The 72,089-nt window shown below is 44.0% G+C and overlaps 1 long non-coding RNA gene across 6 annotated transcripts; it reads right to left on the bottom strand.

Moving 5' to 3' along the window:
* Positions 1-39,863: 39,863 nt before the first annotated feature.
* On the bottom strand, positions 39,864-44,627 carry LOC126992097 (uncharacterized). Of its 6 annotated transcripts, none has more exons than XR_007746173.1 (5): positions 44,411-44,627; positions 44,118-44,241; positions 40,658-40,719; positions 40,410-40,595; positions 39,864-40,223 (listed from the first exon to the last, which is right to left on the bottom strand). It is a non-coding gene; the product is annotated as an uncharacterized LOC126992097 (long non-coding RNA). The 6 variants fall into 6 exon arrangements; XR_007746177.1 differs by lacking the exon at positions 44,411-44,627 and having other exon boundaries at positions 40,410-40,471; positions 40,534-40,595; positions 44,118-44,404; XR_007746175.1 differs by lacking the exon at positions 44,411-44,627 and having other exon boundaries at positions 40,410-40,471; positions 40,596-40,719; positions 44,118-44,404.
* Between the last annotated feature and the right edge of the window lie 27,462 nt (positions 44,628-72,089).

The raw sequence follows: 72,089 nt of genomic DNA, 5'->3' as shown, positions 1-72,089 counted from the left end.
GCTGGAGTTTAAGGAAGGAGGAAGAGGAGGAGGAGGAGGGATACCGAAGAAGGACTTAGCAGCAACTCCTTAAGGGCAAGAAGCGGCGTGCTGGGGGAATGCATAAACACTGTGGCCTTTCCCGGCGTCTCTTCTTCACTACCTCATTGACAGCGGGGCCTTGGCGGGGGTGGGAAGCGGGGATGGAGAGGAGAGAGGTAGAGGCAGGAGCGAGGAGAAAAAGATTACCATACACCTTTTTATATTGGCCTGAGCTCACCTTACCTTACCTGCCCTGTACTAATGACTTCCTTAAGCTCACCTTTCATAGCGCGTTACGTGAGGAGGGTGATTATGTACGAGTGTCTTATTTTGGGTCTGGTCCATAGTGTTCATAAGCTTGGCGCCTCACTGGAGACCGAGAGAAAAAAAACTAAAGCCTGTATTTTTAAACGTATCGGCCCCTCAGATCGCCTGTTTGAAAAGCTTCTCGTAGAAGTTGCTGAGCTTTTCATAGACTGTTTTGTGATCCTGGTGATAGTTTTACACGACTTCTGCATCTTGAAAGGGAAAAGCACCCATAAAAGCCCGGGTAGTCTTCTCTGTGGCCTGTGGAAATAGTCGTAGTGGGAGCCCGAGGCGTATAAAAATATGGACTTAAGACGTAATGCAAAGGGAAGAAAGAGAAGAAAAGGCTGGTTTGTAACATGAAGAGCCGAGATGATGAATGTGTTATTGGTCGTTATTTCTATAGCGTTCAGAAGCTTGGAGACTTATAAAAGAATGAGAGAAAAAAATTAAGACAGATGAATAGAGGGTAGGGTGAAGAAGGGCTGAGACATAGATAGATTGATAGATAGATAGATGGATGGATAGATAGATAGATAGATAGATAGAGATAGATAGATAGAGATAGAAAGATAGATAGATAGATAGATAGAGAGAGAGAGAGAGAGAGAGAGAGAGCAGTAGCATAGCGTCTCGACCACCTGCATCTCTCCCTCCTCTGTGTGATGTGCATGTCCAAAGTATGAGATACCTAACGTGGCTCCTCCTCCTCCTCCTCCTCCTCCTCCTCCTCTCTCTTCAGTCTCACTCTCTTCTTCCTCTCTCATAGTTAGCTTTTTCTTTTCTTTTTCCTTTTTTCTTTTTTGTTACATTTCATTCTTCGTTGTTCCTTAATTTCAGTTATGAGAGAGAGAGAGAGAGAGAGAGAGAGAGAGAGAGAGAGAGAGAGAGAGAGAGAGAGAGAGAGAGAGAGAGAGAGAGAGAGAGAGAGAGAGAGAGAGAGAGAGAGAGAATAATTATGAGGTATGCTTGCTGGTCTATTGTTCATTTGATTTATAGCTGATTATGTCTGATTTTTATTATTATTATTTTCATTATTATTATTATTATTATTATTATTATTATTATTATTATTATTATTATTATTATTATTATTATTATTATTATTATTATTATTTTCATTATTATTATTATTATTATTATTATTATTATTATTATTATTATTATTATTATTATTATTATTATTATTATTATTATTATTATTATTATTATTATTATTATTATTATTATTATTATTATTATTATTATTATTATTATTATTGTTATTATTATTATTATTGTTATTATTATTATTATTATTATTATTATTATTATTATTATTATTATTATTATTATTATTATTATTATTATTATTACTACTACTACCACTACTACTACTACTATTACGGGCCTCCATCTATTAGAGTTGCGTTGTGAGCGGTATATTTTCTCATATCCTTTCACAAAGCAATTCATTGGCCCCACCCCGCCAATGACTGTGGCCGACAACCATCTTTATTCAATATTACAAACTTTACTTAACATTTTATTTTTAAGCTAACAGAGCTTGTGGTTGATACGACTATCAACCACCGTCGCCTCAAAGTCCAGGTCAGCAATGCGGGTGGTTTTGGGTGCAGGTGACCTGGTTCCTCTCAGGCAGACCAAGGCTGACCTCAGGAGGGAGAAGGACAGCCTGCATCTCATCCAGGCGACCACACTGCTTCTTGGCTGTTGTTTCTTATCCGCCAGTGTTTCGGCGAGTCTTGCGTAGAAGCTCTGCGCCCTTGGTCCCATCCCTCCTGCCGTCGTGAATACTACCGGGGTGAAGGAGCCCTGGTCCACATTCTGTATTCTTTCTTCATATGCTCTGTTCTTCTCTTGTTCGTTTCTTCTGTGGGCTGCATCAAGGGTCAGGTCTCTGTGGCAATGGGCCATGGGATCAAAGATCCTTGTGTCAAAATATGCCCTTGTCCACGAGTCCAAAACCCTCTGGCGCTAACATCCACTCGTGCTTCGTTCGAAACATTAGCGGTGTGTCTGGCGAGGTGTTCGCCTTGCAGAGGGAGCAGCATGGGTTCCACAGTCACGTCGTGGCAGACTTCTTTCAGCATCTGAGCTGTTACGTCTCTTACTTCATCATGTCTCATGCAGACGAAACCTCCTCTCTTGCATGTCATGGCATGATTTTGGTTGAAGGGTGAGCCACAGTTACACATGTTTGGGAGCCCATCCACTGGCCAGCCATACCTGAGGGCAAGGGCATCAGTAAATTCTTTTTTGTTTAAGTTGAAGCCTTTTGCCCTGATAGGTAGTGTGGTTAGCCAGTTAGAAGCGCCCACTTCCTGTGCAATATCTGTCCTCCTCCTTGTGTCTTCTGGGAGTTCTCTCATTAGGTCACTCAGAGTGTTAAGGATGAAATTACACCAATGAATATTGAGCGGTTTGCCTCAGGCTGCTTCTTGGTTCAGTCCCCCTTGCTACTGCCAAGTTTTCTTTGATTTCTTTAAGAAATGCAAGTATTATTTTTTCTAGTCTTTTTATAAGAAAAATTAGTAAAAAGCATTTGTATGATTTATTGCATTGTTTTATGCATTTGCTAAGACTTGAAAAGGATGGTAGATATCTACCACTTGTATTTTTGTACGTTTGTTTTTGTAAGAAATACAGCTGGCAAGATGGCTCCTCACGGGTTTCCATGACCGAATCCTCTCCATGTCTTATGATCAGACGTCGCCTCACTTTCTACATTTTGGTGCCCAGACCCGGGAACGAACCGGGGACCTTTAGATGAAGTGGACAAGAAGGTATTTGGACCCGGATAAGCAGTGAGTACGATGTCTGAAGACGTGAAGGCAGCCAAGAAGAGGAGGGCCGCAGCGAGAGGCTGGGTCACTCGTAGTGTCAAGGAACTGCAGGAATTATTTGAGGATGACACTACCAGCTTTGAGTTGTTGGATGCTGCTGTTAGTGTTTTTGACCAGAGGCTTGCAGTCTTTGACGACCGTCAGGCGGAAGTTGAGTTATTGTTGGATGAGTCTGACGAGTTGGAGGCAGACATGGATGAAACTGACAAGTTTCACAAGCTTGCCAGGAAGACTAGAGTCGAGGCAGCTAAACGCTTGAAAGGTACGAGAGTTGAGAATGACAGTGCATCTGTTTCTAGTAAGGAAAGGTCAGAGGTGAAATTACCTAGACTAGAGCTCCCTAAGTATTCTGGTGAGTTAACTGAATGGCAGTCTTTCTGGGACAGATTTGAGGCTCTAGTTGACCAAAGTGAGCTGCCAGATATAAGTAAATTTAGTTACTTGCAGTCAGTGCTTCAAGGAGAGGCACGATCTGTCATCCAGGGCTTGGCTCTTTCTTCTGCTAACTAAAAGGTGGCCTGTGACCTTCTGAAAAAAAGATTCGGTCGTCCTGAGAGAATAATTTTTGCCCATGTGCAAGGTTTACTGAATGTTTCCCTGACACCCAGAGCCAAGGGAGCTAATCCATGTGATTCCCTGTGGAAGTTACAAGACCAGCTGTTATGTCATGTAAGAAGCTTGGAAGGCCTTGGGATCAAGGGTGACCAGTATGGCGTGGTGTTAACTCCAGTCATCCTATCTCGACTTCCACAAGATATACGCTTGGAATGGTCTAGGGAAAGTTCCGGACATGAAGCTGACTTGGAGTGGCTACTGAAGTTCCTACAAACCGAGATCCAGCGTCGTGAGAGGTCAGAAACCTTTAAGGATTTGTCCATGGAAAGGAACACCGTACGGCAAGACGTCGAAAGAAAAAAGGGTGACGTTGAAAGAAAAAAGGTTAGTTCAGCTTCAGCCCTGCAGACTTCAGCTGAAGAATTCCCACTACAGTGTGCGTTTTGTCAGAAGCGACACAAGTCTGAGAAGTGTTGGCAGATACTTAAGTTGGGTATACATGACCGAGAGGAGAAAGTTAAGCAAGAAGGACTGTGTTTTAAGTGTCTTCTCAAAGGACATGTTTCCAAAGTCTGTAGGGGTAAGGTGAAGTGTACTGTTTGTAATGGGCATCACAACGTGTTGTTTTGTAGGGCTGGCCAACCTTGTGTGGAAACTAATAACTCTTCAGGTAAACAGATTGTCACCAAAAAATCTAATGACCAAGTAAGTGTTCAGTCAAGTGAGACAATAAATACTGGTACTGTTGAGCATGTTGGCATCTCTCATGAGCAGAAAGTTAAAAGGGCTACTGTATTGCAGACAGCTAAAATTAAAGTTCTAACAAATGGTGGAGATTCTGTTGAGGCTACTGTAATGTTTGATTTAGGAGCAGATACCACCTATGTAAGTCATGACTTTGTGAGAAGGATCAAGCCTAAGTGGGTCACATCTAAGTATACTTCTTACTCAGCCTTTGGTAACAAGAAATCACAAGGCAGCAAGGAACGGAATGTCTATGATGTGAATTTGATTGACACTCAGGGTTATTACCATTCTGTATTAGCAGTTGAAGTTATGTCCATTTGTCCACCCTTGAGTCGTCAACGGGTACCTGATGATTTCTTAGAACCCCTTTCACATCTACAGTTAGCTGATGACTATGGACATGATCGTGACCTCACTTTAGATATACTGGTTGGTGTGGATAATTACTGGAGATTTGTTTCAGCAGACAGTGTTGTGAAATCTGAGGATTTAGTAGCCCACAAAACCAAGTTTGGTTGGATTTTGTCTGGTTCTTGTTTGAAGGCCCATGAGGTGAGTGTATCTCATCAGATGTTATGCATAAATACTGCTAAACATTTCAATGAATCTGATTTGCATAAATTCTGGAATTTAGAAAGCATAGGTATTTATCCAGAGAAAGATAGACCTCCCAAAGACCCAGTGTTGGACAGTTTTGAGGAAACAGTTCAGTATGTTAATGGCAGGTATGAGGTTGCTCTACCGTGGAAAAATCAAGATGCAAGGTTAAGTTTGCTTGATAATGAGAAATGTGCAAGGAAGAGATTGTCAGTACTCAACCTTAAATTTGAGAAAAACCCTGATCTGAAAGATGAATATGATAAAGTACTCAAGAATTATGAGGAGAGTAATATTATTGTTGAGGTTCCCCTGTCTGAAATTGAAAGTCCTTATCCCATTTACTATATGCCACATAGACCTGTTATTAAAGACTGTGTTTCCACAAAGATTAGGCTTGTGTTTGATGCTTCTGCAGCTGGACCTAATGGTATATCCCTGAATGACTGTTTGGAGTCAGGTCCATCACTAATTCCTGATCTTGTTGGAATATTACTAAGGTTTAGACGATGGAATGTTGCCTTAACGGCAGATATTTCAAAGGCATTTTTGCAGATTGGTGTTCAACGCTCTGATCAGGAAGTTCATCGGTTTTTGTGGCAATGTGGTGATATAGTACGTGTGATGAGGTTTGTGAGAGTGCCTTTTGGTAATACCAGCAGTCCATTTTTACTGAATGCCACTCTTAAACACCATTTGAATTTTTACCCTGATTCAGTTACAGTAAGAGAGCTTCAGGAAAACTTGTATGTTGATGATTGGCTCTCTGGAGCAGATACTGTTGAAGAAGCCAGTAAAATGCTTAGTAAAGCTCAGGGCATATTATCAGATGCTGGTATGACTTTATCCAAGTGGCACACTAACAGTGATATATTGATTGATCAGCATTATCAATATTTTGAACCTGAGGTGGATGAGGTAACAAAGTTGTTGGGAATGTATTGGAACTCCTCTGAAGATGTGTTTTCATTTAAAGGATTCAGTCTGGGTGATAAATTTAATTTAAGATTCACCAAGAGAAATGTATTGAGTTTAATTGCTAGACTGTTTGACCCACTTGGTTTGATAAGCCCCCTCACTATGTATGCTAAAATACTATTTCAGGAAATTTGGCGTCTTGGACTTAGTTGGGATGAAATCCTACCACATGATTTGCAGTTAAAGTTTCAGCAGTGGATTGATAGTATTGAGACTATTAAGATCTTTGAAATACATAGGTGTTACTTTCCAGGTTTGTCTTTAAGTTCAGTTGAACTTGAAGGCTTGGAGGTTCATGCATTCAGTGATGCTTCTGAAAAAGGTTATGGTAGCATAGTGTACCTACGTGTACCTAAATCACTTGAGGAGTTCCATGTATCTTTTGTTATGTCCAGAACAAAAGTAGCTCCTATCAAGCGGGTTACTTTACCTCGGCTGGAACTACTAGGAGCTTTGTTGAGTGCTCGTCTCATTAATTTTGTAAAATCAGCCTTACATTTCCCTGATAGTGTAAGATTAGCTTTCTGGACAGATTCTAAAGTTGCCTTGTCTTGGATAAAGGGTAATCCCACAAAATGGAAAATGTTTGTGGCTAACAGAGTAACTGAAATACAGTCATTAATATCCCCTAGTAATTGGTACCACTGCCCTGGTAAAGATAACCCTGCAGATCTGATGACACGAGGTGTTCTGGCTGATCAACTGATCTCAAATGACATATGGCTGAGAGGTCCCAAGTGGCTTTCTAATTCCTCGTGCGTTAGTGCTGAAAGTAAATTTGAAGATGAGGCACACCAGTTTGATCTTCCCAGTGAAGAATATAATGGAGAAGGAGTAGCTATGACTGTTAATGAAAAAGCCACATCTGTATTTGATTTCAGTAGATACAGTGATTTCACGAAGATTCTGAATATTGTCGCCTGGGTTAGGAGATTCATTCACAATTGTAAACCCAATGGTATTAAACATTCAGGCTCTCTTACATATGAGGAGTTGAGTAAGGCTAAGGACTACATCTTTATCTGTGTTCAGAAAGAAAGCTATGAGAAAGAAATAATTGCTCTGTCACAAGGCAAATCTCTTCCGAGAAATTCTTCCTTAAAAGAACTTAACCCCTTTCTAGACTCTATTGGATTATTGAGAATCAAAGGTAGATTACAACATTCTGAATTGAATTATGACAGCAAGCACCCCATTATTATTCCTAATTGTCATGTGGCCAAACTCATAGTGCGGTTTCAGCATAAACTTTTGAAGCATGCTGGTGTTCATACCCTCATGTCAACCGTCAGACACTCTTATTGGATTATTGGATTAAGACGAATGGCTAAAAGAATTTGTAAAGAATGTGTTGCTTGCAAGAGATTTGATTCTAGACCATGCAGCCAACCAGCTCCTCCTTTGCCAGAATTGAGGGTTAAGCCTACCTTCCCCTTTGCCATAACTGGACTAGATTATGCAGGCCCCTTGTTTGCAGTTGATCAACCATCTAAAAAACTGTATATTTTGTTATTTACATGTGCAGTCACAAGATCTGTTCATTTGGAGTTAACAGATTCACTTTCAGTACCTGATTGTATTTTGGCCATCCGCAGATTTTCTGCAAGGCGGACTCCCATCTGTGATATATTCAGATAATGCCAAGACCTTTATAAGTGTTGCCAATATGCTTCAGCAATATTTTAGTATGTTCAGCCCTGAGTGGAAGTTCATTGCTCCCAGATCCCCATGGTGGGGAGGTTGGTGGGAGCGGCTTGTGAGGTCTGTGAAATCTGCTCTTAAGAAATCTCTTGGCACTAGATGTTTGACTAAGTGTGAACTTGCAACAACTTTGTTTGAAGTCGAGGCTTGCATCAATTCTAGACCTCTTACTTATGTAAATGAAGACCCTGATATAAGTGACCCTTTGACACCCTCACATTTTCTGATTGGTCGAGTTGCAGGATTTCAGCCTCATATTTCTGATAAGCAAGTAAATGTCAGTAATAAAGACCTAAGTGAAAGAGAAATTGTTCGGAAAAGGCTACTCGACAAATTCTGGAAAATGTGGAGTGATGACTATTTAAAGAATTTGCCACCTACAGTGAAGGATTTAAACCTAATTGCAATGTGAAGAAGGGTTTTGTTGTGTTGTTAAGAGAAGATAATGTGCCTAGGATGAATTGGCCTTTGGGCATTATTATTGATTTATTTCCTGGCAGTGATGGTATAGTAAGGTGTGTAAATGTGAAAACTGCCAAGGGAGTTTTGTGTAGACCTGCTCAGAAATTACATGACTTAGAGATTTTCTATGATGCAAACAGTGCCAAAGAAAATTCAGAGGTTCCCATGGAGCACCATATACAAGACAATGAAGAAGTAGGGGAGAATGACGGAACTGAATCTCTTGAACATGTAAAGATAACAAAGAGGGGGCGTGTGGTCAAGCCACGTGCTGTTCTTGATTTGTGAAGTTTTCCTGTTGATAGTGGGGTTACTTATGTATGGGTATTGTTACTGGTTCAGTGACAGGAACTTGTTGTTTGTGATACAAGATGAGATTATACATGTTTTCTTTGATAGGAGCTTGAGTGCTCCTATGGTGGGGAGTATGTTAAGGATGAAATTACACCAATGAATATTGAGCGGTTTGCCTCAGGCTGCTTCTTGGTTCAGTCCCCCTTGCTACTGCCAAGTTTTCTTTGATTTCTTTAAGAAATGCAAGTATTATTTTTTCTAGTCTTTTTATAAGAAAAATTAGTAAAAAGCATTTGTATGATTTATTGCATTGTTTTATGCATTTGCTAAGACTTGAAAAGGATGGTAGATATCTACCACTTGTATTTTTGTACGTTTGTTTTTGTAAGAAATATAGCTGGCAAGATGGCTCCTCACGGGTTTCCATGACCGAATCCTCTCCATGTCTTATGATCAGACGTCGCCTCACTTTCTACACAGAGTGTCTCTCTGTTTTCCTTCTCTGTTTTTGGAGATTTCATTCCTTAGTGACCTAATATCTTGAGGGTTGTCTTCTCCCGTTTCCTGTTGATGGGTAATATATCCGGTCACGGAGGGTGTGATTCGATTGAGTTCCCAATTCAGACTCAGCCAGATTTTGGGTTGGTGATGCCGAGCCCACCCATTCTTGGCGGCAACTCCAGCAATCTTCTCTCCTGGTCACTGGGACATCTCCCATTTGCTATCGCCGGTATGAAGGTGTTTCTGATAGCATCTTCCAGAGGTTCTAGTAACGGAGCAACATCAGGAACTGTCCTCATGAGGTAGTTCCATTTATGCTTGACACCGTACGTAAATGCTGCGTAGGCTGCCTGCGGTTCTGTTTTGGCGATCTCGCTCAGTCTCTGCAGTTCGGACTCCCAGCGCTTTACAGCCGTTTTCACATATTCGGTTATGTATTCAGCTGTTCCAATGGCTGCCCCGGTGTCTTTCTCCAGTCCCTGACAGTGTCACGTTACTGCCCTGGAATGCTGTTTTGGCCCGATCGTATGCCTCTGGTTTTACAATCACCACAGACTTCGTGGCGTTGGGATGGTACCCTTACTATCCATGACTACAACAAGTACTACATCATCAGGCGACCAGATGACCGTGGTGTTTGTGTGTGTGTGTGTGTGTGTGTGTGTGTGTGTGTGTGTGTGTGTGTGTGTGTGTGTGTGTGTGTGTGTGTGTGTGTGTGTGTGTGTGTGTGTGTGTTCCTGTAAAGTATGTAGCAAAAAAAAAAAAAAAGGAAGATTAAGCTTCTTTGAAGAATAAGGATGTTAAGTCTCCCACCCATTTACTGACAGGCGGGGGACGGATCGGGGCGTGGCGGGGTGAAGGGTGACGGGCGAGGAGGAGGAGAAGGAAGAAGAGGAGGAAGGGAAGATGAAGGAGGAGGTGGAGAAGGAAGCAGAAGAATATTATTACAAAACGAGGGGGAGGAGTAGAGAGAGAGAGAGAGAGAGAGAGAGTAATGTGGGTGATGGAGGAGGAGGAGGAGGAAGGATAAGAAGGAAAGATAAGGAAGATGGGAGAGATAAATGGAGAAGGAAGAAAATATGTGCATGTATAAATAAACGGAAGAGGAGGAGGAGGAGGGTCAAGAAAAAGGAGAAGGAGAGAAATAAGAGAAGGGAAAGGTTGTTAAAGAAGAAAAAGGAGAAAAACAAAAGACAGACGAGGAAACGTTAAGAAAATAGAGGAAAGGAAGAAAGAGAAAAATGAGATAAAGCAAAAAAAAAACACGAAGGGAGGAAGAGGAAGAGGAATGGCATACATAAAGTGAAATAAAGGAAAGATAGACGTAATAGATAGATAGATATAAAGATAAAAAGAGAGAGATAAAGGAGAAAAGAGAACGAGAGAGATGAAGTAGGGACAGGAGAAGGGAAGGAGGAAGGAAGGCAGGAAGGAAGAAGTGTGGGAGTGACCGAGGGAAGGGAGGGAAAGGAGGGACAGAAGTGGAAGGGGAGGAGAGCTCAGTCAGTCGGTTGGTCGGTCAGGTGTTTGCTAGGTCGAAGTCTAATAATGATGGAAGTGAATAATAGCAACAAAAAACACGGGATAAAACAAGGCAAGAGGAACACATCACATAAATCAACGAGCGAGTGTGCAATCTGAGCTTATAAGGGCGAGCGATCGGCGGCCTTATTTGACTTCTTGATGTAAATTTGACCCGGTTTAGGACACCGATTGCAAGCTGAGTGTTTCTTTGCGAGATTAAAAAATGTTGGGGAGAGAGAGAGAGAGAGAGAGAGAGAGAGAGAGAGAGAGAGAGAGAGAGAGAGAGAGAGAGAGAGAGAGAGAGAGAGAGAGAGAGAGAGAGAGAGAGAGAGAGAGAGAGACACACACACACACACACACACACACACACACACACACACACCTATATACATCCTCTCCTCCTGTAAGCCATCTCCGTGTCTTCCTCCTCCTCCTCCTCCTCCTCCTCCTCCTCCTCCATCTCCTCCTTAGTCATCGCCCCGTCCTCGTCTTCCATCCCAGGTGAGGGCACACACACCTGGATTAATTACCCTCCCGGTGACCACCTGAGCGCTACTACATTTCAAGGGAAGGCAGCGGCGTGAACAATGGTCGGCGGCCTTTTACGGGGCGCGGGATGAAATTTATATAGGGAGACAAATACGGTGTGCGCGGAGCCGACGCTTTAGGAGGAGAAGGAGGGGGAGGAGGAGACAGAAGAAGTGGTGGTGGTGGTGGTGGAGGAGGGGGAAAAGAAGAAAAAGTTTGAAGAACGGATGAGCAGGACAAGGAAGGGAAGGAAGAAGAGGGGGCGGGGGTTGTGAGAAGGTGGGGAGTAGTGGTGGTGGAGGGGGAGAAGATGGGGGTGGCGGTGGTGGACGGAATGGAAAGGAAAATAAAAAGAAAATGTGAAGAACGGATGAGCAGGAGAAGGAAGGGAAGGAAGAAGAGAGGGTGGGTATTGTGAGGAGGTGAGGAGAAGTGGTGAAGGAAGGAGAGAAGAAAAAAAAGTTTGTGGTGGTGGTGGAGGACGGAATGGAAAGAAAAATAAGAAGAAAAGCGTGAAGATTAGATGGGAAGGAGAAGGAGAAGAAGAAAGAGTAGGAAAAGGAGACTCAAAACAAGGCTTCTTTTTTTATACTTCGCTTCTCTTTGTTTCCTCCATTATTTTTTTGCGGTAAACGAAAGCACATCAAACTAGAGTGAAGATTAAATGACAGACAGAAGAAGAGGCAAGAAGAGTAGGGAAGGGAAACGGTAGGCCCTGTTTTTAAATCGCGTATATTTTTGTGTTGTGATTTATATATCTATTAGCTTTTACTCTTTTTAGGGGGTAATAAGGAAGCTGCGGTACAACAAAGCTCCTGTACATATGACGCAAGTGGTTTACAAATATGAATTACCAAATGGAGCCCCGAAAATGTCTTGATTGTTCTCCCTTCTAAAAAGATTCTAAGTGGCACAAGGGAGGAGGAATTACTGTAAAAGGAAGGACAGCTGTTTTTAGAGGTACTACTAAGCTGATGGATGGACAATTTAAAGTAGCTGTCTTGGCGTCCTTGTTTGCACGAAAAGAAGAATGATGTTTTTGTTTTCATCATATCATTCATCGTATATTCATTTTATTTTTTTGTGCGTTGCGTCACTGGAGTTGCAATGATGCCAGTTTGAAAATGACAACGGGGAGACGAACGTGTTAGTTCAGCTATCATAAGTAAGTGTCTTTGTTTGATAAGAGAATATTTTTAGTTAAGTTTTCATTATTTTCGATTTTTTTATACATCAACCTTTAACTGTATATAAATCGCATATGTAGGTTGCTATTAAATATATTCAGCGCCATATGACCACTGTAGTTCCTGCGCCATGACTTGATACCCAAATTAATCAATTATTTTTTATTATATTACTCCTGCAAGATTGTTTTCCTTTTTATAGTGTATGCTTCGTCACGGCAGCTGTTGGGACGCCTCCACGAAAGCCCCAAGACAAGCATAAACATCAGAGAAGTAGCCGTCAGAAGCGTCCTTGTTTTCTAAGAGGGAGAGGGCGAGAGAGATTTAACACTTTGTTCTGTATCATTAATCAACCGTGGCTAGAGTGGCCCTGGCAGGAAGGTTTATCTCGCGCGTGTGTGGGCAGCGAGATGGTGCGGCGCGGACATGTGTGTGTCGTGAATCATGTGTGTGTGTGCGAGTGTGTGTGTGTGTGTGTGTGTGTGTGTGTGTCGTGATATAATGTGTAATGGGTGTGTTAGGGAAGAGATCGAGTACTATCTCTTTTTTTTCTCTCCTCCTCCTCCTCATCATCATCACCATCATCATCATCATCATCACCACCACCATCACCATCATCGTCATCCTGCCTCATCTCCTCCTCCTCCTCCTCCTCCTCCTCATCATCATCATCACCACCACCATCACCATCATCGTCATCCTGCCTCATCTCCTCCTCCGCCTCCTCCTCGTCCTCCTTCCTCCTCCTCCACCTCTTTGTCCTCGTCCTCCTTCCTTCTCTCCTCTCCTTCTCCTCCTTCTTCTTCCTCCTCTTCCATAAAGCACTGAGAAACACGGAAAGGCCCATGCACCTGCCCGCCACACAGCCCCTGGAAGGCCCCCCTCATCCCCCGTCCCCCAATAATTAGCGTTAGTCCCTCTCCTAAACCTAAACGGTGGCCTGACCCTGAGACGCGTGCTGCCACCTGGCCCGTGTATCCTTAGGCGTGAACTTGCTCTGAGGCTTTTCTTGGGTCTTGCCTTTTGTGAGTTTCAGAGGCCGTGTTGTATCGTTTTTCGGGAATAACATTTTCCCAAAGGGTCGGGTAAGGATGATAATCGGGCACAGCATGGTGCAGACCTTGCCCTAGTTTATTCATTATTTTTCAGTCACAAGACGTGGATAATCAGAATATTATAAGAGTGACAGAAAAAGTGTTTCGTGCTGCGAAGATAGCGTGACGAGAGAGAGAGAGAGAGAGAGAGAGAGAGAGAGAGAGAGAGAGAGAGAGAATTTTCTATCATATGTATTTAATAATATGATTGGCAATGTAATGAAGGCAACTAATAATTCGTTTCGTCGGCAGTCATTAGTGTTGAAGATAACACTCATACATACCGGTCGTCAGCCTCCCTCGGACGGTCTTTCCTCCTCCCTATAACCTTAGCTCTTGTAATAGGGAGGATTAAAATTACTCTCTGGTATTTGTTAGTAGGGCAGTTTGATGCGGGAATTTTCCCCTCTCTTACCTATAATGTCTTTCTTAATACCACAAAACACGTATATTTGGTAATTAGGAAAATCTTGATCAGCATTCTAACTCCGTCTTTTACTCATAATGTCCTCGGTCTATTTTTATACCACAAAACACGTAATTTTAGTTATGAGAATTTGGATCGTTATATGTTATCAGGAGGTCGAGGGCGAGCAGTCATCGTAGCTCATAGTCTGGGTCACGACTTTCTATCGGCCCCTCAGATCCTTAGTACTGATTCTTTAACTTGGTAACGATCCAACGTTTGATATCGGAGAGCAGGAATGTGATAATTATGTAGCCCCGTGGTATATGTATGTTTAGGTTTTCTCCTGGCCACTGATATATAATGGAGTGCAACTAAAACACATCAATAAATAGGTATGTTATGATATGTTCCTTTGCTAGTCGTATGTTCCTTTGCGAATATCCTCCTTTACCAATCACACATTCCTCCACGAAGCCCAAGTAGCAACAGTTAAAGAAATAAATGATGAAAAAAATACAGCCCACGATTCCATTCGATATATACGTACTAACAACGCGGCCACCATGACATCCTGGGTACAGCTTCTCCTCGCTTCTGTCTATTGTTGTGATTCTCAAAGTGATTCCGATTCGCCCGTGTATAAATAAATGCCTCCGCGTCTGGTATTTATTTGATATTGAAAGACAAAAGTAATCGTCATTGTAAGTTTTTTTTCCTCCGGTGCTTTTGAGAACAGTAATGGCCTCTTTGAAGTTATAAATGACCCGTGTGTTAATTTGATATGGACGAGGAGGAGAAGGAGGAGGAGGAGAGGAGAGGGGAGAGGAAGGAGGAGAGGAAGGAGATAACTAGCAGGAACGACGAGGGCGACAAGGACGATTTGGAAGAAGAAGAAGAAGAAGAAGAAGAAGAAGAAGAAGAAGTAGGAGAAGAAGACGTAGGAGAAGAAGAAGAAGAAGAAGAAGAGTAGGAGAAGAAGAAGAAGAAAAAGAAGAAGAAGAAGAAGAAGAAGAAAAAGAAATAGAAGACGAAAATAAGTAGGAGAAACTAGAGGAGAAGTAACAGGAGAACAGAAAGAAAGCAACGAGGATTAGGAGAAACAGCAGGACCAGAAATAGGGAGAGGAGACTAGGAGGAAGAGTAGAAGAGCATAAAAGGAAGAGTAGAAGGGGAACAGGATAAAAAATAGGGAGAAGAGAAGTAGAAGGAAGGACAGGAGAACAGAGAGGGGGAAGAAGAGGAGCAGAAAGAGCAGAGGAGCAGAAGTAGGTAGAAGGGAAAAAAATGAGGACGAGGAGGAGGACAAAAAGAAGGCTCACGAGGATGAAAACGAGAACGCATTCGAAGACGAGGACGAGGGTAAAATAGTCTAACGAGGAAAAGATGTAGCCAAAGATTGAAAACGATGACTAGAGTAAGAGAACGCTGACGAGGCAGAGGACTAGGACGAACAGAAAGACAAGTATCAGGATAAGAAAGGAAGTCTGACGAGGGTGAAAACAAAGACCAGTAAAAAGACACCGACGAGGACAAAGACGATTAATAAGGGAGGCAAGAGGATAGATATAAGGAGGATGTTTGAGGCGGGCGCGGCAGAGATGGGGTCTGTGGTGGGGCCGCTCATTTCAATACAATAGCCGCGGGAAGGAAGGAAGAAAGGAAGGTCGGCAGCGTACACCTGGTGATGAGAGGCGTGCATACCTGCCTCTAAATTAGTCCAGGTGTGTGTGTGTGTGTGTGTGTGTGTGTGTGTGTGTGTGTGTGTGTGTGTGTGTGTGTGTGTGTGTGTGTGTGTGTGTGTGTGTGTGTGAGACAGCCTTTGTGTAGATGGGCGGAGTAAAGAAAGAGAAAAATAAAGAAAGGAAGGAAGAAAGAAAGAAGGAGATGAAGGAAGGAAGAAAGAAAGGGAGGAATGACTGAGAGAAGGAAGGAAGGAAGGAAGAAAGAAAGACCATGAAGTAAGTAAACAGAAAAGAAAGTGACCAAAGAAAATGAAACATTTAAAAGAAATAAAAAAAGAATGAGTAAAGAAATGAACAAGAATTAAGAAAAAGAACAAGAGATAACATTTATGGAAGGAAGAGAAAGACAGTGAAAGAAAAAAAATGAGAGAGAGAGAGCGAGACATCAACGCTAATCCACCTCTGCCCCCAGTTACCGGGCGTCGGGATATCAAAAGCTTTTCCCGGACGCAGCCAACGAGGAATCATTTTTGCGTATTTAACAAGAGAGTATTAACGTCCGACGATATTCTTTTGCTGTACTGTGAAATTTTACTAGAAAGGAGGGCTTGAGGAGGAGAGGAGAGAAAATTGGAGGGAGAAAAGGAGGATGGAGATGAAAGGAGGAACGAAGGAAGAGATGGAGAAAGGAGGAGGGAGAGATGGAGAGATGAGAAGATAAATGGAAGAACAGAAGATTGGAGGAAGAAAACGAAGGACAGACAGGTAAGCGTTGGACAGGTGTGCCGGCCCGACCAGGTCGTGTGTTGGTGTGTCTGAAGTAAGTTAGATGTGTCTCTCTCCCCATCTCCTATTTCTTCTATACACTGCCTCCTCTCCCATATCCTTCACTTATCTTTCCTCATTTCTTGAAGTCTATTTTGTTCCCCTACAGTTATTCTCCACAAAATCGCCCTATTTTCATGCGGTCTTCGGTGTCAGGCACGCATCCCTCTTTCGCTCTCTCTGTTTCTCACCCTCTCACTCACTTATTTTCATTTCCAGTTGCTCCACTTGCTCTTTCATTATGCGTCTAGTTCAGGTCCTCGCCCTCCTCTGCTGGTCATGGATGACCACCTTGGCCCAGGAGTCCTGGGTCATTGCACCCGTGGGCCTTGCCAATGATGAGGACAGCAAGGGCGACGTCCCACGCACGGACAGGTCCTCCTTATCCCGACAAGTCCGTACGCGTCAGAGGACCAGGCTGCTGGGCATAGCCCGGTGATGCCTCCAGGACGCCGTCGCCCTTCGGGGCAGGAGCTACGCACATCAGGAGGTCCTCACAAGCCTCCTGCAGCAGCAGGACAGTTGGAGGAAGGCCTTGGAATCCCAGGGCCAGAGACTCCTCCAGCTGCAGGAGCGCCACCAGGAGCTGCTGGGCAGGCACTTGGTCTTCGCCACCCAGTACGCCACCCTGGAGGAGGATCATGCCGCCCTTCAGCGGCAGCACACAGGACTGCTGGACGAAACGTTCCCGCTGCGTGCTGCCCTGGAGAGGGACCGAAGGGCCGGCGAACACCTCCGGCTGGAAAATGCTCTCCTTGCCTCCTCCCTCCAGAAAACACGCCAGGAAGCTGCCGCCCTGCATAGGGTTATCCAGGCACAAGAAATGGCGAGGAAGGAACAGGAGAGCACAAGGCTGAATGGCATGAATGACGAGATAGAAGAGCCAATTGAAAATGTCAGTGATGAAGATGCCATTGGCATGAATGACGAGATGGAAAAGACAATTGAAAATGTCAGTGATGAAGATGCCACTGCCATGAATGACGAGATGGAAAAGACAATTGAAAATGTCAACGATGAGGATGCCACTGCCATGAATGACGAGATGGAAAAGACAATTGAAAATGTCAGTGATGAAGATGCCATTGACGTGAATGGCGAGATAGAAGAGCCAATTGAAAATGTCAGTGATGAGGATGCCATTGACATGAATGACGAAATGGAAAAGACAATTGAAAATGTCAACGATGAAGATGCCATTGGCATGAATGGCGAGATAGAAGAGCCAGTTGAAAATGTCAACGATGAAGATGCCATTGACATGAATGACGAGATAGAAGAGCCAGTTGAAAATGTCAACGATGAAGATGCCATTGACATGAATGGCGAGATAGAAGAGACAATTGAAAATGTCAGTGATGAAGATGCCATTGACATGAATGGCGAGATAGAAGAGACAATTGAAAATGTCAACGATGAAGATGCCATTGACATGAATGACGAGATAGAAGAGACAATTGAAAATGTCAACGATGAAGATGCCATTGACATGAATGGCGAGATAGAAGAGACAATTGAAAATGTCAACGATGAAGATGCCATTGACATGAATGGCGAGATAGAAGAGACAATTGAAAATGTCAGTGATGAAGATGCCATTGACGTGAATGGCGAGATAGAAGAGACAATTGAAAATGTCAGTGATGAAGATGCCATTGACGTGAATGACGAGATAGAAGAGCCAATTGAAAATGTCAGTGATGAGGATGCCATTGACATGAATGACGAAATGGAAAAGACAATTGAAAATGTCAGTGATGAAGATGCCATTGACATGAATGACGAAATGGAAAAGACAATTGAAAATGTCAGTGATGAAGATGCCATTGACGTGAATGGCGAGATAGAAGAGCCAATTGAAAATGTCAGTGATGAAGATGCCATTGACGTGAATGGCGAGATAGAAGAGCCAATTGAAAATGTCAGTGATGAGGATGCCATTGACATGAATGACGAAATGGAAAAGACAATTGAAAATGTCAGTGATGAAGATGCCATTGACATGAATGACGAAATGGAAAAGACAATTGAAAATGTCAGTGATGAGGATGCCATTGACATGAATGACGAAATGGAAAAGACAATTGAAAATGTCAGTGATGAAGATGCCATTGGCATGAATGGCGAGATAGAAGAGCCAATTGAAAATGTCAGTGATGAGGATGCCATTGACATGAATGACGAAATGGAAAAGACAATTGAAAATGTCAGTGATGAAGATGCCATTGACATGAATGGCGAGATAGAAGAGCCAATTGAAAATGTCAGTGATGAAGATGCCATTGACATGAATGACGAGATAGAAGAGCCTATTGAAAATGTCAGTGATGAAGATGCCATTGGCATGAATGACGAGATAGAAGAGAAAATTGAAAATGTCAGTGATGAAGATGCCATTGGCATGAATGACGAGATAGAAGAGCCAATTGAAAATGTCAGTGATGAAGATGCCATTGACATGAATGGCGAGATAGAAGAGCCAATTGAAAATGTCAGTGATGAAGATGCCATTGACATGAATGGCGAGATAGAAGAGCCAATTGAAAATGTCAACGATGAAGATGCCATTGGCATGAATGGCGAGATAGAAGAGCCAATTGAAAATGTCAACGATGAAGATGCCATTGACATGAATGACGAAATGGAAAAGACAATTGAAAATGTCAGTGATGAAGATGCCATTGACATGAATGACGAGATAGAAGAGCCTATTGAAAATGTCAACGATGAAGATGCCATTGACATGAATGACGAGATAGAAGAGACAATTGAAAATGTCAGTGATGAGGATGCCATTGGCATGAATGACGAGATAGAAGAGACAATTGAAAATGTCAGTGATGAAGATGCCATTGGCATGAATGACGAGATAGAAGAGCCTATTGAAAATGTCAACGATGAAGATGCCATTGGCATGAATGACGAGATGGAAAACACAGCCGAAGATGTTACAGACGAATGAACCAGTGCCTGTTCGGGCAAGATTTCTCACAAAAGCCTGTGACAGGCCTTAGACCCGGGCCTTGAGTTCGCTGTCTGGACTTGCATTTCTTACATTACTTAAAACCTTTCTATCTATGAGTAAATCGTCCTGAAGGTAATATTTGAATCACAGAGTTTACATTCAGAGTTACATGCCAGCGCGCGTCCCCCATCCCGCTGCCTCGTGCCGGGGGTGTCAGCCGCCCCCGCATCGGCCGTGGCTGTGCCCAGCTCGTCCCAAACCGACGACTTCACTCACCTCGCTCTCGCCCGGTTTCCTGACCACGCCATTCATTATCTAAAAAAAGCTGAGACCGCCATCGTCTTTCTGGGAAAATTCTTGCATCACACTTGCATGAATTTGAAACAATACTATGAAACCAAATGTACGAAAGTGAGAGATAAATAGAATGGCGCATAAACATTTTCCTGCACCTCTTTCCCTTCAGCTCCTCATACTCGGCTGTTTTTCCTCCATGCAGGAATATTAGCGGCAGATAAATAGATACAAATAATTAAGTAGAAGGTTGAATAGTAACATACAGATAGATAGATACATAGATAGATAGATTGCCAGGGAGATAAATAGTTCGATAGAAATATATTGGAAAGAAAGGAATAGAGAAAATAAAAAAACGATAGAAGTGTTTAGGTAGATATATAGAGGACGGAATAGAGAACTAAACAGATCAAGGGACACAATGACAAGCAGACAGATAGACAGTTAGATAGAAAAATATAGAAAAAAAAAGAAATAGAGATCAGTACTTGACCTGACATTTCATATGCACCCATTGCCTTCTTGCCATCTATAGTCTTCCCAATATAAAGGTGGGGTGAGAAAGATAAAGGAAAAGAAAGACCAGAGAGATAAAGGAAGGAAAGGAGAGAGCGAAAAGAGGAAAGAAGGAGGAGGTTGGCGTGGGAGGAAAGAGTGGAGAGAAAGTAAAAACAGAGGGGTGGAGGGAGGAAAGAAGGGACGAGAGAGACACATAAGAGAAAGAGGAGGAAGCAGGGACAGAAAACAAAAAGGCGGATAGACGTAATAGACATAATAGACGGGTGGAGAGACGGAGTGTACGAGAAAGCGAATGAAAGGGAGAACAGAGAGCCAGAGAAGAAAGTGGAGAAATAAGAGAAAGGAACAATATATGAAGGACAAGGACAGATGTTGAAGATAAGAATGTAGATAGAATAATAAGAACAGAATGAGGAGGAGGAGGAGGAGGAGAAGGGAAAGCCGAAGATGTGTCAGCCAGGGCGTGTAGGAGCTAATAAAATGTGGCTATTTATGCGGTTGTGGGTGACAGTTTAAAGGTCATTACGATATTTTGGCCCTTGGGTACATCTGGCTACACTCTTTTCATGACACACAAAAAAGTAAAATAAATGGAATACAGTAAAATAAAATAGTAGAAAATAAAATAAATAAATGATTAAGTAAGATTGAAGGAAACATACATCTGGCTACGTTCTTTTCATGACGCACACACAAAAAAAGTAAAATAAATGGAATAAAATAAAGTAAAATAATAGAAAATAAAATAAATAAATGAATAAGTAAGATTAAAGGAAACAAACTTCTTTCATTGCAATTCCTCTCTCTCTCTCTCTCTCTCTCTCTCTCTCTCTCTCTCTCTCTCACCATCCTCCATCCGTCTCCTCCGTCCCTCCTTTCCTCCTTTAAGTAAAAAAAAAAAAAAAAAAAAAAAACAAGGAGCGGAAACTATATGATTTTAATCCTGCTCACCGAAGCGTATCACACCAAAAAATGCCCCGCTTAATATAACAAGAAAAACAAGTCTTTTTGAATTATAAAAATGAATTAATACATTTTTCTTCTTGTGGCGCTGGGCGGAGGCGAATGTTAATAAGATCTAAAAACAGTGATATGGAGGTGTATTGTTTCGGCCACATAAATAAAAGCAAAATTGATTTGTATAATAATAATAGATTCGATGCTTTCTCGTGCACTGGCGGCGGGATATGTTGAAATAAGACCTTGACTGGGACACAACACGGACTTAATGCTGCTTTCTCCCTTCCCCAAAACAGCCCAGCGTCTCTTTCACAATGACTCTGGAGAGGAAAATAATACTGCGAGTGGGTCTTCCCTATTCATAAACTACAGCTCTCCTTCCTCATGTTTTATCTTTTAATTTCAACAGCGCTTCACTTGATCGGGACAGTCTTAATCCTGCTTTCTCCCTTACCCCAAAAAGCCCACCATCTCTTTCACAATTGTCGTGCCGTTCATGGGCACTCTTTTTAATTAATTATGTAGGTTCATTATACCTCAAAGTAGAATTAATTATTGATCATTTAAACCACAGAGTAAAATTAGTAGTTTATTCACTCAGTCTTATAAGGCACCATTATCGCACACAGGATCATCACCTGTCCAAGTAATATAGGTACCACGACTGTAAGAAAGTTACTTGAGGTAATTATTGTTTAGGGATTCTGATGGTGAACTAAGGGTCATAGGACAGGGTCCACTTATTAGAGGTTAGCTTACATCACTAATTACACTTGTAAATACCATGAACACAGGTTAACATTAACACCTTAACCTAGCATGCACACATGGCAATAAGTAGCACCAACATAATTGTTTCCACCCACACGGGGAAACACAGACTCCACCATTCCACACCTTAATTAAGTCCTAACTAAACTAGTGAGTGTTTGCGCTTATCCATTGTTACACCTGAGAACAACACATACCACCCTTTTGGCCTTCTCCTTTCCTTCCTCTCTTCACACACCCTGCCACAGGCAATCCCCACAACGCAGCTTCAAAAGTGTTTACTGCTGCATGTTGGCCTTGGTCTGGACGACGCCCGGCTTCCCATCTGTCAGGCTTGCCTTTGGCGCACCTGAAAGGGGCGATGTCGCTCGTGAGAATCCAGTCTCAGTTATAGTATTATAGCCAAAGTGAGTTGAAGACCGTGAACAGTTCTTTCCTCACCTGAAAGGGGCGATGTCGCTCGTGAGAATGAGCTCGCTCCCACAACCTAGTGCGAGGAAGGGCGTTAGTCTCGGCCCCAAAATGCCTTGGTGTGACGTCACGGGTGACAAACTGACCACAGGTTAGGCCTGCTTGAGACCTGAGATTTCCTTGGTAGGCCTCCAATATCAATATAAGGTCTCTGGTATTTTATTTCCATTATAAATATTTACCATTCTCCTGCAATAATTAAAAGAAGGCAGATTGACCACTTTTGGCAACGATACCCTGTTTTGACCCCTGACACCTCTGAATTTTGTTGACACTACAGATTGTAGGGAGATATGAGCACAAGAGGTCTTTTTTTTTCAACACACCTCTCGTCTCTCTCTCTCTCTCTCTCTCTCTCTCTCTCTCTCTCTCTCTCTCTCTCTCTCTCTCTCTCTCTCTCTCTCTCTCTCTCTCTCTCTCTCTCTCTCTCTCTCTCTCTCTCTCTCTCTCTCTCTCTCTCTCTCTCTCTCTCTCTCTCTCTCTCTCTCTCTCTCTCTCATGAGAAACCCACATACATATAACTGGTTGCAAACACCCCAGGTTAACTCTATTTACATGGGAAAATACCATTACAATTGTAGTACATTTCAGGCCATTACACAATGACTGGAGGAAACTAATATACTGCATTTCAACGAGTGGGTCTTCCTTTTCATCATAAACCACAGCTCTCCTTCCACTTAGATTATAGTTTCATCTTCACTTGATCAGGACACATTTTAAGGCTTTCTCCGACACCCCAAAAGCCCAGCATCTCTTTTACAACGGTTCTGGAGAGCAAAACAACTCTGCATTTATATGAGTTGGTCCTTGAAACAGAAAAAAAATGTACTTATTGAGATTTATCTTTAATTCAGTTAGATAGCACTTTACTTGAGCGAGACACACACTTAATACTGCTTTCTCCCTCACCCCCAAAAGTTCAGCATCTCTTCACAACGACTCTGAAAAGCAAAACATGAATGCATATATACGCATTTGCTTTTTCTTCCTCATAAATCACAGCTCTCCTTCAACTTGGGCTCCTAAACAATAAGAAATGCATGTATTAGGTTTTCTCGCCTCAAAAACCACGTCACTTCTTTCGAAACGCTTCTCAAAACACGAAAAAAAAACCTCAGCTTTTTCTATAATCCGGTCTGCTCTCGCGCCCGGCTGGCAGGAAATGTTTAATAAGACTGCGATGCCGTGTTTGGCCGCGGCGTTACCCGGCCCGAGTGCTTGACCCTCTGGCTGCCCGGGGGTCGTTGGCCAGCCTCCTCCCTCGGCCCCGGGGTCAGCGGGTCTCATATAAGGCCACGCGTCGCCTTATGAGTGAGCTGCCCGCGAACACAGACCCGCCGATGGACGCCCGACAAGCAGGGACCAGACACACGCCCTCCTTAGCGGCGATCCGGGCCAAGCATTAGACTTTTCTCTCCTAATTTACTACAGCGTTAAATCGGAACCCAGGGGCGGAGGGTCCTGAGCTGCTTGCATGGCGGGGCGGGGCACACACACACACACACACACACACACACACACACACACACACACACACACACACACACACACACACACACACACACACACACACACACACACATCGGCCAAACTAAGCAGCTGCGGGAGTGACACGTAATCCCCTGAAATAATATGCAGATTTATTGATCTTGGTCTCGGGAAGGAAGAGATGAGAGCCAGTTAATAGACAGAAAGCAAGTGTCGCATAACAAGGGGATTGGGGTGAGGGGGAGCTAGTTAGGGGGCCTTGGGGGGTCGGGGAGAGCTGCTGGAGGTGTGGGTCAGGGTGGGTCAGGGTGCTGGGTGTTGTAGGGGGGGGGGGGGGGTGGGGTGCATATTCTGAATCTCTGAAATGGTATGTGGTCCCTGAGTAAAAATGTTCGGCTGTAGCTTCGAAACTAACCACGGGTTGTTCTGGAAAATACTCTCATTGTGATTCGCATTCAAAACTACCCTAAATGACTCCCAACCTAACCTAACCTAACGCAAGCTTCCCTGTTCAAGAGTACCGCCACATACCAGTAGAGAGATAGGGAGAACGCGCTCAGGTTAGGTTAGGGAGGCTCACCGGGTATCTGGCTGAGTGAAAAGGCCTAGGCAGGGCGAGTACAGCCAGACGCGTTGCACAGTGTTCCCACACACTGACCTCAATATACGACGGCGAAAACGAGTGTAAACAAGCTCTTAAAATACCTGGAGACGAGTTATGTTTTTCAGCGAGAGGATAAATAAAAGCTGGTACTCTTAACCCCAAAATATATTACAGCCACGAGCATTGTAGACTTTTACTCGCACTTTTCAGCATCACTTTTAAGATTACGGTGATTAAGCATTTATTTAAACGTATCTTTAATACCCATTTCGGAAGCATATTGGGAGAAGAGTTATGTTTTTCACCGAGCGAATATATAAAAGCTTGTACTCTTAACCCCAAAATATATTACCGCCACGAACAATGAAGACTTTTCCTCGCAATTTTCAGGAAGACTTTAAGATTGCAGTGATTAAGCATTTATTTAAACGTATCTTTATTACTCATTTCAGAAGCATCCACGCAATATGACTTGACCGAGCACTGAGTACACACAATCATCACTGTTTGGAGATATCATGTGCTCGATTATCATTACCATTCACAGTATTAAAAAGGAAAAGACTTCCAATTATTATCATTTCCTCCTGCGGTTGTGTTCCTTCCTCGCCCTCCCTTTATCAGCGAATGTTTACGCCATCACCATCAGTTAGTATCATGCGTCGAGTGGCTGCTGGAAAGTATTGGAGAAGGTAAACACAATCCTGAACACTCGATATTGTGTTGACATTAGACACTCCCACGATGAGTATATATAACTATCATTGTTTAGAGCTCGCCCACACAGACTATATCTAATTATCTTCGCTGAGAGGCGTGTGCGTACAGCTAATTTTCATCAAGTATTTTGCAACCAATGTGTAAGGCGATACAGTACACTTGACTTTCAGAGACACGCCCACGCTGGGTATAATCTAATTTTCGTTTTTTAAGGTATCATTTGTTTGCTTGTAATTATCCTCTCTTAGTGTTTTGCGTCTGCAGGGTGAGGTGTTGTTGTATGGCGGTTTCTCATCTATTGTTGTTCTTGTTTTTCTTCCCTTCTTGTTTTCTTCTACTAATTTTCTTGTTTTCCTTGTTTTCTTAGTCTTCTTGTTCTTATTCTTATTCTTCTTGGTCTAGTTTTTTTCTTGTTTTTCTTCTCCGTGTTCCTGTTCTTCCAGTTCTCGCTCTTGTTCATCTTGTTCTTGCTGTTGTTCTCCTCTTATTGTTCCTTGCTAAGACGCGCCCACACTTGAGTTTATCTAATCATTGCTGGAGACACCATTTGTTTGCAACTAACTCTCATCTAGTATTTAGTATCTTCTGTGTCAGGGGATGTAGTATAGTCGGCTTGCAAAGACAGACGCGCCTAGACTAAGCATATCCTATTATCATTTTTAGATTATACTATCATGTGTAAACTAATTTTCGTCTCTTAGTATTACGCATCTACGGGATAAAGCGTGGCAGTAGAGTTAACTTGCTGAGGCGCGCCCTTACTTACGTATTCCTAATAATTTCTAGAGATATCATTTGTTAACAACTAATTATCATCTAGTGTTTTGATTCTGTTGTGTAAAGAGATGTAGTATAGTCGACTTTTTATTCTTTTTTTTTTCATTCTGCTTATGGCGCAAAGACCTGCAAGGACAGACACACCCACACTGAGCATTCCTAATCATCGTTCCTGGAGATATCATTTGCTTAAGACTAATTATCATCTCGGTATTATGCGTCTACAGGACAAGGTGATGCAGTAGAGACGACTTCGTAACAAACGCCCTCACTAAGTACTCCTAATTACCACTCTTTATAAATACCGTGTTCCTCCTGCTAATGACCATCCTCTGGTATCTAATAATTTCTAGGGATATCACTTGCTTGCAACTAATTTTATCATCTCTTAGAATTATGCGTCTACAGGGGAGAGTATCAAGACACCTCTCCACCCTTATTTGACCTCTCTTTAGGCCTCTCGTTCTTGTTTTCTTTTCCCGGAGCTGCGTTTGCGAGCTTTTCTGTTGCTGTATTTGTATTTTTGTCCTTGACCTGCCTCCCTTGCTGTACAAAAAGTATTATAGCATAGTTGACGCGCCCTACAGCTAATTCCTCTTGATTATCACTGTTTATAAGTACCGTGTCCTTCCTCCCTAACGATCGTCCTGTAGTATCTTCCATCCGTTGAGTGCAAGACGTATTGTTGCTCCAAGCGGGCGGGGGAGATGCACGAGTCGGTATATGCGGGTTGTGTTGACATGGGACGCGCCCTCGCTGAGCACATCTAATTATCATGGTTTAGAGGGACTGTGTTTGTGAGGGGAGGGAGGGACTGTGTTTGTGGGGGGGAGGTTGAATGTGTGTATGTGGTGGAGGATAGGGGTGAATGTTTGTGTGTGGGGAGGGGGTGGATGTGTGTGCGGTGGGGAATGTGTGTGTGAAGGAGGAGCTAAATGTGTGTGTGTGTGTGTGTGTGTGTGTGTGTGTGTGTGTGTGTGTGTGTGTGTGTGTGTGTGTGTGTGTTTTGTCTAGGTGGATATGTGTCTCTAACTATCTGTCTACCTGTCTGTCTGTATGTATATATGAATGTGTATGTATGTTTATAGGTATGTATGTGTGTATGTGTGGACGTATGTATGTAAGTGTCGAGGGTATGGCGCCAGTGCGTAGTCAGGCCGGTGCATCACGTCCCTCTCGCCCTCTCCGCGGCTAAGTTGTTGGTCCAATCACGCGGCGAATTTAAGCCTCGAGTGATAATCAGAGGCAATGCTTTGTTTGGCCGCCCCGACCCGCCGCTGCTACAGACCTCAAGGCTCCGGTCCGCTGATGCACGTACTATCCTCCCTCCCTACCTACCTGTCTTATCCACCCACCTCGCAGTATTGAAAAGGATTACCACGGATGAAGAGGAGAATAGAGAGAACAATTGAAAGTAAGAGGAAAAATAATGAGAAAAAAATATTAGACGAGACTAAAGAGTATGTTGTGAACTGCGAGGAAGTGAAGGAGACCATATGAAAAGAAGAGCAAAGGAGATTAATTATGGTTGTTTCGGATTACCACGGCTGAAGAGGAGAATAGAGAACAATAAAAGAAGGAGAAAAGAATATAAGAAAAATATATTATGTAGACGAGATGAAGAAGAACAGGTGGTGAACTGTGAAGAGAAAGTGACGGAGATGATATGAAAAGAAGAGCAAAGGGGATTAGTCATAGTTATTTTCGTCCCTCTTAAAAATCGCTTCCAGTTCTCACTCTTCCTCGACCAATGAAAGCAGAAAAATGACGTGATTTCTAAAAGTTTCCATCTCTATATAAATTCTTCTTGTGATCGCGTCCCTTCCTCGCCCTCCCGTATCAAGGAACGCTCACACTAATAGAAGATCAAGACTTGCGATCATTATATTTTTCGTGGGTTAAAAATGTACTTTAGACCCCAACCGCGTTCCTTCCTTCACTACCCTCCTCCTCTCCCCTCCCTAATGTATGCTCTCTCTCTCTCTCTCTCTCTCTCTCTCTCTCTCTCTCTCTCTCTCTCTCTCTCTCTCTCTCTCTCTCTCTCTCTCTCTCTCTCTCTCTCTCTCTCTCTCTCTCTCTCTCTCTCTCTCTCTCTCTCTCTCTCTCTCTCTCTCTCTCTCTCTCTCTCTCTCTCTCTCTCTCTCTCTCTCTCGACATCCTTAGTTCATATATTTCGAACAGAAAGAGAGAGAGAGAGAGAGAGAGAGAGAGAGAGAGAGAGAGAGAGTCAGCCAGTCAGTTAGTCAATCAGTCAGCCATTCAGCCAGTTAATCAGTCAGTCAGCCACTCACTCACTCACTCATAGAAGGAAGGAAGGAAGGAAAGCGACTCTGCCCTGAACGTGGGACGGAAATATGATAGTCTTTAAACTCTCGCTATTTTATTTCCTCACTCGCCCGCTGCCTCCAGACCCTTACTCGCCACTCGCCTCGTCAATATCGTCCGCTATTAGAGTTAAATTAGACGATGTTTCCTCGAGTAATTTCCTTTATGGTGACGTTTAGCGAGCGTGTTGGTGGCTAAATTCCCGGGCGTCAGTTCCCTTAAGATTGTATTTGTTTGGGTTTCGAGATTTAGGTCTGTGGGTTTTGTGTGTATCTCTCTCTCTTGGGTTCTGTAGCGTCGAGGTTTGATTGGGTGACGGCTTGGTGGTGATTTATGGTTTACCTTTGAAGATTTAGCGTCGTGGGTCGCCCCAAGCGGGCGACCTCGTAATGAGCCAATAGGCTTTCTGTTGCCTGCATTTCCATGTTTCCATGTTTCCATGTTTCTTTTCGTTTTCGTTTTTCCTTTACACTTTTTCTTTTTCTTTCTTTTTCCTTCTAGTGATTCGGTTTCTTTATATTTTTCACTTAATTTTCTTTTATTTGCTGTGTCCCTGGTTGGCTTCCTTATACATTTTCTTTTTCGTGTTCTTTTTTCTTTCATTTTACCTATTTTTCCGTTTTTCATATATTTATTTTCTTTTTTCCTTTACTCTTTTTAATTCTCTCCTTCATATTTTACTTCTCTTTTTCATCATCTCATTCAATCCTCCTCCTTTTACTTCTTCTAATGCATATATAATCCTCTCCTCCTCCTCCTCCTCCTCCTCCTCCTCCTCTTCTCACTGCCGCATTTCTTTCTCTCGAACACCAAAACACACAAATGTTCTCCCTCTCCACACCAGATTTTTTTTATTGTACTTCCGAGCTCTGTCTTTTTATGTGTTACAAGAAGCCTCAATATGCTACGTACTGTTCTCCTCTGTTTATCATCCCCGTCATTTTTCTTCTCCCTCTTTCATAATTTTCTTTTCAATTAATCATCTTGGCTTTTTTCTTCTTATTTCCTTTTTACTTTTTTTTTCCTTCATCTCTGGCAGCTTTTTCCGCTCTTCCATCTTCACTTCATTCTTTTTCTTTCTCTCCTTTCTCTTCTCCTTCTTCTCTTCCTCTTTCTCCTTCTCTGCTATCTTCTTCAGTGTTCGTCCCGTTATCTTTCCTCCTCCTTCTTCCCCTCTCTTCTCCTCTGCTCATTCCTCTCTTTCTCCTTCTTCCTTCCCTTCTCCACGGCGGCCGTTCTCCGCTTTCAATTTCTCCCCTGTCACACGCCTCCTTCTTCCCCTCCTTTCCCTTGCCAGATGCTCAGGACTCGCCCTTCCACCAATGTCAGCCTCCATACTTGCTCTCCCTCGTCCTTATAACAGAAAACTAATCTCTACGTGTCAGTTCATATACTTTACTTTCTTTCTCTTTCCTTTCCCCTTCACCGTCTGGGGTTCTGGTGTAGGAAATGGCTAAGGCGGATATAAGGCATTGGATTTTTGTTCTACTGTATGTTTTCCTTTTTGAATACTAATCGCTTCTGTTGCCTGTATTGTTTGTTTTGTATACCGATTGTTACTGTGTTCTCCATCGTTTGTTGTGTATGAGTGTTTTTGTGGTATGGGAAATGGGATGAGAGAATGATACGTGCTTGTTGCTGTTCTTCGTTATAGAGGTAAAGAATCTTGACGTATTGTGCTTGTGTATCGCTTTTTCTCACAGCTGTTTTGTAATGGTGGGTTTAGGATGAAGAACAATGGAAGGAGTGAATGGTACATGTTTTCTTTCTATCCTTGTTCTTGGTTTATGATGAACAATGGAATGAGTGGTACATGTTTTTTTTTTTCAATTCTCGTTCTTGGTTTATGATGAAGAACAGACATGAGTGAGTGGTACATGTCTTTTTTTTTATCCTCATTCTTGGCTTATGATAACTGACCCCCCTTTCGGCCACCTCTTCGGATTCTTTACAGGAGCAGCAAGTAGCGGGCTTTTTTTATTATTGTTTCCTTTTTTGGGGCCCTTGTGCTGTCTCCTTTGCTGTAAAAAAAATGATGAAAAATGGAATGTCTATCCTCGTTCTTGGTCATGAAGAGTAAGGAATCGATTTTTTTTCCTTTTAGCATATCAGTTTTGTTGTAGACGTTTTCTAGGAGTGGGTTTGTGGAGAGAGAAAGGTGGACTGAGGTAACCGTGCATGTTTTCAATTTTCACTCTTCGGCATTGTTAAAAATCTTGGGGTTTTGCTTCTCGTATTTCGTTTCCGTCGCAGTTGTTTGATATAAGTGGCCTTGCGTTGGGCGGTGGAATGAATCATGTCTGTGTTAAAGTATTTTTTTGTAAAGAAGCTCTGACCGTTTATTTTATTGTACTCGTAATGGTCCTGAAAACTTTCCCCCCTCAGTAAAACAAACAAAAAAATAGATGTATCTTTAAGAGAACAATATGGAACACTTTTTTCAGCTTTCCAACCAGTCTTCTCTGATTTATGGGACTTTCTTGTTATCTCTTTTTCTTTTTTTCCTTTTAATACTTCCCTTCCCTTCCAGAAATGACAAAAAAAATGTTATCTCGATCTGCAGAATATGGTCAGACTTTCTTTCTGGGGAACATTAAAAAAAAAAACATTAACTCTGAGTCTGAGATTTGATATTTCGGTAAACAGTTTACTCCCACCTTTCAGAAACAAAGAGAAGAAGAAAATTGTTTTGAGGTGGGGGATACAGTCCTGTTTTTATATGAACCTTTTTAACAATCTTTCATTTCGGGAGATTGGTTTTCCTTTAAATCCTTCCTATTCCTTAAAAAAAAAAAAACAGGAAAAGTTGTTGGTAAAGGGGACAAACAATAGAAACTTATTTCATTGAACTTTATAACAACCACCTACTCCAATTTGTGGCTGAGTGATATACCGATACTTACTTCCCATTCCAATAACAACCGACAAAAAAAAGTTTTGTTTTTTCGAAGTAGGTTTTTAGAAGGATATTTATTTTATGGAACTTTCTAACAAGCATCCACTTCAAGTTAGAGATCACTGGGGTTTGTTTAGATACTTCCCTTCCTTTGATAACCGATAAAAAGAAGCGTTATGTTTTCTCGACGTGGACAGGCAATGAAGATATATTTTATGGAACTTTGAATCAACTGTAAACTTTATATTAGACACCAATGTTCCCTATTCTTATTCTTCAGATACTTCCCTTCCTTTGATAACCGATAAAAAGAAGCCTTATATTTTCTCAACGTGGACAGGCAATGGAGATATGTTTTATGGAACTTTTAATCAACTGTAAACTTTATATTAGGCACCAATGTTTCTTTAAATACTCCCCCTTCCATTACAAAGCAAACCGAGAAAGAAAGAAGTGTTGTTCATTTGAAGTGGAGAGACAATAGAGAGATTTCTTTCACTTAGTAACAATCATCTACTTTAATTTATGGACCATCAATTTTCCTTCTCATTATTTCTCTTCCCTTAGAAACCAATAAAAGGACTCTGTTGTTCTTTTGAAGTGAACAATATGGTGACGTATATGTTTTGACAGACGCAGAAGGAGAGAGCAAAAAAGACCGAGAGAGAGAGAGAGAGAGAGAGAGAGAGAGAACCTATAGGCAACCTTCTGAGCCTGAAATTTAACGAGACAAGTTTCTTAATCCATCAGCCGTGTGCCTAACAAAATTTCATTACAAAGTTGTTGTTTTCCCCTTACACCCGGGTTTAATTTCCTCCATTGCCCCTCCGCTGCGTCCCTTAACCATCAACGCCAACAGTAATTATCTAACACACGCTCTCTCTCTCTCTCTCTCTCTCTCTCTCTCTCTCTCTCTCTCTCTCTCTCTCTCTCTCTCCTCCGGGTCTCTCTCTCTCTCTCTCTCTCTCTCTCTCATCTCTCTAATAGTTCTCTCTCTCTCTCTCTCTCCTCTCTCTCTCTCTCTCTCTCTCTCTCTCTCTCTCTCTCTCTCTCTCTCTCTCTCTCTCTCTCTGTAACGTTGACTATATATATGATCGTAAAAATAATGTACTTCAATTACTAATAAACAACAAAAACAATCGTAAATCTATAAGTAAAGAAATAAGGAAATACAAAAGAGTAAGCAATGTTTGAATAATCTCTCTCTCTCTCTCTCTCTCTCTCTCTCTCTCTCTCTCTCTCTCTCTCTCTCTCTCTCTCTCTCTCTCTCTCTCTCTCTCTCTCTCTCTCTCTCTCTCTCTCTCTCTCTCTCTCTCTCTCTCTCTCTCTCTCTCTCTCTCTCTCTCTCTCTCTCTCTCTCTCTCATTAATTTAAAAGTTGGGTCCCTCAACACCCACTATTTTCGTTCATCACGGCGACTCCTGAGACACCGCGATGTGTGAGCTTTGGGGGGACTGGAAGGGGGTGAGAGGGAAGAAGAGGAAGAAGAGTAGCTGGGGAGAGCAGAAACGAAAAAGAGGAAGGAGGGAGGCAGATGACAGACACGCACAAGTAAACAAGGGGAAGATACGTACAGAACACCCCAAAAAAACAAAATATGAAAAAGAAGCTGAGACAAAAGAAGAGGACGGAGAGAAGAAGGAAGAGTAGGGAAAGGAGAGAGAGGGGGAGGGAAGGAAGAGTACATAGCAAAAGAAACATGAGAGAGGAGGAGGAGGAAATGGCGGAGGGTGAAGTATAAAGGAAAACACAGAATAAAGCGAAAACTATGTGAGAGAGAGGAAGAAATATGAGGGAGAGGAAGGAGGAAGAGAGGAAGAGGAATGATGAGCGATGGAGAGGCTGGGAGAGGAAGAGAGGAAGAGAGAGAGAGGGAGAAGGCGGAAGAACAGGGAAGAACGACGAGATTGAAGAGAAAGAGGGAAGGAGGAGATAGAAAACGTGATGAGAAGAGGGGACGAGAGGGGAGAGCTAGGAGGAGGAGGAGGAGGAGGGGAGAGAAAGAGTGAGAGAGAGAGGGGATTTAGAGACTGACTAGGGAGAGATGAGGGTCGTTTACTTTTTTTTCCTCCAACACCTCCACCTCCTCCTCCTCCTTCTCCTTCTGCTTACCTACTTATAAACGTACCCAGTCACCCATCTTCCTACTTACTCCTCCCTCTTCATTACTAATTCATGTTCCTACTTACTCTCCTTCTCTACCTTACTTATTCACTCCCTCAAGTACACACACGCCATATAATTCATCCCCTTTCCCTTTCACTTATACACACCTTCTTGCTCACCTTCATATGTGTACCTGTTAACCTGTTCGCCCACCCAGGTAACCGACTGCACCTGGCTGACTTGCTGGGGAACTGACTGACTGCCCGACTGACTGATTGACTGCACGTGAATCTTCTCCCGTTTGTCAGCTTTCGATCAAACTCTGTAGCCTATATATTCACTCTCCCTCTCGCTCGTTCAGACACTCATTCTCAGTCGCTTGCTCTGCCTCTCCACTCTCTCTCTCTCTCTCTCTCTCTCTCTCTCTCTCTCTCTCTCTCTCTCTCTCTCTCTCTCTCTCTCTCTCTCTCTCTCTCTCTCTCTCTCTCTCTCTCTCTCTCTCTCTCTCTCTCTCTCTCTCTCTCTCTCTCTCTCTCTCTCTCTCTCTCTCTCTCTCTCTCTCTCTCTCTCTCTCTCTCTCTCTCTCTCTCTCTCTCTCTCTCTCTCTCTCTCTCTCTCTCTCTCTCTCTCTCTCTCTCTCTCTCTCTCTCTCTCTCTCTCTCTCTCTCTCTCTCTCTCTCTCTCTCTCTCTCTCTCTCTCACGTGATACTGTTTTCGTCGCAATGATTTTCGTATTTTTGTTTTATATTTTTAACCCACTTTTTTTTACTTTTTTTTTTAATGCGAGTTTTAGGGGCAGTCACTTTCAACAATTTCAGTTGGTGCAGAGTAAGAGGCTGTTTTCATCTCTGTTTGTCTGTCTGTTTGTGTCTGTGGGTCTGTCTGTCTGTCTCTACATGTTTTAAAAAGGTTGACGTTCTCTCTTCTTTTCGTGGGAGAATATTATAATTTCTGACATCTGCTTCCTTACGTTGTTTTTCCTTCCATATCTTTCCCTCTCTCCCTACCTTACCTTTCCTCTACCATTCCTTTCCTCTCCCCAACTCCCCCTTCCTTCCTCCCTACCTCCTCTCTCTCCTTCACCCTTTTGAGATGAGGTTATTTGCATCTCTCTCCCTCCCTCCACCTCCCCGCCCGGCGTTTCCTGACTCTCGAGATAAGTCCGCCTCACACACACACACACACACACACACACACACACACACACAAAGCCCCTTAACCCCCCCTCCCAACACACACATCAATCATCCGTCTGCCGCCGCATGTAGTCCGCGCTAAGTAGTGCCTGGTCCGGTTTCGTTCCCTGTTTGAGACTGGGAATTTGTCACACTAATAATGGCGTGGAGACCTGGTAGTCGTGTTCAGAGGTGGGGTGTAGGAGTGCTTAGTGTGAGGTAGAGAGCAGAGTAGTTAGTGTTGAGGAGTGCTTAGTGTGAGGTAAAGAGCAGAGAAGTTCGTGTTTAGGAGTGCTTAGTGTGAGGTCAAGAGCAGAGAAGTTCTTGTTGATGAGTGAGTGGTGAGTTAAGTAAAAAAAAAAAAGAAGAGTTCTTGTTGCAGAATAAATGGAGAGGAGTTAAGTAGCAAAATAAATGGGAAAAGAAGAGTTAAGTAGCAGAATAAATGGGAAAAGAGGAGTTAAGTAGCAAAATAAATGGGAAAAGAGGAGTTAAGTAGCAGAATAAATGGGAAAAGAGGAGTTAAGTAGCAGAATAAATGGGAAAAGAGGAGTTAAGTAGCAAAATAAATGGGAAAAGAAGAGTTAAGTAGCAGAATAAATGGGAAAAGAGGAGTTAAGTAGCAGAATAAATGGGAAAAGAGGAGTTAAGTAGCAAAATAAATGGGAAAAGAAGAGTTAAGTAGCAAAATAAATGGGAAAAGAAGAGTTAAGTAGCAAAATAAATGGGAAAAGAGGAGTTAAGTAGCAAAATAAATGGGAAAAGAGGAGTTAAGTAGCAGAATAAATGGGAAAAGAGGAGTTAAGTAGCAAAATAAATGGGAAAAGAGGAGTTAAGTAGCAGAATAAATGGGAAAAGAGGAGTTAAGTAGCAAAATAAATGGGAAAAGAAGAGTTAAGTAGCAAAATAAATGGGAAAAGAGGAGTTAAGTAGCAAAATAAATGGGAAAAGAGGAGTTAAGTAGCAAAATAAATGGGAAAAGAAGAGTTAAGTAGCAAAATAAATGGGAAAAGAAGAGTTAAGTAGCAAAATAAATGGGAAAAGAGGAGTTAAGTAGCAAAATAAATGGGAAAAGAAGAGTTAAGTAGCAAAATAAATGGGAAAAGAAGAGTTAAGTAGCAAAATAAATGGGAAAAGAAGAGTTAAGTAGCAAAATATATGGGAAAAGAGGAGTTAAGTAGCAAAATATATGGGAAAAGAAGAGTTAAGTAGCAAAATAAATGAGGAAAGAAGTGTTGTGTACGAATGCTTAGTGTAAAATGACGAGCAGTGTAGCGTAATAGAGTAGTGTTATTGAGTGATTGGTTAGTTGTGTAGCAAAATAATAGGAAAAGAAGAGGTTGTTTACGAGTGATTAGCGTGAGGGTAATAAGAGCAGTGTAGTTTATTGGAGTAGTGTGGTACTGATGAGTGATTGGCGAGTTGTGTAGCAAAACTAACGGGGTAAGCGAGGATACAGCGTGGGACTGCGGTGTTTGGTGGGGCGTGAGAGTTACTGAGATTAACGGGTGACGAGGGGTGGCAAAATGGAATAAGTAATTAATAATAGAAAATTAAGTCAGTCAGTAAATTAGCCAATAAGAACTACATCCCTGTCGGCAACATTATTGGATCTTATTGTGACAAATAATCCTGCCTTAGTGTTGGACCATGATGGTATTGTTTGCCCCATTGCTGACCATGACTTGCTAACTCTCACTCTTGACATTGCCAAACCTAAAAGGCTAACTATAACAAAAACATTCCGAGAAATGAAGAACTACTCACCATAATTATTCTGTAATTTATTAACATCAGAAAGTAAGACATTAGATAACATCTACATTACTGATAATGTCAGTACTCAAGTTAAGGTTCTTAATGGTGTCTTTTTGAAATGTCTTGATTTTTGCGCACCCTTAGTGACAAAGGAATTGAAAAGACCCTTTGCTAAATGGCTTAATGAAGAGTTAAGAACTTTGATACAACAATAAAACAATGCCTTGAAAGCCTGGAAAAAAGACAGAAGCAACGTTAACCTAGTAAATACTTATAAAAACTTAAAGTGCCAAGTCAGAAGATCTATTCACTACTTTAAATCCGAATTCTACAACAAAAAATTTGACAACAAAGGTAATAGCAAAATCATTTGGAAAACCATTAAGGAACTTATCCCTAATAATAAAAGCAGTAATCTGCCTGTCACATGTAACCATAAAGAAACTACCATGCAGACTGCTAAGCTCTTCAATGATTTTTTTGCTAACGTTGGTAGAATCACTTTTGAAAAGACACAATTAGGTGACTCCTCACGTCTCCCAACTGCAGATCCAGTTGACATCACTGATCCTAACTGTCTGTTCAGACCTGAGCCTATTGACTGGCAAACTTTAGTCCTTACCATTGCACATATGAACAATAGTGATGCATGTGGGTCTGATGGGATACCACTGAGATTCCTTAATGATTCCCTTCCTGTTATTTTCTCCTATTTAACCACCATCATGAACACGTCAATAGTCACAGGAATTTTTCCCACAGCATGGAAATTCTCAATCGTGGTACCCATCCTAAAGACTGGTGATGTAAACGACCCCAGTAATTATCGTCCCATATCTCTCCTCCCAGTCCTCTCCAAACTACTAGAAAAATTGTTTCATCACAGTTGATTCAGCATCTGGAATCAAATCACCTACTTATTAATGCTCAGCATGGCTTCAGACCAAAGTTATCAACTACTTCAGCTCTATTAACACTAACTAAGAATCTATATTCCAACATGGATAATAAAAATGTCTCTCTGGTCACTCTGCGATTTATCAAAGGCCTTTGACAGCGTTATTCATGTTATTTTACTTAAAAAAATACCTTAAATGCAATGTGGATCCATTCTGGTTCGAGAGTTACCTTAGTGACAGAACACAATCAGTGCGATTAAATGACACCGTGTCTGATAAGACAGGTATTTCATATGGGGTGCCTCAAGGGTCTGTTCTTGGCCCTATTCTCTTTAATATTTATGTGAATGATCTTGCTTCATTCCTCCTCAACTGTGACGTCATTCAATACGCAAACGACACCCAAATTATTCTTTCAAGTAATATTGATAATTTAAAGGACCTTATACAAAAAGCTGAAGACTAAATTAGCTAAAGCATACTTTAATGCAAATGGTCTAATGCTCAATGCCCCCAAAACAATGTATCTTTATTGGATCCAGAAGGCTTTTATCACTGATTCCAGCCAAAGTGGCTCTCGGAGGCGCTGCAAAAAGTGACCATGTTACTCCCTTCCTTAGGGAGCTGAAATGGCTGAAAATAAATCACCAGTATGTGTATGAGATTATAACACTCACATATAGGATAATCAACCATGACCTCCCTGAGTGGTTGCTCCCATTAGCTCGTGTTCGTGACAGTCGCCGTCACCATGTAAACACCAGGCAGACTGAACACCTACATGTACCCCGGTGTAACACTTGCCTTGCCACCAGGTCTTTCCAAGTGAGTGCTCCCTCACTTTGGAACAACCTGCCTCCTGTTGTTCACTTTCAAATCACGTCTCAATTTTTTTTTACTTAATAGGCAATTTTCCCAGTAGCTTATCTAACTTTTATTCAATTTTTAGTTTTTGGTCCCATATTTGATTTTATTTATTTTACATCTGACTGTGATAGGCCTCGCCCTGTTAAATCTTTTTCTTGTTTTTATTTTGACTCAGCACTGTTGCTTTATGGTCTAATACTTATTAGCTCTCTGTGCCTGAATTTAGTTTTTAACAAGTCTGGCTAAACTTCACTGGCCATATTGTATGGGACTTTTGTTATAAATCTAATTGATTATAAGATATATGTCAAGAATAGCCATTGTAATAATGGAAATAAGTTCTATTCTATTCTATTCTATTCTATTCCTCCTCCTCCTCCTCCTCCTCCCGCCCCGCTGATGAGAGCTCTGCCTCACGATTTTCTCTAAGTCCATTGTTATTGTTTCACGAGCGCCTCTATGGACAGACTGAGCCTGATAGGTGCCTTGCAGTGCACCATACAAACTAGTTCCTAAGCCAGTAATATCCAGAACGCGCATGGATCATTACGATTTCGGACATAAATCGGTCTTTACGAGTTCTACGTTATTTTCTTCTCTATAATAAGGTAAATAATAGCGCAAGTATTTGTATTTTGATTTTAAACGATTACATTCCTGATATATTAGTACGCGGGGTCTATCGCTGCCAGCCGCCACGTAGCAGTCTGACAGTCTTCCTCGCGGCGCCATGATGGAAGGACAGATACAACTAAGGATAAAGACGAGATGACTTTAGAATTTACCCAAACGATGATTTTGAGATAGCTTTTAAATATTCGAACGATGACTATATGAAGAATTTACCTAGTGTGAAAAATGTTTGGTATAGAGGAGGAAGGGAGAGTAGAATAGGCAGGTAAAGGTAAAGAAGCGCGTGGCCTCAGTGCTCCTCCTCCTCCTCCTTATCATCGTCATCATCATCTAACTTAGCAACTACCCTCTATCTGTGTTCCTCTTCTCTTCCTCTCACTGTACTTTAACATCGTCTTTTTTAATCTTCTATTCTCTCTCTCTCTCTCTCTCTCTCTCTCTCTCTCTCTCTCTCTCTCTCTCTCTCTCTCTCTCTCTCTCTCTCTCTCTCTCTCTCTCTCTCTCTCTCTCTCTCTCTCTCTCTCTCTCTCTCTCTCTCTCTCTCTCTCTCTCTCTCTCTCTCTCTCTCTCTCTCCTTTCTTTTGTTCACATCATTGTATCTTTTTTAATTCTTTCTCTCTCTTTCTCTTCTTACACTATTTTCTCTTTTAATCAAATTTCTTTCATAAGTGTGCACGCATGTGTGTGTGTGTGTGTGTGTGTGTGTGTGTGGGTGGGTGGGTGTGTGTTTGCCTGGTTATTTTTATCTGCGCAGTACAGTTTTCTCTTTATTAGACATTCCCTCCTATAAAGAAACGGTCTCTGCCGGATGGTGTCGCAAGAACAGGTTTTCGATGCTGAATCCACGGTCGGGAGTCTATCCGGTTTTCCATCCTAGAATTGATAAACTCGGTTTCATCAGCATCAATACACTTAAAAAATATATTAACTTTATCTTCGTCTTGGCATTTTGCCAAACAGTCTTCCTGCTAGGGCCGGGGGCGGGGGCCGAGGGGGAAGCCTTGGGCCCCCTCACGGCAGAGACGGAGTTACTGAGGGGCCCCGAGGAGGTCCCCGGCCCCTGCAGGCGGTCAGAAGAGGCCGCCAACACCAAATGCCCTTAATATATGCGTTACAATAACCTTGATGACGATCCTAAGGAGAACAACGTATAGTTGAGTGATGACGAATCGCGGACACACTTTGAGGAAGAAACACAATTACCCTCAAAAAAGAAGGCGGAGACGTTGGAAAGGGAAGTCATTAACGAAACAGATGAAGTTAGTAAAGAAACAAGAAATTACAGTTGTTGAAAGACAACTGAAGGTGCCGTGAACCTTCCACTGCATCTTTTACGGAGACTGTGAAAACAAAAGTTGTTGTACGTAGAAAGAGGTGAAGAAAGGGGGAACAAAACTGTTAACCCAGCCTCTTGGGGGGCAAGCCAGCCCAACTAAGAGCCGGTCCCAAGCCCGGAGGAATGGGGAGGGTTGCTGACCCTGGCTTGACTGTCCGGGTGGGATGCTGACCTTGGCTTAACTGCCCGGGTGGGATAATGATCGCTGACCTTGGCTTGATTGCCCGGGTGGGATGTTGACCTTGGCTTGATTGCCCGGGTGGGATGCGGACCTTAGCTTGATTGCAAGGGTGGGATATGGCCCTTGGCTTGATTGCTCTGGTGGGATGCGGACCTTAGCTTGATTGCCGGGGTGGGATGTGGCCCTTGGCTTGATTGCTCTGGTGGGATGCGGACCTTAGCTTGATTGCCGGGGTGGGATGTGGCCCTTGGCTTGATAGCTCTGGTGGGATGCGGACCTTTGCTTGATTGCCGGGGTGGGATGTGGCCCTTGGCTTGATAGCTCGGGTGGGATCCGGACCTTTGCTTGATTGCCGGGGTGGGATGTGGCCCTTGGCTTGATTGCTCTGGTGGGATGCGGACCTTAGCTTGATTGCCGGGGTGGGATGTGGCCCTTGGCTTGATTGCTCGGGTGGGATGCGGACCTTTGCTTGATTGCCGGGGTGGGATGTGGCCCTTGGCTTGATAGCTCGGGTGGGATGCGGACCTTTGCTTGATTGCCGGGGTGGGATGTGGCCCTTGGCTTGATTGCTCTGGTGGGATGCGGACCTTAGCTTGATTGCCGGGGTGGGATGTGGCCCTTGGCTTGATAGCTCTGGTGGGATGCGGACCTTAGCTTGATTGCCGGGGTGGGATGTGGCCCTTGGCTTGATAGCTCGGGTGGGATGCGGACCTTAGCTTGATTGCCGGGGTGGGATGTGGCCCTTGGCTTGATAGCTCGGGTGGGATGCGGTCCTTAGCTTGATTGCCGGGGTGGGATGTGGCCCTTGACTTGATAGCTCGGGTGGGATCCGGACCTTGGCTTGATTGCCAGGGTGGGATAATGATTGTTGACCTTGGCTTAATCGCCCGGGTGGGATACGGACCTTGGCTTGATTGCCCGGGTGGGATAATGATTGCTGACCTTGGCTTAATCGCCCGGGTGGGATGCGGACCTTGGCTTGATTGCCCGGGTGGGATGCGGACCTTGGCTTGATCGCCCGGGTGGGATAATCATTGCGGACCTTGGCTTAATCGCCCGGGTGTGATGCAGACCTTGGCTTAATCGCCCGGGTGGGATGCGGACCTTGGCTTAATCGCCCGGGTGGGATAATGACTGCTGACCTTGGCTTAATCGCCCGGGTGTGATGCAGACCTTGGCTTAATCGCCGAGTGGGATGCGGACCTTGGCTTGATCGCCCGAGTGGGATAATGATTGCGGACCTTGGCTTAATCGCCCGGGTGGGATGCAGACCTTGGCTTAATCGCCCGGGTGGGATGCGGACCTTGGCTTAATCGCCCGGGTGGGATAATGATTGCGGACCTTGGCTTAATCGCCCGGGTGGGATGCAGACCTTGGCTTAATCGCCCGGGTGGGATGCGGACCTTGGCTTAATCGCCCGGGTGGGATAATGACTGGTGACCTTGGCTTAATCGCCCGGGTGGGATGCGGACCTTGGCTTAATCGCCCGGGTGGGATGTGGACCTTGGCTTAATTGCCCGTGTGGGATAATGATTGCTGACCTTGGCTTAATCGCCCGGGTGGGATGCGGACCTTGGCTTAACTACCCGGGTGGGATAATGATTGCAGACCTTGGCTTAATTGCCCGGATGGGATGCGGACCTCGGCTTAATTGCCCGGGTGGGATGCGGACCTTGGCTTAATTACCCGGGTGGGATAATGATTGCGGACCTTGGCTTAATTGCCCGGGTGGGATAATGACTGCGGACCTTGGCTTAATTGCCCGGGTGGGATGCGGACCTTGGCTTGATTGCCTGGGTGGGATGCGGACCTTGGCTTAATCGCCCGGGTGGGATAATGATTGCTGACCTTGGCTTAATCGCCCGGGTGGGATAATGATTGCGGACCTTGGCTTAATCGCCCGGGTGGGATGCAGACCTTGGCTTGATTGCCCGGGTGGGATGCAGACCTTGGCTTGATTGCCCGGGTGGGATGCAGACCTTGGCTTGATTGCCCGGGTGGGATAATGATATATACATATACTTATAAACATACACTCTGTTCTCATGTACACTTGTATATACTCAAACCATTCACTTTAAACACACACACTCCACATTATACTCATCCTTCAGCTCTTCTCATATGCACTAACATGCCCACTAGCAAAACAACTCACTCAAACTTTACCCACTTATTCTGATACCACTCTTGGATTAGTTAATGAAAAAATCTTTGCAACGCCTTCCTTCATGACTGCATTTGGATAATCTTAGGAACAGCGGCTCCTACCGGGTCCGCATTAAGGGCACGGTGTGGTGGTAATTACAACATTACTAGCACGTACGACGGGGTTTTGACAGGCGGACAGGCGTGGTTATGTCACAAGGGGTTTATTTTTCCACGCTGGCCTCACGATTTTTTCTAAGTCCATTGTTATTGTTTCACGAGCGCCTCTACAGACAGACTGAGCCTGATAGGTGCCTTGCAGTGCACATTACAAACTAGTTCCTAAGCCAGTAATATCCAGAACGCGCATGGATCATTACGATTTCGGACATAAAACGGTCTTTACGAGTTCTACTTTATTTTCTTCTCTATAATATTTTTTTTTCTTTTTTTACGTCTCTCTCTCTCTCTCTCTCTCTCTCTCTCTCTCTCTCTCTCTCTCTCTCTCTCTCTCTCTCTCTCTCTCTCTCTCTCTCTCTCTCTCTCTCTCTCTCTCTCTCTCTCTCTCTCTCTCTCTCTCTCTCTCTCTCTCTCTCTCTCTCTCTCTCTCTCTCTCTCTCTCTCTCTCCTTTCTTTTGTTCACATCATTGTATCTTTCTTAATTCTTTCTCCCTCTTTCTCTCCTTACACTATTTTCTCTTTTTTGAAATTTCTTTCATAAGTGTACACGCATGTGTGTGTGTGTGTGTGTGTGTGTGTGTGTGTGTGTGTGTGTGTGTGTGAGTGTGTGTGTGTGTGTGTGTGTGTGTGTGTGTGTGTGTGTGTGTGTGTGTGTGTGTGTGTGTGTGTGTGTGTGTGTGTGTGCGTGTGTGTGTGTGTGTGTGTGTGTTTGCCTGGTTATTTTGATCTGCGCAGTACAGTTTCTCTTTATTAGACATTCCCTCCTATAAAGAAACGATCTCTGCCGGATGGTTTCGCAAGAACAGGTTTTCGATGCTGAATCCACGGTCGGGAGTCTATCCGGTTTTCCATCCTAGAATTGATAAACTCGGTTTCATCAGCATCAATACACTTAAAAAATATATTAACTTTATCTTCGTCTTGGCATTTTGTGAAGAGCCAAACAGTCTTCCTGCTAGGGCCGGGGGCGGGGGCCGAGGGGGAAGCATTAGGCCCCGTCACGGCAGAGACGGAGTTACTGAGGGGCCCCGAGGAGGTCCCCGGCCCCTGCAGGCGATCAGAAGAGGCCGCCAGCACCAAATGCCCTCAATATATGCGTTACAGTAACCTTGATGACGATCCTAAGGAGAACAACGTATAGTTGAGTGATGACGAATCGCGGACACACTTTGAGGAAGAAGCACAATTACCCTCAAAAAAGAAGGCGGAGACGTTGGAAAGGGAAGTCATTAACGAAACAGATGAAGTTAGTAAAGAAACAAGAAATTACAGTTGTTGAAAGACAACTGAAGGTGCCGTGAACCTTCCCCTGCATCTTTTACGAAGACTGTGAAAACAAAAGTTGTTGTACGTAGAAAGAGGTGAAGAAAGGGGTAACAAAACTGTTAACCCAGCCTCTTGGGGGGCAAGCCAGCCCAACTAAGAGCCGGTCCCAAGCCCGGAGGAATGGGGAGGGTTGCTGACCCTGGCTTGACTGTCCGGGTGGGATGCTGACCTTGGCTTAACTGCCCGGGTGGGATAATGATCGCTGACCTTGGCTTGATTGCCCGGGTGGGATGTTGACCTTGGCTTGATTGCCCGGGTGGGATGCGGACCTTAGCTTGATATCCGGGGTGGGATATGGCCCTTGGCTTGATTGCTCTGGTGGGATGCGGACCTTAGCTTGATTGACGGGGTGGGATGTGGCCCTTGGCTTGATAGCTCGGGTGGGATCCGGACCTTTGCTTGATTGCCGGGGTGGGATGTGGCCCTTGGCTTGATAGCTCGGGTGGGATCCGGACCTTTGCTTGATTGCCGGGGTGGGATGTGGCCCTTGGCTTGATTGCTCTGGTGGGATGCGGACCTTAGCTTGATTGCCGGGGTGGGATGTGGCCCTTGGCTTGATAGCTCGGGTGGGATGCGGACCTTGGCTTGATTGCCAGGGTGGGATAATAATTGCTGACCTTGGCTTAATCGCCCGGGTGGGATACGGACCTTGGCATAATCTCCTGGGTGGGATGTGGACCTTGGCTTGATTGCCAGGGTGGGATAATAATTGCTGATCTTGGCTTAATCGCCCGGGTGGGATGCGGACCTTGGCTTGATTGCCCGGGTGGGATAATGATTGCTGACCTTGGCTTAATCGCCCGGGTGGGATGTGGACCTTGGCTTGATCGCCCAGGTGGGATAATAATTGCGGACCTTGGCTTAATCGCCCGGGTGGGATACTGACCTTGGCATAATCTCCTGGGTGGGATGCGGACCTTGGCTTGATCGCCCGGGTGGGATAACCATTGCGGACCTTGGCTTAATCGCCCGGGTGGGATGCAGACCTTGGCTTAATTGCCCGGGTGGGATTCGGACCTTGGCTAAATTGCCCGGATGGGATGCGGACCTTGGCTTAATCGCCCGGGTGGGATAATGACTGCTGACCTAGGCTTAATCGCCCGGTTGGGATGCAGACCTTGGCTTAATCGCCCGGGTGGGATGCGGACCTTGGCTTGATCGCCCGGGTGAGATAATGATTGTGAACCTTTGCTTAATCGCCCGGGTGAGATAATGATTGTGTACCTTTGCTTAATCGCCCGGGTGGGATGCAGACCTTGGCTTAATCGCTTGGTGGGATGCGGACCTTGGCTTAATCGCCCGGGTGGGATAATGATTGCTGACCTTGGCTTAATCGCCCGGGTAGGATGCTGACCTTGGCTTAATCGCCCGGGTGGGATGCGGACCTTGGCTTAATCGCCCGGGTGGGATGCAGACCTTGGCTTAATCGCCCGGGTGGGATAATGACTGGTGACCTTGGCTTAATCGCCCGGGTTGGATGCGGATCTTGGCTTAATCGCCCGGGTGGGATAATGATTGCTGACCTTGGCTTAATCGCCCGGGTGGGATGCGGACCTTGGCATAATCGCCCGGGTGGGATAATGATTGCTGACCTTGGCTTAATCACCTGGGTGGGATGCGGACCTTGGCTTAATTGCACGGGTGGGATAATGATTGCGGACCTTGGCTTAATTGCCCGGGTGGGATGCGGACCTCGGCTTAATTGCCCGGGTGGGATGCGGACCTTGGCTTAATTGCATGTGTGGGATAATGATTGCGGACCTTGGCTTAATTGCCCGGGTGGGATAATGATTGCCGACCTTGGCTTAATTGCGCGGGTGGGATGCGGACCTTGGCTTGATTGCCTGGGTGGGATGCGGACCTTGGCTTAATCGCCCGGGTGGGATGCGGACCTTGGCTTAATCGCCCGGGTGGGATAATGATTGCGGACCTTGGCTTAATCGCCCGGGGGGGATGCAGACCTTGGCTTGATTGCCCGGGTGGGATGCAGACCTTGGCTTGATTGCCCGGGTGGGATGCAGACCTTGGCTTGATTGCCCGGGTGGGATAATGATATATACATACACTTATAAACATACACTCTGTTCTCATGTACACTTGTATATACTCCAACCATTCACTTTAAACACACACACTCCACATTATACTCATCCTTCAGCTCTTCTCATATGCACTAACATGCCCACTAGCAAAACAACTCACTCAAACTTTACCCACTTATTCTGATACCACTCTTGGATTAGTTAATGAAAAAATCTTTGCAACGCCTTCCTTCATGACTGCATTTGGATAGTCGTAGGAACAGCGGCTCCTACCGGGTCCGCATTAAGGGCACGGTGTGGTGGTAATTACAACATTACTAGCACGTACGACGGGGTTTTGACAGGCGGACAAGCGTGGTTATGTCACAAGGGGTTTATTTTTCCACGCTGGCCTCACGATTTTTTCTAAGTCCATTGTTCTTGTTTCACGAGCTCCTCTATAGACAGACTGAGCCTGATAGGTGCCTTGCAGTGCACATTACAAACTAGTTCCTAAGCCAGTAATATCCAGAACGCGCATGGATCATTACGATTTCGGACATAAAACGGTCTTTACGAGTTCTACGTTATTTTCTTCTCTATAATAAAGTTTTTTTTTCTTTTTTTACGTCTACGCCTATTGCGCCGGTAGGCTTGCTTGAGGGGCCTGGATGGTCGCCGGCCCGCCCGTCATGGCGCAGGTAAGTGTTTATAGTGGCGCCATCTTCTCTTAAATAATGGCGCAATATTTGTATTTTCTGATTTTAAACAACTACATTCCTGATATATTACTACGCGGGGTCTATCGCTGCCAGCCGCCACGTAGCAGTCTGACAGTCTTCCTCGCGGCGCCATGATGGAAGGACAGATACAACTAAGGATAAAGACGAGATGACTTTAGAATTTACCCAAACGATGATTTTGAGATAGCTTTTAAATATTCGAACGATGACTATATGAAGAATTTACCTAGTGTGAAAAATGTTTGGTATAGAGGAGGAAGGGAGAGTAGAATAGGCAGGTAAAGGTAAAGAAGCGCGTGGCCTCAGTGCTCCTCCTCCTCCTCCTCCTCCTCATCATCATCATCATCATCATCATCTAACTTAGCAACTACCCTCTCTCTGTGTTCCTCTTCTCTTCCTCTTACTGTCTTTCTTAATCTTCTATTTTTTCATCTTCTTTCTCAGGTGTGACAATCTTTCCTCTTCTATAGTCTCTCTCTACGCTTTTCCTTTTCTCCACCTTCATATTTTTCCCGTTTTCCTATGAATCTTCCTTTATTTTTTATGTCCCTCTGTAATATTTTTTTGGCTCCTCAGTTTTCTCGGTTATTCTGCGTGCTTTCCTCCTTGTCTCCTCCTCTTCCTCTTCCTTCTCCTTTATCTTCCCGACTCTCCCTTTTCCCTCCATCTCTTCCTCTGTCATCTACATTGACATCCTCTCCCTATATCTGGGCGTGAAGGAAGAGGGAACGATGGAGGAGAGAGGGGAAGAGGGAAAGATGGGAGGAAGGAGGAATGTGTTTGAGGTAGAAGACACGAGCTGGAGAAGGGGAGAGAGAAAGAGAAAGACAAAAAACAGTAGGTAGGGGACAGGAAAGAGAGGAAAAGGGTGAGACGAGGAGAAACGAAGGGAGGAAAAGATAGAAGGAATAACGAACGTCGAAGAGAGTAGAATACGAGAAGAAAGAAAGGGGAGAGAGAGAGATAAATGGAAGAAAATAGGTGGTGAGAGGAGGAGGATGATGGGGACGAGGGGTATAACGTTGGCTAAAGAGGAAAGGTAAAGAGAGGAAGAGGAGTGAATGATGAAGAGAAACGGGAGAATAAAGGAGAAGGAAAGAGAGTTGAAAGTGAAGGGAAGATGATGGGTACAACAATAATAACAGAGACTAACGAAAGGAAGGAAAGAGAAGGAAGGAGGAAAGAGTGAAATGGATGAGTCGAGTGAGAATAAAGGAAAAGGAAATAGGAAAAGAAATGGAATAGAGAGTTAAGGGAAGGTAATGAGGAAAAAGAGAATTGGGAATATGAGAGTTTAAAGAGGAAGGCGTAGCAAAGAGAGAAAAATGTAAGAAAACGAAGATGCGAGAGTATAAAGAGAAGGAATAGAAGGAGTGAAGGGAAGATATAGAGAGAAAGGGAATCATGAAACAGTTTAGAGATGGGAAGTAAAGAGAGGGAGAGGAGTGAATGAGATAAAGGAGTAGAATGTGAATAAAACGGAAATGGGAGAGAGTAAAAGGGAAGGAATAAAGGGAATAAGGGGAAGAAAATGAGGAAAAGGGAATAATAAGACAGTTTAAAGATGGGGAGGAAGGAAAATGAGGGAAAGGAGTGGGAAAAGATAGAAGAGATAGGAGAGAAGAAAATGAATAAATGGAAAGTAGAGATATAGAGATGAGTGAATACGGGATAGAGAAAGAGGAAAGAAAGCAGAAGGGAGATGAAAAGATAATGAAAGGAGATACATGAATACAGGATAGATAAAAGATAAGGAAACAAAATAAAGAAGAAAAATCAGAACTCAAAGTAAAGAAAAATATCAGAAACCAACAGGAAAGGAAGAGAAGCGAGATAGGAAAAACAGATAAGCGAGAGGAGTGAACACAGGATAGATAAAAGAAATTAAGAAACAAACTCGAACCCACACACAAAACATAAGCACCTCAACCCGAACGGAAAGTATAGACGACATAAACAAACAACACCAAACCCCAAAACCTCCCAGTCACCTCAGAATCTAAACCTTTATATCCACCACGCGTGAATCATAATGTATTCCGATCGTATGTAAATTCCCCCCTTGAAGCCATCCATTCCCTGATAAGCCATAAATTAGTGTTATTCTCCCATTAACCTTATCGCGCATATTTATTCATTTTGCCTTTTGTCCTCCTTCCTGGTTCCCTTTATTTGTACTCTTGAAGCGACAGTCATCCTCTATCTTGTCTTACATCTTATCTTCCTCCTCTCCTTCATCTCCTCACTGGCGGTCTCTTTTATCTCCTTCTTTTCCTCTTCTAATTATTATTGTCTCCTTTTTCTCCTCCTCTTCATCATCTTCCTTCTCTGGGCTTTCCTATACTACATTTTTTTTTTTTTTGCTGTATTATCTCTACCTTGATTTCCTTTTCTTTCTTTCCTCCTTCGTTGATGGGATTTCTTTCTTAATTTCTCTGTATAATTTCTCTCTTCCACATACTCATCGTCGCTAGTTTCTTCAACCTTCTCACCTTCCTCCTAACACCTGGATACATTACACACCAGCCACCCCTTTCTTCTTCCCTCATGTCTCCGTCAATCCTTCCCTTTCCTCATCTTTCTCTTTCTTCATCTGCATCATCTTCACCAGCATCCTCAACATCTCCCATTCTTTTCTTCCTCCGTCTCCATCATCACTATCCCTTCCTCATCCCTCCTGTTTTTTTCTCATTCTCCAATCCCATCACCATCATTGCCCCCTTACCCCACTCCTCAACTCCTTCATCTTCTTTTTCTTCCTCCATTTCCATCTTCATCATCACTATCCCTTCCTCATCCCTCCTGTTTTTTGTTCTCATCCTTCACTCCCATCACCATCATTACCACCTTACCCCACTCCTCAACTCCTTCATCTTCTTTTTCTTCCTCCATTTCCATCTCCATCATCACTATCCCTTCCTCATCCCTCCTGTTATTTTTTCTCATTCTCCAATCCCATCATCATCATTACCACCTTATCCCACTCCTCAACCCCTTCATCATCCTTTTCTTTCTCCATTTCTACGACTATTACCACCATTATCCTTTTCCCTCAACCCCTTACGCATCCGTTTCCTTTCTTCCTCCTTCTCCACGACCACCACCACCACCACCACAGTCACCCTCCCTACTATCTCCCACCCTCCACCTCGCACTCTCACTCTTATTCTCTTTCTCTCTCCCGCCGCCCTCCAGAGAGAGAAAAAGATAAAATTACACCTTCCCTTTTCATTACCATACGGACGCCGCATTTGCACTCTTACGTTTAAAAAGCAAAATCTTGTCGCGCGAAACGAAGCTCCTTTTACAAATAGCCGTGAATAACAGCCCGAGGAGGAGGAGGAGGAGGAGGAGGAGGAGGAGGAGGAGGAGGAGGAAGGAAGGAAGGTATCTTGCGTGCAGATGAAGTGAAGAGAGACCTCATTTAAGGATGGGGGGCTGAGGTTCTCTCTCTCTCTCTCTCTCTCTCTCTCTCTCTCTCTCTCTCTCTCTCTCTCTCTCTCTCTCTCTCTCTCTCTCTCTCTCTCTCTCTCTCTCTCTCTCTCTCTCTCTCTCTCTCTCTCTCTCTCTCTCTCTCTCTCTCTCTCTCTCTCTCTCTCTCTCTCTCTCTCTCTCTCTCTCTCTCTCTCTCTCTCTCTCTCTCTCTCTCTCTCTCTCTCTCTCTCTCTCTCTCTCTCTCTCTCTCTCTCTTATTTCATTTGCTTTCTCGTCTCTTTCATTATTTTTATTTATTCTGAAAATAAAGCTGAGGTGAGGTGCCATGGGAGGAGGGGGGAGGGGAGGAGGGAGTTGTGTGTGTGTGTGTGTGTGTGTGTGTGTGTGTGTGTGTGTGTGTGTGTGTGTGTGTGTGTGTGTGTGTGTGTGTTACTACTGAAAATAATATAAACCCCCAAAATTAGACCGTAGAAAATGGGTGACTTTTAAAACGTCATCTTCCTTCTTGTGTTGCTTCTTCTTCTTTTTTTTGGTATCGCCTCTTTTTCTCTTTCTCACTTTCTTTCTTTCATTCTTTTTTTTCTTTCTCCTTCGTTAATGTAGTTGTCGGTTGCCACATAAATTTCTGGTGTTAAGTTTGCTGCAAAGTAGTTTTATTTTTCCTTTTTGCGTCCTTTCTGGCAGTGGTGGTGGTGGTGGTACTGTTGGTGGTGGTGAGAAAGGTAGCAGTAGTAGTAGTAGTAGTAGTAGTAGTAGTAGTAATATAAGAAGTATAGTAGAAGTAGTAATAGCAGCAGTAGTAGTAGTAGTAGTAGTAGTAGTAGTAGTAATATAAGAAGTATAGTAGAAGTAGTAATAGCAGCAGTAGTAGTAGTAGCATTATTGGTGGTGGTAATAGTAGTGGTGGTGGTGTTAGTGGTAGTGGTGGTGGTTGTGGTGGTGGTAGTGGTGGTGGTAGTGGTGGTGGTGTTAGTGGTAGTGGTGGTGGTAGTGGTGGTGGTTGTGGTGGTGGTAGTGGTGGTGGTAGTGGTGGTGGTAGTGGTGGTGGTGGTGGTGGTGGTGGTAGTGGTGGTGGTAGTGGTGGTGTTAGTGGTAGTGGTGGTGGTAGTGGTGGTGGTTGTGGTGGTGGCACTGGCGGTAGTGGTGGTGGTGTTAGTGGTAGTGGTGGTGGTAGTGGTGGTGGTTGTGGTGGTGGCACTGGCGGTAGTGGTGGTGGTGTTAGTGATAGTGGTGGTGGTAGTGGTGGTGGTGTTAGTGATAGTGGTGGCGGTAGTGGTGGTGGTGTTAGTGATAGTGGTAGTGGTGGTGGTTGTGGTGGTGGTGGTGGCACTGGCGGTAGTGGTGGTGGTGGTGTTAGTGATAGTGGTAGTGGTGGTGGGGTTTTTTTTTTTTTTTTTTTTTATACAGCAAAGGAGACAGCTCAAGGGCACAAAAAAAGTAAACATTAATAAAAAAAAAAAGCCCGCTACTCGCTGCTCCTAAAAATAATCCAAAGAGGTGGCCGAAAGATAGGTCAGTTTCGGGAGGAGAGGTGTCCTGATACCCTCCTCTTGAAAGAGTTCAAGTCGTAGGCAGTAGGAAATACAGATGAAGGAAGATTGTTCCAGAGTTTACCAGCGTGAGGGATGAAAGAGTGAAGATGCTGGTTAACTCTTGCATAAGGGGTTTGGACAGGATAGGGATGAGCATGAGTAGAAAGTCGAGTGCAGCGGGGCCGCGGGAGGGGGGGAGGCATGCAGTTAGCAAGTTCAGAAGAGCAGTCAGCGTGGAAATATCGATAGAAGATAGAAAGAGAGGCAACACTGCGGCGGAATTTAAGAGGTAGACGACTATCAGTATGATGAGGAGAGCTGATGAGACAGAAGGCTAGCCTCCACTCTGTCCAGAAGAGCTGTGTGGTGGAGCCCCACACATGAGATGCATACTCCATACGAGGGCGGACAATGCCCCTGTATATGGACAGCAACTGTGCAGGGGAGAAGAACTGGCGGAGACGGTACAGAACGCCCAGCCTCGAGGAAGCTGATTTAGTAAGAGCTGAGATATGAAGTTTCAGTTGAGATTTTGAGTTAAGGATAGACCGAGGATGTTTTAGTGTTGAGGAAGGTGATAGCTGGGTGTTGTCAAAGAATAGGGGATAGTTGTTTGGAAGGTGGTTTGAAAGTGGATATACCAGGTGTTTTGAGGCGGTTTCTATGTCATCTGTGGTCTTCTTTTCCCCAAAATAATAGGTAAGGTCAGGTAGTTCTGAGTCAATAATATGTTCTTATATTGCTCCCCAATGGATCGCCTTTTGTGTTCATCAATGAACAACAGAAAGAGTGGGAGCTGGGCAGAACCTGTGGGACACCTGCACGGTGGTGGTGAATAATGTAGTGGTCGCTGCTCGTTGGTGGGTCTCCTTTTTGGCTGTGGGTGTTGTGGTGGTCTCCATTCGTTAGACATACAGGCGGAGAGTGGCAGATGAGGCCTATCAACAACGTGGGGAAATTTGGACCGTGCTGAAGGTGGTGATGATTTTCATAATGTTTGGAATGGCTGGAAGTACATGCGTAGCAGTTTATAGAAGTCAGGAAACATTATATTAATGGGCGAGGGTAGTCATTAATTTAACCAGAAAGTTAGTGGAGTCGTCATATTTTGTGTTGGTTCCATCTCTCTCTCTCTCTCTCTCTCTCTCTCTCTCTCTCTCTCTCTCTCTCTCTCTCTCTCTTCTCTCTCTCTCTCTCTCTCTCTCTCTCTCTCTCTCTCTCTCTCCTCTCTCTCTCTCTCTCTTCTCTCTCTCTCTCTCTCTCTCTCTCTCTTCTCTCTCTCTCTTTCTCTCTCTCTCTCTCTTCTTCTCTCTCTCTCTCCTCTCTCTCTTCCTTCTTCTTCTTCTTCTTCTTCCTCCTCCAAATGTTCTCTCCTCTCTTCTCTCCTCTCCTTTCCTAGAACATTCCACCTCTTCCATTTCTTTTCTTGTGTGTGTGTGTGTGTGTGTGTGTGTGTGTCATCTGTGTGTGTGTCTTCACTGAAAATCACTAACACCATCAAGACCACTAGAACATATCCATCCTCCTCCTCCTCCTCCTCCTCCTCCTCCTCCTCTGATGAGGCTCTGCCTCGCCTCACACTTTCACACAAAAAGCACTGTTGGTTGAAATATCTCCCTATTAATAGAGGGAGAGACACGTCTTTTGCATTAAGCTTCTCCTCTCCCTCCTCCTCTTTATCTATCTCTTCCTCCCTCCTCTCCCCTTAGGGTCCACTGCTGGTGGTGGAGATGACGAAAGAGGAGAGAGAAAGAGAGGGAGAGGATGGAGGTATGGGAGAAGTAGAGAGGAGGGAAGTGAAAAATATTATAACCTTCATGATTCAGTCACTATTCATTTTCACGGGGCTCATTATCGACGCCGTGATTAAGTGGTCTTCGTGGTTCTGGGGTGATGGACGGAGTGGGTGAGTGGTCTTGAATGGGTTTAAGTGGAAGGTAGAGTGGGTTTAAGTGGAATTCTGAGTGGATTTAAGTGTGGGTCTGAGTTGGTGTAATTGAAGTCTGGTGGATTTAAGTTTAGGTGGTGGGTTTAGGAGGGCTGAGTGGGCTCAAGTGGAAACCTGGTGGGTTTAAGTGGAGGCCTGAGTGGGTTCAGTGGAGGATTTAGTGGGTTTAGTGGAGGATTGGTGGGTTTATGTGGAGGGCTGAATGGGTAGGAGGTGCAGAGTGGGTTTGGTGGTGGGGGCAGAGTGGGTTTAAGTGGTGGCTGGTGGGTTTAAATGGAGGATTGGTGGGTTTAAGTGGAGGGCTGAGTGGGTTTAAGTGGAGGGTGGTGGTTTAAGTGGAGGATTGGTGTGTGGTAGTGGAGGTGGTGTGGGTTTAAGTGGAAGGCTGAATGAGTTTAAGTGGCCTGGGAGGTTAAGTGGTGGTCATTAATGGATATACGTGAAGGTTCTGGTGGACTAAGTGGATGGGGCTAGGATGATTTATGTGGATGTTATGGGAGGGTTTATAATGGTGGATGAGTGGGAGGTGATGGTCAAGTGGTGGTTAGATGAGTGTGAGATGTGAGTGGGGAAGTGGAGGATGAGTAAAGGTGGATGCTGTGAGTGGATGCTGGAGTGTGTGGAGTAGAAGATGAGATACGAACTGTTACTGACTATTACAAAATTTTAACGTTAACATTTCCATTACTGCTCTGCTCCTAATCAACACCTATTACCACCACTATCTCTTCTTTCGTCATCATCTCCTTCTGCCCTCCTTCCTCCTTCTTATTCTTCTTCTTCCTCCTCCTCCAAATGTTCGAATCTCTCTCTTCTTCTCCTCTCCCTCCTCTACCTAAACCTTCCTCTTCCTGCAACATTCCACCCTCTTCCATTTCTTTTCTTCCAAATCTTTTCCTCTTTCTTTTTTCCTCATCTCCTTTTGGTCTTCATACTTACTTGCATCAATAACACCATCAAGACCACTACCAACATATCCATCCTCCTCCTCCTCCCTCCTCCTCCCTCCTCCTCCTCCCTCCTCCTCCTCCCACCCCGCTGATGAGAGCTCTGCCTCCCGCCTGCCTCACACACATACAACACACAAAAAGCACCCTGTTAGTTACACAAAATATCTCCCTATTAATAGAGAGAGAGAGGGAGAGAGACACGTCTTTGTATTAGTTCCCCCTTCCCTCCCTCCTTCTCCCACGTCTCTTGCATTCTCCTCTCCCTCCTTCCTCCCTTATGGCCCCGTACACAACCAACTGCTCAGGGGAGATGACGAAAGAGGAGCGAGAGAGAAAAGAGGAGAGAGGATGGAGAGAGTATGGGAGAAGGAGAGAGGGAGGGAGGGAGTGAAAAAAAATATTATAACCTTCATGATTCACTCACTATTCATTTTCACGGGGCTCATTATCGACGCCGTGATTAGAGTGGATCTTCTGCATGGCGTTCTGGGACCCGCTGATGGACAGGTGGGTGGAGTAAAGGGTCTTGAATGGGTTTAAGTGGAAGGTAGAGTGGGTTTAAGTGGAATTCTGAGTGGATTTAAGTGTGGGTCTGAGTTGGTGTAATTGGAAGTCTGGAGTGGATTTAAGTTTAGGCCTGGAGGTGGTTTAGGAGGGCTAAGTGGGCTCAAGTGGAAAGCTGAAATTGCTGGGTTTTAAGTGGAGGCCTAGAGTGGGTTCAATTGGAGGGGATTTAGTGGGTTTAAGTGGGAGGATTGAGTGGGTTTTATGTGGGAGAGGGCTGAGTGGGTTTAGGGAGGGCAGAGTGGGTTTAAGTGGAGGAGCAGGAAGTGGGTTTTAAGTGGAGGGCTGAGTGGGTTTAAATGGGAGGATTGGAGTGGGTTTAAGTGGAGGGCTGAGTGGGTTCAAAGTGGAGGGATTTAGTGGTTTTAAGTGATGGAGGATTGAGGTGTTTAAGTGGAGGATTTGAGTGGGTTTTAAGTGGAAGGCTGAATGAGTTTAAGTAGAGGCCTGGGAGGGTTTTAAGTGGAATCATTAATGGATATACGTGAAGGTTCTGAGTGGACTATAGAGTGGATGGGGCCTAGGGATGATTTATGTGGATGTTGTAGGGAGGGTTTATAATGAGGGTGGATGAGTGGGAGGTGATGGTCAAGTAGGGGTTAGATGAGTGTGAAGAGGTGAGTGAGAGAAGTGGAGGATGAGTAAAGATTGGATTAACTGTAGGTGGATGCTGGTGGTAATGGAGTGGAAGATGAGATACAAAAGAGAACTGTTACTGACTATTACAAAAATTTTAACGTTGGCAATTTCAAATTTCCATTTTTTGACCCGGACTTTTTTTTTTTTACAGCAGACAAGCACAAGGCACACAAAAAGGGAGCAATGAAAAAGAGGCCAACAACTCGCTTGCCGTCTTACAATTCAACAGCAAAACTATTTTCTTGAGACATCAATCAAGCACCCATTGAAACAATTCATCATCATCGTTTTCTATCACTATCTCCCCTTCTTCCTAAGATCCTCGTCATCATCATCATCATCACTATTATTATTGATTGTTTCAATTACGCTTTTATGGCAAATACTAAATCACCACCATAAATCACCACTTACACAACAAAAATGATCCCCTTCTTCCTCCTCCTCGTCATCACCGTCACTCACTTAATTGGTTATCATTTTTATTACATTTTATGGGCCATACGCAATCACCAATACCACCACCATCACCAAATCATACAACAAACAACAACAACTCAGAAACCTCCATCACCACCATAAAACTCCATCATAGTTTATTTTGCCTCCCTCCTCCTCCCTCTTAATACCCACAACCACCATTACCACCAGCATCACACTCCACCTTTTATCGCTTTTTTCTCCTATTCCACCAACAACCCCACCGCCATCATGCCTTCCTCCTTTATTCCTCCTCCTCCTCCCTCTTCCTCCGACATCACCTCGCCATTTTCAAGGTGGAGGAAGGTGGAGTGGGTGGGCTGAGGAGGAGGGGGAGGAACGGGAAGAGAGAGAGAGAGAGGAGAGAGAGAGAGAGAGAGAGAGAGAGAGAGAGAGAGAGCAGAGAGAGAGAGAGAGAGAGAGAGAGAGAGAGAGAGAGAGAGAGAGAGAATTAGAGTTAGAGCAGACAAGCGAGCAGAGAGATAGAAAACCAAGCTGGAGAGAGAAAGGTGAGAGAGAGAGAAAACTACTTGAGAAAGAGGAGAAAGAGAGCGAGTATGCCGGCATGGGGTCTGACGATGTAACCTTCCCAGTTTCTTATATTAGGAAAACAATAAAAGAGGAAGTCCTCCTTTTGTAATGAGTAAAAAAGCGGTTTTCTGGAGTCTGTGTGATTAGGTTGACACTCCCATAATGAGAAGACGACCAAAGTGAGGAGGCGGGCCCAGCGTGTGTGTGTGTGTGTGTGTGTGTGTGTGTGTGTCGGGGATGGGGGGGTCGACAACAAGATGGGACGTCGGCTTAGTTCTAGTATAATGTAATTTTTAATGTTCTTTTGCGTTCCGTTTTATTTCTCCACTCCACCCTCCTCCTCCCTCCTCCTTCTCTTTTGTTATTATATTGTCTTTGTTGTGTCTTCTTCCTTCTCCTCCCTCCTCCTCTATCTCATCCTCGTTGCTGTTATTATGGCTTGCCTTCATGTGGCTGTGTGTGTGTGTGTGTGTGTGTGTGTGTGTGTGTGTGTGTGTGTGTGCATGTGTGTGTGTGTGTGTGTGTGTTTATCCTCTTTATCTTCCATCGCACTGACCCACTTTTTTCAACTCCTCCTCCTCCACCTCCTTTCTTTCTTCTTCTCTCTCTTTCCCCGTCTTCCTCCACCATCCTCTCTTACTCTTCCATTTATAGCTATTTATCATAATCCATCTCCTTTTACTACCCTTCATCTTCTTTCTCTTCCATTACTAAAGACCCTTTTTATTTTTTATTATTCTTCTTTCTTTTTTTTTCTTTTTCTTTATTCTTCTCTTCTTTCCCCTTTTTTTTTTTTTTTTTTTATTCTTCTTTTTCTTCTTTTCCTTACTCTTCCTTACCTCTTTTTCTCCTCTTAGTCCTTTTTTATCTTCTCCATTTTCAACCACCACCACCATCTCCTTTTGCTAGTCTATCTTCTTTTCTCGTCCATTTTCATCTCCCATCACTACTCACATCGTCCTTCTTTTCTTCTCCTCACTTTCCTTATTCTTCCATCTCCTGCCTTTCTTTCCACCCCATCCATCTTTAACCATCTCCTCCTCCCTCCTCCTCCTCCTTTACTCTCCCCTTCACCTTCCCTTTAAATACTTCTAACCCATCTTCCTCCTTTCCTCTATTCTTCATCTCCCTGTCCTTTTCCACCCCATCCATCCACTATCTCCTCCTCCTCCTTCTTTTCCTTTCCTCTCCACTTCCACCTCCTTTCATCTTCAAACGGTCTAACCCACCTTCCTCCTCCTCCTCCTTCTTTTCCTTTCCTCTCCACTTCCACCTCCTTTCATCTTCAAACGGTCTAACCCACCTTCCTCCTCCTCCTCCTTCTTTTCCTTTCCTCTCCACTTCCACCTCCTTTCATCTTCAAACGGTCAACTCACTCTTCCTCCTCCTCCTCCACCTTCCATCACTGCTCCTCCTTTACCTCCCCACATGCTCTTTTCTCTCCACCAACATTAACGACTCACTATCTTTACCTCCTCCTCCTCCACCTTCATCCTCCTTTTCCGCCAGGAGGCTCTTCAAGGATTTGATCTTGGGCAGACCTTGGAAGGACAGCCTATTCTTTCTGGAGGCGGAATATAAACACAGCGGAATATTATTTTACTGGTTCCCCTCCGCCCGTAAATATGTCTTCATGGCCCAGGGACTTATGAAAGCAGATATTCATATTGTTCTGCTTTGCCGCTGCAGGGAGAGAAATGAGAAGAAACGAAGAGATTGTTTATGTATGAATACTATCTTTTTTGGATTGGGATGTGGGGTGGGTGGGGGAGGGGGCGGTTGGTTGAAGGGGGGACGCTTCGAGATGGGGGGTTAGGGAAGAGGATAACGTTGGAAGGTTGGGGTTAGGGAAGAGGATGACAGTGAAGAAGGGGTTTGGAAGAGGATGACGCTGAAGAAGGGGTTAGGAAGAAGGATGACGTTGGAAGAAGGGGGTTGAGGGAAGAGGGATGACGGTGAAGAAGGGGTTTGGAAGAGGATGAAGCGCTGGAAGAAGGGGGTTAGGAAGAGGCTGACGGTGAAGAAGGGGGTTTGTAAGAAGGATGACGTTGAAGAGAAGGGGGTTAGGGAAGAGGATAACGTTGAAGAAGGGGGTTTGGAAGAGGATGACGTTGAAGAAGGGGGTTTGGAAGAGGATGACGCTGAAGAAGGGGGTTTGGAAGAGGATGACGCTGAAGAAGGGGGTTTGGAAGAGGATGACGTTGAAGAAGGGGGTTTGGAAGAGGATAACGTTGAAGAAGGGGGTTTGGAAGAGGATGACGGTGAAGAAGGGGGTTAGGAAGAGGATGACGTTGAAGAAGGGGGTTTGGAAGAAGAGGATGACGCTGAAGAAGAGGGGGGTTAGGGAAGAGGATGACGTTGAAGAAGGGGTTAGGGAAGAGGATGACGTTGAAGAAAGGGGGTTAGGGAAGAGGATGATTTATGAAGAAGGGAGTTAGGAAGAGGATGACGGTGAAAGAGAAGGGGAGTTAGGGAAGAGGATAACGTTGAAAGAGGGGTTAGGGAAGAGGATAACGTTGAAGAAGAAGGGGTTAGGGAAGAGGGATGTGACGGCGAAGAAGGGGGCTTGGAAGAGGATGACGCTGAAGAAGGGGGTTAGGAAGAGGATGACGCTGAAGAAGGGGTTAGGGAAGAGGATGACGTTGAAGAGAAGTTGGGGTTAGGAAGAGGATGACGGTGAAGAAGGGGGTTAGGGAAGAGTGGGGATGACGGTGAAAGAAAGGGGGTTAGAAGAAGAATGACGGTGAAGATGGGGTTAGGAAGAGGATGACGTTGGAGAAGAGAGCGTTAAAGGAGGGGGGTGAAGAAGAGGAGGACGCTGAAAGGAAGGGGTTAGGAAGAGGATGACAGCGGTGAAGAAGGGAGTTAGGAAGAGGATGACGCTGAAGAAGGGGTTAGGAAGAGGATGACGTTGAGAAGGGGCGTTAAAGGTGGGGGGGTGAATTGAAGAAGAGGGGGACGTTGAAGAAGGGGTGAAGAAGGAGGGGCGCTGAAGAAAGGAGGTGTTAAGAAGAAAAGGGGGGGGTGGAGAAGAAGGGGAACGCTGAAGGGAAGGAGGTGAAGAAGGGGGTAAGGGGTGGAGGACGGTGAAGAAGGGGAGTGAAAGAAGAAAAGATTGATGCTGGAAGAAAAATGGTGCGTTGAAGAAGAAAGGGTGAAGAAGTGGGCGCTGAAGAAGAAAAAAGAAGGAGGAGAAGGAGAGAGTGAAGAAGAGGGTAAACGAGGAGGAGAAAGAAAGCTATGTTGGTTGGATTTGGGTGTGTGTGTGTGTGGAAGGTAGATTCTTGAGTAGGATTGTTTTGGAGTTGGTGAGGTTGGAAGTGGTTTTTGCAGTGTTATTGAAGGTTGGGGGAATTGAAGTTAGGGTGAATTGGGTTGTCGTGAATAGGTAATGTTGGTTTGGTTAAGGTGAGGTGAGTGTTCAGGGAAGAAGGTGAAGTTGGGGGGGAGGGCTGGGTTTGGTGAACAGGTGGTTAGTTTGGTTTGGGGAGTGAAGTTGAGTGTTCAGGGAAGAATTGAAGTTAGGGGAGGGCTGGGTTTTGGTGAATGAGAATTGGTTAGTTTGGATTTGGGGTGAGATTGAGTGTTCAGAGATGTTGGCTGGGAATTAATGTTAAGTTGGGGGTTCGCTTTGGAGAAAAAAAAATAGAGGAAAGAACAATAGAACAACAAACAACAAATGTAAAAACAAAAACAAGCTATAAGGAAGAAAAGAGAAATAAAAATAGCCAGAAAAAAAAGAAACATTAAGAAACACAAACTGAGAGAGAAGAAAAGAAAAAAGAAGAAAAAATAAAAGAAAAAAAAATATATACATGTTCTTTTTTCCTACCATTTGTCTTATTACTTTATCTCTCTCTCTCTCTCTCTCTCTCTCTCTCTCTCTCTCTCTCTCTCTCTCTCTCTCTCTCTCTCTCTCTCTCTCTCTCTCTCTCCTCTCTCTCTCTCTCTCTCTCTCTCTCTCTTTACGAAGGAGGAAAGAAAAACAAACAAACAAAAACCCAGGCGTCTTTGTCTTATCACCAAGTACCTCCCCACTATCCTCCCAAAAAAAAAAACAGAAACAATGAGAATGTATAAAAGGAAAAAAAGCTCTACGTATAAAGAATGCATTAGACTTAAGAGAGAAACTGTGATGCCGCCGCTGCTCAGGAACGACAAAGAAAAAAGAAAAAAGAAAAAAAAAGAATGAAGACAAAAGTGAAGAAAATAAAGAAAGAAGCTGCCAAGACTGAACAAGGAGGGAGGAACCGAGAGAGGCCAAGGGAGAGACCGATGGGAGAGAGGGGAGAGGGGAGAGGGGAGAGGGCGAGGAAGGAAGGGCAATAGTTGTGGGACTCAATGACAGGGGTCAGTTAACGCTCTAACAGCTCTGACCTCCGACCCGGCACGAGGGGAAGTGAGGGGAAGGGGTGCGGCAGGAAGCGGGGGGGAGGCTGGATGGTTTCAGGAAAGAGGGGAAGAGGGTGGGAAGGAAGGTGAGGGTGGGAGAGAGAGGAAAAGGAGAGAAGAGGGGTTTAATTAATTAAAGGGGAAGAGAAGAGGGAAAGGGGAAGGAAGGGAGGAGGGAAAGGGAAGTGAAGGGAGGGGGAAGGGAGAGTATCCAAGCCTCGGAGTTTTTTATTGCTGGTGTTGGTAACTAGCAAATGGTGGTGATTGTGAGTGATGGTGGTGGCTATGTGGTGAAGGGTGTCACTGTTATCGTTGTTGTTGTTGGTAGGTGGTGGTGGTGGTAGAGTGGTGGTGTAAAATGCTCTCTCGGATTTTTGTATTTCTTTTTTTCTTTTATTCTTTTTATTCACGTATTGTTAGTGTATCATTAGAATGCATAATATTTGGCGAGCATTAAGTAGCGGGCTTTTTTTCATTATTGTTTTTCTTTCTCTTTTTTTTACGCCCCTCGCACTGTCTCCTCTGCTGTAAAAAAAAAGTAGTTTCATAAGCAATATTTATAAAAGGTTAAGTAGATAACATACGATAAAAAGGTCATTTACCTATCCCATTTACTACTACTACTACTACTACTACTACTACTACTATTATTACTACCATTACCATTACTTCTAATAACACTAACCACTCTTCCACGTCCATATTTTTCTCTTTCTTTGTTCCTCATCTTCCTTTTCATCATTGACCCTTGAGCTTTTCCCTTTTTTTTTCCCTTTTAATTTCCTCCATTGTAATGTTCTTCCTTTGTCACTCCCATTGAGATAATTTTTTTTTCCCTCTACAAACATTTTCTTCCTATTTTAAATCCTTACTTACTCTCATCATCACCTCTTCCTCTCCCCTTCTATTTCTTATCTGAGTACTTTTTTAATTTTTCTCCTTTAAAAATCTTTCTTTCTCCAGTCCATCATTATCATACATCATCATCATCATCATCATCACCACCTCACAATCCCACACAGACAGACCACAATTACGTCGTCTTGGTCTTGATAATGGAGATGACCAAGGCCAGACCAGACTCCACCTCACTCCTTCCTCCTCCCTTGTCTTGTCTCCCTTTCCAGTGGTTAAGCTTCCCTTACTCCCCCTGTGGGGTGAGTGGGGGAGGGAGAGAGGGGGGAAGGGGCGGGACTTGGGGGTGTGTTAGAGGAGAAAGAGGGATTAATGTAAGAGAGAGAGAAATGGAGGGATGGAGGGAATGGAGGGGAGGGGAGCTTTGGGGAATGTTGGAGGAAGGAGGAAGAGGAAAGGAAGAAAGAGTAAAGGAGTAAAGGGAGAGAAGGGAGGGGATTAAAGCAGGAGAGAGATGGATAGAGAAGTGGAGGGATGGAGGGATGGAAGGAGCTTTGGAAATGATGAAGGAAGAAAGAAGAAAGGGAGGAAGAAGAGGATAGAGAGGAGGATGGGAGAATGTCTGGAATGGTTAAGCGTAGGCGTAAAACGAAGATAAGGTGAGAAAAAAAGGAAATGACAGATTACAATAAAAATATAAAAAAGAAGATACCACTTGAAAATTGACAACGATGGCATTAGACAGTTAAATGCAAGAAAAAAAAGAAGAGAGGAGACGGAGAGGAAGGAAAAATAGATGCAATAGAAAGGAATGAGAAGAAGTTAGCTGGATTAAGAAACAGGTGGTGGAGGAGGAAGAAGAGGGAGGAGGAGGAGCAGAAAGATGGAGAAAAGGAGGAATAGGAGGAAGAGTAAAGAGAAGCACACGCCACCTACCTCCCAGCCAAAGCACACCTTCACTGATGAGAATCAATACCAGCACGACACAGACACAAGGTTATCAATTTATGAGGTCAGGGATAGCCACAATCATTCTCTCGTTCATACCACCATGCCTACACCACCACCACTAACAACATCACATTCTGTCATCACCTTCTCTTTTACCTAGGCGTCCACTTACACTACCCGTCTTTCCACTTCCTCCTCTTCTCATCATCTGTCCAGAGTTCATACCCTCTCTAGTTCAACCCCTTCATATAACGTAAGCCTTTATCACCACCAACATCATCAGAGCAACAGAGCTTTGAGAGATAAAAAAAATAGTACCATACCTTATATATATTTCACCTCCCCATGACTACCATTTCCCATTTTCTTCAGTCAGTGTTACCAGAAACCAAAGAGCCCCCACCCAAGAAGGAGGAGGAGGGAGGAGGAGGAGGAGGAGGAGGAGGAGGGGCAGTGACCCGCCCTCATTGTTGACCCTTATCGCTTCCTGGTGGTTTTAGTGGCTCCAGTAATGTGGACTGGAAAGCGCGTGGACTAACTGACGCAATAATACAAGGGCCTCCTCCTCCTCCCTACTCCTTTTCCTCCTCCTCCTCTTCCTCCTCCTCCCTCCTCCTCCTCCTCCACCTCCCATTTCCCTGTTCTCTTCTCTCCTTACTGTCTTCCTCCAATTTGACCTATTCCCTCTATTGCCGCCCTTTTCTTTCCTTTTTTTTCTTCTTTCTTCCTCTTTTCTTGATATGTTGTGGGATTTAGTTACTTTGCGGGCTCTTGTTTTTTTTCTTCGTCTTTCTATTTTTCCTTCGTATTGTTCCCTTCTCTTTCCTTCCATTCTTTTCAATTCTTTTGCAACCTTTATTTTTCTCCACAATGTTCTCTTTCCTTTTCTTCTTCCAACGTCTCTCTCTCTCTCTCTCTCTCTCTCTCTCTCTCTCTCTCTATCTCTCTCTCTCTCTCTCCTCTCTCTCTCTCTCTCTCTCCTCAATCTATACGTCTCTCCCATTTCCGCCCCTCCTCTCGTGTTATCCTTAGAATCATTTCCATCCATCTCCCTCCTCTCCCTTTTCCTCTCAACCTTTCTTATGGCGTCCCTCTATTAGCCATGCCAAGAGGAAGGAGAGGAAGGAGGAGGAGGAAGGAGGAAGAATGGAGGATGAGGAGAGCATGATTTCTGTGTGGCCGTGTGTGTGTGTGTGTGTGTGTGTGTGTGTGTGTGTGTGTGTGTGTGTGTGTGTGTGTGTGTGAAGGTTATATAACACGTTTAAACACATAAAACAAACAAAAACAACAACAAAATATGACAGTAAGAGAGATAAAGCAACAGAGGAAAGATTGAAAAAAGAGTAAAAGGAAAAGGAAAGAAGCAAGAAGATCAAAGAAAGAAAGGAAAACAAGTCAGGAAAAAATAGAAGTGAAGAAAGGAGAGGAAAGGACGAAAATAAAGGAATATATAAAAAAAAAAAAACTAAGAAAGAAAAAAACGAGGGCAAAAATAAAGGGAAGAGAAAGAGTTAAGGTGAAAGCTGAAAAAAAAAAAAAACTAAGAAAGATAAAGGAATGATCCCGACAACGAATACACGAAAATAAAACATTGATAAGAAAAAAAATTAAGTGATAAAGAAAAGAAATGGAAAATGAAAGAGAAAAAAGCAAGGAAGGAAAAATAACAAAATAAGAATGAGAATGAGAAATAAAATGATATAGATGAGAATGATACAAACAAGAAGAAGAAAAAATTAAGGAGAAGAAACAGAGAGGATAAAAAGAAAGTAGGAGAGAAGAAAGGCAGGAAAAATAACAGAACGAGAGAGGAAGAAAACAAGTGCAAAATGGAAAATGGAAAATAAAATACGGAAGGAGATAAATGAAAAAAAAATAGGGAAGGATAACAGGGAAAAAAAAAAAAAAAAAGAGGCAACAACATAAAAACGAAATGGAGTTAACAAACCAAAAGGAAGAAGAAAAGGAAGAAGAAAAAAGACAGCGAGTTACCATAATCAATCACCTGAAAAAAAAGCGAGACCAGGTGTGAAGCAAAGCAACAACAACAACAACAACAACAACCAACAACAACACCAACAAATTACCTGGCAGCAGTCATGGCAGGGGCGAGACAGAAGCAAATACTGGAAGTCGCCGTAACCTATCGGGAATCGCTTACGCCGTGGACGGGAATAAAGCAGGAATGGGAATGACTAAAGAAGGGCGATCAGCTGTCTTCGGCCGCCCTGATGGGGGTGGAGGGGAAGGAGAGGGAGAGAAAGGGGAAAGGGAGAACGGAGGGGCAAGGGGAGGAGCAGGTGGAGGGAGGGAAGGAACGAAGGGGGGGAGGGAGGGAACAGGGGCTGATGAGATGATAGGGGAGGAGCAAGAGCATGGAGGGGACGAAGGAGGGAGGAAGAGTTAGAGGAGGAGAAGACAGGAGGAAGGAGGAGGGAGGGGAGGAGGCAGAATGTGGAAGACGAAAGGAAGGAATAAACGAATGGGAAGATGTGAATTGAGAAGGAAGGGCATGAGAATGGAACGGGATGAGAATAAGGAGTGGAGGGAAAGGAGGAGGAAGCACAGGGGATGAAAGAAGGGACGAAAAGAGGAAGAAATGTGAAAAGAAAGGGAAGAGTAAGTAAACGAAGAGGGGAAGAACGAGCTGGGAGAACAATAAACGAGGAGAAAAAATTAAGTGATAAAGAAAAGAAATGTGGAAAAGTAAAAAGAGAAAAAAGCGGAAAAAATAACAAATAAGAATGAGAATGAAATAAAAATGATAGAAGAATGAGAATGATACAAAAAGAAGAAAGAAATTAAGGAGGGAAGAAAGTAGGGGGATAAGAAAAGAAAAGATGGACGGAAGTGAGTGAGGAGAAAGGCAGGAAAATAACAGAGCGAGAGGAGAAAACAAACGCAAAATGGAAAAATGGAAAATAAGCCCCCGGAAGGAGGATAAATGAAAAAAAAATAAAAAATAAGGAAAGGAAAAAAAAAAAAAAAAGAAGAAAAAGGCAACAACAAAAAACGAAATATTGGAGTTAACCAAAAGGAAGAAGAAAAAAAAGACTGACGCTGAGTTACCATAATCAATCCACCTGAAAAAAAAATTTGAGACCAGGTGGTGAAGCAAAGCACAGCTAACAAAACAACAAACAACAACAACAATTACACCTGGCAGCTGATCCTTAGCGAAGGCGAGACAGAAGCAAATGTGGAAGTCGCCGTAACCTATCGAGAATCAACACGCGTGTGACGGGAATGAGCAGGAATAGGAATGGCCTAAGAAGGGCGATCAGCTGTCTTCATCGGCCATGCCTGATGGGGGGGTGGAGGGGAAGAGGGGGAGATAAAGGGAAAGGGGAACGGAGGGGCAAGGGGAGGGAGGCGGAGTGGAGGAGGGAAGGAATGGAGGGAAGGGAGGGGGAGGGAAACTGAAGGGGGGAGGAGGGAACGGGGGGCTGATAGGAATGATAGGGAGGAGCAAAGAGTACTGCGGAGGACGAAGGAGGAGGAAGAGTTAGAGGAGGGAGAGGAGCAGGAGGAAGGAGGAGGAGGAGGAAGGGGGGATGTGAAGACGAAAGGAAGGAATAAACGAATGGGAAGATGTAAGACGAGAAGGAGAGGAGCGAAAAGAATGGAACGGGATGAGAATGAGGTGGAGGGGGAAGGAGGGAGGAAGCACAGGGGATGAAGAAGGGACGAAAGAGGGAAGAAATGTGAAAGAAAGGGAAGGAAGTAAGTAAACGAAGAGAGAGGAGAAAAGAACGAGCTGGAGAACAATAAACGAGGAAGGAAACTGAACGGAACGAGAAAAGAACAGGAAGAACTTCGAGGAAATAACGGAGAAAATGGAACAGGAAGGAAAAGGAAACAAAAGGACGGGGAGAAAAATGAACGGGAGTAGACGGAACTAACAGGAAAGGACGGAACGGGCAAAACGGAACAGAAACGAAAGGAATGTAACGGAATAACACGAATGGGCGGGAAGGGAACGGCCCAAGAAAGAACGGAGGAAGAGAAACTGAAAGAGAAAACAGGACAATATAAACGTGATGGAAACAAGAGAGAAAAACGGAACGAAACGTGAATGGAACGGAAACGGTAGGAGCCGGGACGGAGGGAGCGGACCATGATGATGATGTAAATTAGGCTGCTTTACGTGGCTCATTGGAAGTTGTTGAGCCTGCGGCGTGCCTCGCTTAGCCCCGACCTTCATTTGTTTTCCGACCTGATCGCTTTCATTCCGGGGGACGAGAGAAAAAACCCTCTTCCTATTGGACTGCCAGACACACACACACACACACACACACACACACTCACACACACCCACACCCTGCACACAAACACACACACACACACACACACACACACACACACACACACACACACACACACACACACACACGTTTCGCACACACACACACACAGATCCTCGCCTCGCCCCAGGTTACTCTTTTTTATATTCTAATTTTATTGTTATGGAAAATTTCTTCTTGTCAGCTGCTCCAACTTTTGCCTCGAAGGTCCTGACGTGTATTGGTTTTTTGAGGAGCGCTTAAAAGATATAATAATATTCGGTGATATATATTGCTCCAGTTGTTTTTTATATTTCCTGTGGCTCTTAGTGAAGCTTCTAGTAACAAGGAGAATATCACTGTGCTTCTTTTTAACAGTTTTTTAACTATTACTTTTAAAAAGTTCTTTTAGCAGGTACTTTTTACCAAGGACATTATCACCGTGCAAATCATTCCTGTTTGTGGAGTCATGGTATTTATGTTTGGTTTTAGGTTTGAATTATAAAAATGAATTATTTGACATACGACTCCAAACTCCTGGCCACACTCTGACTCCTCTCTACTCTTATCTTATTGCCACACAAAGTTCTTTGCACAACAATCTCACCAGGAGGCTCAGTGACGATCCTTTTGAGGTTCAAGAACAGAGTGACATTTTTTAGCGTACATTGTCATAATGATTCCCTGATTTACTTTTCTCGTAGAAACGGACCTAGTTTTTCCTTCACGAATCTTAATGTTTTTGAGATGTCGATGCTTTTTTATTTGTATGGACATAAAAAAAGCATATCTTTGTGAAATAAGTCTCTAGAAATTCAATTGCCAGATGAGGATAGACAACTAATTATTGGTAACATTTCGTATATAACTGTGCTGGTTGATATATCAAATGTTCCTGGTTAAGGTTAGGCATATGAATCGCTAAAACAATATTCTTATACCAAATTTATTTTTCCATAAGTGCTAAAAAACATGAAGTCTACATACTAACGACGGATTTAATTATTTACGCTTCAGATATATGAGAATTTTAGCTGACGCAGAACACAGACAGACACACAGACAGAGACACGCCTCCAGGGTCGAACCGTGAAGCGTTGAATATATTAACTAAGATGTGTGTCTGAGCGTGTCTGTCTGTGTGTGGGAAGGAGGGGAGAGGAAAGGCAAACCAGAGAGGTGGAGAAAAGTGGAGGAGGAGGATGAGGAGGAGGAGAGGAGGAGGAGGAGGAAGAGGAGGAGGAGGTGGATGATCAGGGTACAATAAGCAGAAATGAGACAACAGGGATGGAAGGAAAAGGATCAGAAAGAGAATTAGAAGGTAAGTAAAAAGAGGAAGAAGAGGAAGAGGAGGAGAAAGAAGACATGGAGGTTATGAGCAAGAGAAAAAAAATAATCTAGGTGCATATGAGGGATTATCAAAGTGTGTGTGTGTGTGTGTGTGGGTGTGTGTGTGTGTGTGGGTGTGTGTGTGTGTGTGGGTGTGTGGGTGGGTGTGTGTTTGGCCTGTGGTTATGTTATAATGATCGTGTCTTCGGGCCTGGACACGGAGACACATTGGCAACAAGACGTATAAGGAAGGGGAGGGGGCAGGGGCAGGGGAGAGGGGAGGGGAGGGGTAGGGATCAGTGACATTATTTTCTCAAGGTTAAAGGGACCATCCGGATACACTTCACTCAGCCGCCACATTGCTGCTATTTTGGACTTTTTGCTCTTTTTTTTCTAATCTTGTTTATTTATTTATTTTCGTCTTTTTTTCATTTTTTCCTTCGTAATTTTTGTTTTATTTTTGATTCTTCGTTTTCCTGTTTCTTCGTTGCCTTGTTCCTTTCTCTTTCTTTTCTTTTTTTCTTTTTTCTTTTTTTCTTCTTCTTCTTCCTTCGTCTTCCTCGTCGTCATCATTGTGTTGTTGTTTCATTTAAAAAATCTACAGTATGGTTTTCCTGAGCTTTGAACTTTAGATAAAGATTAAAATGATATTATTAGTAGTAGAATTAATAATAATAACAATAATAATAATAATAATAATAATAATAATAATAATAATAATAATAATAATAATAATAATAATAATAATAGTAAATGATTAATAAACAAATAACAACAAAACCAATAAGTACGATTAACAAACAACAGACGCCACGACCACGGCCTCGCTCACCCTCGACGCAGCAAACATCCGCGTAATCAACAACAACAACACGACCGTCACTGATAACGACAACGATATTAATATACACAACGATAACAAACACCACCAACACGAACAACAATAACAACAACAACAACAACAACAACAACAACAACAACAACAACAACAACAACAATAACAACAACAACACAGCAACACCATTACCACCACCAAAGAAAATAACATCAACAACAACAGCCAAAACAATGCAAAAAACAACTTAAAGCATAACAAATAGTCAAGGTGGAGACAGACAGACGTTGGCATGGCAAGTAAGGAAAGGGCTTGGCAGGGGGTGGAAGGGAGGAAGAAAGTGAAGTGAGGAGGAACTGGAAGGAAGGAGGAAGAACAAAGGGGAGGAGGGAGAGATGAAGGAGGGAGGAAGAGTGAAGGGAGGGGAGGAGGAACTGGAAGAGGAAGGAGGAAGAAATGGAAGGGAAGGAGAGCTGAAGGGAAGGGAAGATGGTGAGGAGGAGAAAGAACAACAAAGAAGGGGGAATAGTACAGGAGGGAAAGGCAAGTAGGTGATAGGGAGTATGGATCGGTGGAAGTGGAGGGTTTAAGAACTGGGAAGGAAGAACTGAAAAAGAAGGGGAAATTATTGTACTAAGGGGAGGGAGAGGATACAGGAGGATGTGATAGATAGAGAGATAGACAGACAGATAGATAGACAGGTAGAGAGAGGTAGTATAGAGATGACAACCTTATATTCCTTCCTTTAAAGTTCTCCCATTCTGTGATCCCACAAATTGGTACAACAGACTGCGCCAGAAGGCACTCTCCTACCTCCCTCCACCCCTTTTCTCCCTTCTTTCTTCCTTTTCTTCCATCCTCTTTGCCACTGTCCTTCTCCACCTTCTCTTCCTTCTCCTCCTCCTTCATGTCTTCCACTTCCTTCACCCCTAACAGCATCACCTCTTCCTTCATGCATCAGCTGTCCATTCTTCATCTTCCTCGCCTTCATCTCCATCATATTTTCTCCGGTTCCATATCCTCCTCCTCCTCCTTACTCCTCCTCCTCCTCCTCCTCCTCTCCTCCACCGCCGCCATCACTCTTTCCTTCTCCTCCTCCTCCTGCCTCTTCTTCTTCTTCTCCTTCATCGCCTTTTTTCTTCTTGTTCGTGCACTCCAGCACTATTTCTTTCTCTGTCCTTCCTTCTATTCCATTTGTTCTTATGTACGGCAAACACAATAACCTACATCCCATCTTCTATATCTTTATTGCTAGTTCTTTCTTCCTTTCTTCTTTCCTTTCCTTTAAATCTTTTCTCCTCCACCCCTACCCTTTCAATCCTTTACTTTCTATAGGCCTCATCCTCGTCCTTTACTGACTTTTATATTTCCATCTCTTCCTTTCCTCTCCATCATCATCTCCTTTCCTCCTCCTCCCTTTCCTCGTCTTCTACCAGCTGGACTTTATATATCCTTCCCTTTCTCCTTCTCTCCCATTATCTCCTTTTCCCCTCCTCCTTTCCTCGTTCTCCCAGCTGGACGTGTCTGATGAAGCGAGGGTCCACAATCACACTAATAACACAGGAAGGAGGGCAAACACAGCACTACACGACACACCTCCATCGAAACACAGCACCCCTGGACCCCGACGAGATGATGACCACGACACGGAAGCTACCAGACGAGACGAGACGTGATCAGTTTTGAGGTCACGACACACACACACACACACACACACACACACACACACACACACACACACACACACACATGCACACACACACATGGTACTCTTAACAGGCATATTTGTGTGTGTGTTTTTTGTATATGCTAGATGAAGCCTTACTGTGTGTGTGTGTGTGTGTGTGTGTGTGTGTGTGTGTGTGTGTGTGTGTGTGTGTGTGTGTGTGTGTGTGTGTGTGTGTGTGTGTGTGTGTGTGTGTGTGTGTGTGTGTGTGTGTGTCACACTCCACACGTGGCGGCGTGGTGGGGCGGCTCCACAGAGTGTGGGCGCCGCCACACCCACACCCGCCACTCCCGCCTGCGCCCCTACCCCCACTCCTGCCCACAACAGCCTGGAGGAAAGGATCTGAGCTGCTTATAACTTGCCTGCCTGCCTGCCTGCTCGTTTTTTCCCTGCTTACCTTTCAACCTTCACCTGCTCGCTTTCCTAACTACATGCTGTCTTTCCTCCCTCCTATCAACTCTATCTACTTGTCTACTTCCAACGTTGCCAGATTGTCTTACTCAGCCTCTTATATTTACTGACTTCCGACCCCAAAACTGTCTCGTGGACCCCAATAAGGAGATTCACTTATAATTATCGTTAAAATAGTTAATTCCTGATGTTTCTTGGCACAGTTAGGCGTCAGAAACCTATGCTCCGAGTACGACAATCTGGGCAACGGTGGTCTGTTTGCCTGTTTACTTACTTTCCTACCCCTGAATGCCTGCTTGTGTTCCTGCCTGCTTACCTTCCTACCTATTCAGCTACTCGCCATCCCATCTGTCTGCTATTTTCCTTCCTCGCTCCCTGTCTACAGGTTTTCTTGCTTGTCTGCTTGTTTCCTTACCTGCTTACCTGCCTGGCTGCCTACCTGCTTGCCCTCTTTCAGCCTGCTTCACTTCCTTCTTACCCACCTATCTACTTTCTACCTGCCTGGCTGTCTACCTGCTTGCCCACCTATCTACTTTCTATATGCTCTCTTTATTTCTCTCTTTCTACCTGCTTTCTTTCTGCTTGCCCACCTATCTACTTTCTACCTGCCTGGTTGTTCACCTGTTTGCCCTCCTTCAGCCGGCTTCACTTCCCTCTTACCTACTCATTCACTTTCATGCCTGCTATCTTATCCTTGTAGCCGCCTCCTTCCCTGCTCTCCTACCTGCATATCTACCTTTCAGCATGATCGTATTTTTTTTCTTCAGTTTGTCTTCCGTATCCATTTAGAGCTTATATTGTA

This window comes from Eriocheir sinensis, unplaced genomic scaffold (genome assembly GCF_024679095.1).
Source record: "Eriocheir sinensis breed Jianghai 21 unplaced genomic scaffold, ASM2467909v1 Scaffold4, whole genome shotgun sequence".
NCBI lineage: Eukaryota > Metazoa > Arthropoda > Malacostraca > Decapoda > Varunidae > Eriocheir > Eriocheir sinensis.
This window is presented reverse-complemented; position numbering and strand designations above follow the sequence as displayed.